We start from the raw sequence: 71,789 nt of genomic DNA, 5'->3' as shown, positions 1-71,789 counted from the left end.
ACTGTGAATTTGCAAGAAAGTAAAGAACACAAGATGTATTGTGGTTCACCCCAATGTTTGGGCTACGTCCACACTGATGTTGATTGTATTTCTCTCTAACTGTATATATGGATTACAAGGGTGAGGGGGAGTCCCCTAGAGAAAGAGAGAGTTTGAGAGCAGGGATTGTGGTGAGGATGAGACCTCTATTTAGGGGATGTGAGGCCTTTGTATGTGAGGATGACAGCTTGAGGTTTGTGAGGGTGATGAGGCCCTTTTATAGAATTAGGGCTTCTCACTTAATACATATTTGCCCCTTCATTCATTACATAATTACATTTAAGTCCTCCGAATATTTATACGAGGTCTAAATACGAAGGCCCTAAGTATGGTACAAACAAGTGCATACTTCGTTGCTCGAACTTGCAGTGAAATTTATGGTGATATACTGATCAGTTCAACGATGACAATGGAGATCAAGTTTTTATGGAAGGCTTTCTGGCGTGCTAAGGTACCAGGTAAAGTCAAAATTTGTATCTGTAAGGGATGTTTGAACGCTTTGCCGACTAGAGTCAATTTGAAGATGAGAAAGGTACTTATGGATGATTGTTGTCTCTTCTGTGATAATGAACCTGAAACAATTGAACAAGCCTTCTTGCATTGCTCTCGAGCGGCGGCAACATGGTTCTCAAGCCCATTAGGACTACAAACTATGCGGCACAGAAAGGTTGGGTTACAAGAATGGTTGGCTTGCTTGGCTTATTCTCTTTTAATATAGAGCTTTGATTTCGTGCTTGTTTTGCTTTGGAATATCTGGAATGCTCATAATGCAATGCTTTGGAAAGGCTTGGTTTTACCACCACAGGAAATCCAATTGCAAGCTCACACTTGGTTGTTGGAGTTTAAGAAGTGGAATGAGGTGCAATCAGATAACAAGGCTGCCAATGTGCAGAAATGGAAGAAGCCGGAGGAAGGATGGATTAAATGTAATTTTGATGGTGCGTGAGATGAATATGATGTAGTGGGAGGTGTTGGCGTGATGATCAGGAATGCAGCTGGGGATTTTATAGCAGCTACAGCTTTGAAGTTGACTAGTATTGCATCACCTATGCTTGCGGAGATTGCAGCTGCTTGTGAAGCTACTTTATTTGCTCACCAATGGCAGACTGAACAGGTGATATTGGAAGGAGATGCACTATTGGTGATAGCTGCAATTCAAAATAATTTGGCATTTGATGGATGACACAAGACGGATCCTGCAATCTTTCCAACTGTGGAAAGCTAACTTTGTGCGAAGAGATGCCAATACAATGGTTGATCGGTTAGCTAGATTTAGTTTAACTTTGGAGCATCCCATTTCTTGGTTTGAGGACCCTCCTGATATAATTTCTGATCTTATTTTGGAGGACAGTTTTAATTATTAAGTTTGTTGGTGCGGGACACTCTTTTCTCTGATTGTACGTTGTTCCCATTATGAAATGAATATCGTACTTGAATTTCAAAAAAAATAAATATCAGTGCAACTCTAAAAAATTTGTTTGGAGCTAATCAGAGCTCCCAAGTTTTCTGTCTTTTTTCTTGACAAGAGGAATCCAAAATGCTTGCCGTGTATAGGACTTCAGGAAATGGTTAACTACGATAGGTGGATAACGATAACAAATGTGAACACTCAACAAGCTGGTGGAAGATGTTTTAGTTTTCCCTGAAGTTTATATGAATTTACTTTCGTTATCTTATCATTTGAAAAAACAAGCTGGTGAAAGACATTTTACTTGATCTCTAACCAGAAGAATAAATCTTTTTAAAACTCACCTTTTTACTCTTATTTCAGAACAAATTATCGCGAAGAGTGAATTCTGCACAATTTTTTTTGTCCTCTTACGCTATTGTATTTTCCCTAGCTATTGATTTTAATAAATAAGATAATCGATGAACAAAATAAAACATATGAGTGAGTGTGAAAATCACTTCGCACTACCAACAAAGCATTTTTCTACAGTGTAGCCCAATCCATTGTTGGGCTTGTATGCAGAGGTCCAAGGTTTGACCAAAAGATGCTTTCTTTTATTTCATAAAATACTGAATAAGATTCTATCCGAATTCTCTTTGTGAGGATCCCGAAAATCACTTCATCGTGTCCGTTTATCTGTCATCTTGCGGTCAAAAATTATTTTTACGTTGTTTAAAATTGAACACAAACAGTACTTGACGAAAATTGACCGTACAATATACGATGAACTGATATGATGAAATGATTCTCGATATCCTCACAAAGAGAATCCGGAGAGAATCCTCATCCATTTTGTTTACCTGTATTTTCATATTTTCATAGAGGATCATTAGGTTGTAATAATCTACTTGTATTTTCATATGGCTTTTTATATTAGCATCTCACAAAATGTTGAATGCACCCCACATTAAAATTTAATATTAAATGACTTATTTATCCCACTATGCAATGATAATTTTGACCTTATTAGGTTTAAAAAAAATTCTAAATACACCCCAAATCACTTTTAGTGTATTATTTATCTTTTCAACTATCAAAACCCTCTCACCCTCTATTGTTGAACAAAACTCAAACCAATGAAACTACAAACATGTTGATTGAGAAAAATTATTTTTGCGCACTATCATCTCCAACTCTTTGCACGAAAACATCTTATCTTACATCTACTATTTGGTCAGGAACATATCCCACAAGTTTCAAGCCGCCGAAGTGCAAAGCAAGAGATGACTGTTGCATTTCAGAAGAATACTCTTCCCCTATTTCATATCAAAGCTTGGGAAGGCGGATCAACAACTTCTAGCTGGACTCGTTGTCACGAAATTTATGCACACAAATACATCGCTCGGTCTTGTTAATGTTGCGGAGGCGAGTCTCAGTCGGTTTTTGGAGGTGGCGCTTTGTGTGCTACATGACCTGCTTGATAAGAGACATTCACCGGAAGCATTGAACAATACTGTTTACAGTTTGAGAGGCAAGTTGGAAAATGTGGGGTGTATATACAAAATATAAGGTGTATATTGAGAATGTGGGGAGTGGGGGTATTATGGGAAAGTATATGGGGATTATGGGAGTGGGGGTATAAGTTGCCAAATCATACACCCCTATTCTATTCACACCCTAAGAGTAGACTTGGCAACTTTTTACACGACTCGTTAATACAACACATAAATGACACAAAAATAACAGGTTTCGAGTCATCACGATAACTAATAATGTCATTATCGGGTCACACGATAAGAACCCGTTAATAACGGGTCATTAACAGGTTTACACATGGGTAACCTATTTCGACACGTTAAGGAAAAAATTATTTTGATGAATTTAATTTTTTTAAACTACTATAAAAAAACATACTATAAAATACAATAATTATAATGTATATATACATATTGTATATTAAATATGTATTATTGTATTATTTTTATATAAATTTAAAAAATTAATTTTATTTATTTTATAGTATACTATAGGCAAAGAGTGAGATTAAAAAAAAATCATAAAGCACATTAAAAATAAAAATATCAAGCCATTTAAAAATACCAAACACATTAAAAAAATTATAATAATTAATTTACAAGTGCGAAAAAAAGTGCAAAAACATGCAAACGCCTGTGACTGCATCCTGTACACTTTGAGGATGGGTACATCGTCGTTTGAATTTTTAAAACCATACAAACCCTCATGAATAATATTTTTTAAGGGAGTTCAGAATAAATAAAATTCATAATTATTAATGTACAAGTCTGAAAAATATGAAAGCATATATAAATGCTCATGATTACATCCTCTACACTTAGACGATGGTACATGGTCATTTAAGTCTTTAAAAACCCTCCAAATCTCATGACTAGTGTTTTTATTATAGTGCAAAATAATAATTATTATTGTAGGAGTGTGAAAAAATGTAAAAAAATATATACAATAACTCGTAATGACAAACTTTACAACTTTCAAGAAATGGTCAACTCCAAAATCCCACACCATAATCCATAAATATTATATTTAAATTTAACCGTTGATTGTTGTTTACACTTTATTCTACTCACCGAGTTTAAATTTTAATTTTTCATTATTTATTGATTTTAAATATATTTTCTTTACGGGTAACAGGTCATGTCATATTACATGATAATATTAATGAGTGTTACACGGCACGATCCATTAAAATATTAGGTATGCCACAAATACGAAAAACACGCCACGAATGTCAGGTCTACCTAAAAGTCTTCGATAATTGCTAGTTTCCCGGCCATTCTGCCCAAAAATTTTGGTCTCCCCAGTTACAAAAGTTAATCCCCGAAACTTTCTCTGTTTTATTTGAGCATTCATCAACAATTGCGTGCCCAGCTTTCAAATTAGGGACTATGAGCTAAATGGAAAACATGAAGGGGTGACTGAATAAAAAAAAAATGTTTGGAAGGGGGTTTTTATAATTTCCTTATAATATCTTCATAGGCTTGAGGCCTTCTACATTGTAAAACCAGTGACCCAAATTGGGCTAAATCTTATACAGCAATTGTTCCTATACCATTCATCACACGAGTTTACCTAGTTATAAGTGAAGAGTGTATTGGCCAATGGGATTAGCACTGAGCCTATATCAGTTTTTGTGTAAATACTTCTACGATAACATGATGTATAATTTCAAAATAAAACTGGTTTAATTGTGATCTCGGTAATTTTACGTTTGGGCACACAATTGATGAGAGAATTTCATGTATCATTGGGATATATCCCCATGAGTCCGATGGGTCGCATACTAACGGGGATCTATCCGAAGATGTAGATAAGAATCTTTCATTGTTGAGGGTAGAAAAGATCCAAGTGAAAGTTCCGAACACAGTGATAAAAGGAGTGACTAGTGAGAATCCCATCTCATCTTAATACTAACATGATTACTCTTCTATATTTTTACCAGCCGAATCTGCTGGTTCACATTGTTCCGTAAAATGAGTTTAAGACATCAAGTAATGAGGCAACACTCAGGGAAAATCTAAATAATCAAAGATCTTGATTAATACCTGCGGCTTAAACATTGCTATGCATTTTGTTAGACAAGTAGAAACATAGTTACACTATGTTTGGCTGAAGGAAATAAACTTGGAATTGAGATAAAAGTAAGAATTTGTAAATTGACATGCACGAATTCTTTTGTTTAGATTCATAAACATAGAAATTTAGAATTTCCGCGTTAAAAAAAACTTGGAATTTGGGACCTCCAATTCCCAAGTATATATTCTATGTACATAGGTGTCATTTCCTAATTTCTATGATTGAGAACTTAAAAATAACAAATTCCGTATTCAATTCCATTGTTCTTTTAGGCTAACCAAACTAGAAAATAAAAAAATTCTAGAAAATAAAATCTCGTCAATTCAATTTCATTCATTTTAAAATTCCTTGGTAATCCTAAATTTCTTCATCCAAACATATTGTTAGAGTCTAGATATGATTGTAATCCTAATTGTAGTTGTATTCCTAACTTGTAGGGATAATAGCTTGTTGTGCAAGGAATGTAATTGTATATATTCTTATTCACGTACCAATGAAATATATTTTTCAGCCCACATATCTTTTTCTACATGGTATACAAAGCAGGTTTCAAAACCCTAGCTTTTCTTTAAATTTTTTCGGTAGCATTCTTCTGCCATTCCTGTTCTTCCATCATGGGAAACTCTGAAAGCAGTACCCCCTTTTAGCTTCACCATTATGATCATCCTAACCTTGTTCTTGTCTCCAAAAAATTGAATGGAGATAATTATACAACCTGGGCGAACGGCATGGAGATTTCCTTGAGCACCAAGAACAAACTTGGTTTTCTTAATGGTGATATCGAGGAGCCGTCCTCCTCCAAGGATCTTGATACTCATGCTACTTGGCACTACTGCAACGACATGATTCTTTCTTGGCTCTTTCATTCTTTGGAGCCTGATCTTGTCGAGTCCGTCCTCTTTTCCACCACTGCCAAAGCCGTATGGGACGATCTTCGCAAACAGTTCTCCCAAAGCAACGGCCCCCGTATCATCCAACTCAATCGTGAACTCGCCACCATCTCCTCAGGTACTTCATCCCTCTCCGCCTATTTCACTCGCCTCAAAGGCCTTTAGGACGAACTTGCCTCATACAATGAGCACTACACCTGTTCTTATGGCACCAAGAATGAAAGGCAGCAACTTATACAATTCCTCAAGAGGCTTAATGAGTCTTTCTTTGCCGTTCGGGACCATATTCTTTTGATGAACCCTTTGCCAAGCTTGTTCCTTAGTTTCTCAGACTGAAAAACAGCATTCGTTGGGCTCCCTTATTTTTGCAGACCAATCTGCAGCCATGGCGGGTCGTGGCTCTTCCCGTACTTCCTCCTACTGCCCTCATCTCCACTACACCTATTGCAACTATGACTTTCACACCCGTAAAAATTGTCACAAACTTCATGGTTACCTTGTTCGTCATCATTTCCATGGACAACCATTGCAGCCACCCTATCGTTCATCCACGTCCACTGCATCTGCTGGTTCTTCATGCAGGAATGGCACTGCCAATCCTACACACAACACTAACAATGCTAGTCATCGGCCCAACAACAGCCCCCAGGTCCACAATGCTACTGTCCCTCCCTTAGTCCATCATGTGCAAGCCCAGCCCACTTTGCATGATGTACAGGTTGCAATGCCTTACCTTTCAGCCTAATAGCATTTATGTGTCCTTGTTACCCTAATTGACACTATAGACTCTTCTTCATCTCCTCATGCCCTTGCAGTTTTCAGTGATGACTTTGCCAAAGGTTTGTTACCTGTAACTTCTTATCATGGTCAATGAATCCTTGACAGTGGAGCTACATATCATATTACTTCTTCAGCTTCATGTTTAGTTAATACTTCTGCTTCACATTTGCCACCTGTTTCTTTGCCTAGTGGTACTACCACTCCAATTACTTTAAATGGCACTTTTCGTTAAAATTCCTCGGTTAATTTGAAAGATGTTTTATGTGTCCCTAATTTTAAAGTGGACCTTTTATTGGTGGGTAAGCTTACAGATGGATTATCATGTTCCATAACATTCTTTCTTTCTTTGTGTGTTTTGCAGGACTTGGTTTCGAAGGCGATGATTGGTGTGGGTAAACAATATGGCGATCTATATTACCTCATGGCCCTTGGCTCCTCTATCCCCACCTGTCACCCTCTCTGCAACATCATCAACATCCTGTCCTCCATATGGCATAGGCACCTTGGTCACCCTTCATCTACTCGTTTGCGAGCTTTAGCTTCTAGTTTTCTTAATTGTTCTTTTGATTCTAGTCATATTTGTGATGTTTGTCCTTTGGCGAAACAAACTCGTCAACCTTTTGGTTTAATTTTGTTTGTACCATGACCAATCCTGAAACTACTGAGCACCGGTCAACGTTATACCGTCAAGGACCCAGAAGAGTTTCCCTCCAACTAGGAGGCCAATCACAGCGCGACACGTGTTGACATCAGAAGCCAATCATAGCACAACACGTGTCGACATCAGAAGCCAATCACAAAACGACACATGTCAATGTCAGAATGAAACTAGAAACTTTCTTCTATAAATAGAGGTTCTCTCACAATATTTCCTAATGTCATTTGTACTAAATCATTCACTAATACTCACTAAAGGAGAGCTTGAACCGATGTACTTGTGTAAACCCTTCACAATTAATGAGAACTCCTATACTCCGTGGACGTAGCCAATCTGGGTGAACCACGTACATCTTGTGTTTGCTTCCCTGTCCCTATCCATTTACTTACTTATCCACACTAGTGACCAGAGCAATCTAGCGAAGGTCACAAACTTAACACTTTCTGTTGTACCAAAGTCCTCACTGATTTTGTGCATCAACATTTGGCTCCGTATGTGGGAACGACACTTATTCCCACTTTCTTCAGCTTTGCCAAGTTGGTTTCCACCATTCGTACACTCTCTTTTGACCAGGCATCCCTTTCCAACATGGGGAGCGAAGGAAGCCACAACACACAGAATGACACCCATCTTGCACCTAGTGCGAAGCAATGAAAGAAGGAAGGAAAGAGGGTTGCTCTTCAAGCTAAAGTCGATGAGCTAGAAGCTCAGAACAACAAGATAGAAATGAAGAATGAGGTCTTCAAGAAGCAGTATGAGAAGCTCTTTGAGACGCTCCACGAAACTAGGCGTACTCAAACACGCGAGCTCGTTGCCCCTGTGGACATCAACCATCATCTAGGTGCCCCCCAACACGGAGGGTCACCTCCATTCGACATGGGTATCCCTGATGAGAAGCGGGCTAATCATCAAAACATTGATCAACATGAGACTTCTCTCAACCCAGATGCTTCGACCCGAAGTAGAAGAAGTGAAGGAAGACACCTCTTTGCAAAAGGGTTGGAAGGATCGAAAGCCATTTATCGTGACTGCCGAGACTTCCTAAAGCAATGTCGAGAGAATCCCCTCCATATATGCTCGAAGATCAATGACCCAAGGGTTTCTGAAAGACTCGGTCTCCTTCCACGACCCAGGCCATCTGCCAATCTAGGGAAGGAACGATAGGTCCCAGAAGAACATGAAGGTACGGGGGACTCTGAGGTATTTCGACAGACTCGCCCTAGAAGTCAGTACGGCGAGTCCAAGAAAAAACCACACGCCCATGCAAACTTTCCTACTTCCAAAGGGTGATGGAGACTTACGAAAGAAAATTCTAATGGTACATAACTCCACTCATGACCCTATTGTCCTACAGCTCTTTGAGGAAGTAAACAAGTTGAAGGCTGAACGTCAGGCCGAGATACCTAACTGGAACCAACCCAGGCCTGACCCTTTCACAAGAAGGATCCTCGACACCCCCTTCAAGCGAAGACAAAAAAAACAAAGCTTGGTTTACAACTCTATACTGGAAGGAATGACCCAATTGAACACCTTAACCTCTTTGAGTTCACCATGGCATATCGGATGCACACCGACGAATAGCGATGTCTTCTTTTCCCCTCCACCCTCTCTGGCGAAGCTCTAAACTAGTATTGCCGTCTTCCACCTGAGACAGTAGACTCATTTGAGGAATTGAGGAAACTGTTTGTCTCTCAACACATCTTCCAGACCGATCACTTGCTTTCTGCAGATGACTTGTACACTATTGGCCAGAAACCGGATAAGTCACTACGAGAGTATGTCGGTCGCTTCAGCCATGAGTATTCTTGCTTTGCTGAGGTAGATGACAAGACCGCCCTCAAGGCCTTCACGACAGGTCTACATGATTGTTTCCTCAAGTACTTGATCAATGCCAACACTTGGAAGACTTACTCTAAGGTGATGTCACAAGCTTACAACCACGCCTCCGCCGAAGCAAAGACATACCAAGGGAACCCCCATATGGTTAACCCCTATCAACAAATGGGAAGTGGAAGTCAAGTTCTACCAAGTGAGGAGATATTGGCCATTCAGACACCTATTGCATCATCTCTTGCCTCATTTAGCAACTCGCTAAGTCACCAAACGTATCTGTCTCTTGGTAAGAGGAAGGATTTTTACTCTCAGCAAGCCCATTACAATAAGAAGGATAAAAGTTCGTATCAATACAACCAGGGGTGAACGTACCGTCGACTATTATGACTATGGGGCCAAGCCTCACTCTTTCAAAGTGAAGGACTAGGTACTGAAGGAGATGCTATTATAAGAAGGCATACACATTAAAAATGTTTTGACTCTCAACCGCTTGAGATCTTTTGTCACACAAGCCATTCGGAAAATATTTAAAGAAGAGGGAATTCAGACAACTTCTTCTGAGTCTTTTGCGTTCCTAGCACTGGAACACTTGGTCTACGCTGACATACCCTTATAATTCAACTCAGAGCTTCAACATGCATACTTTGACACAAAGTATGTGATATTAAGTGTTACAACCAACATGGTTCACATATCAAAAGCATGGATCCCTTCATGCATAGCAAAACATTCATAAGCATCATTCATATCAATCAACATAAACATTATACATTCCAACACATTCATACATAAACATCTTACATTCCAACACATCCATACATAAGCCAACTGTGCTTCGAAAGGGTTCAACATACTTTGTGTCTTCGACACTTGCTACACTATGCCTCGACACCTTACCCTTATTCTCACCAACCAGGTGATGAAATGTGAAAAAAAGAACTCATCTTCATGCCACCAACCAGATGATGAAATGTACAACCCGTACTCTTCTTCATGCCACCTACCAGGTGATGAAATGTACAACCTGTACTCTAATATCATTTGGCAACTTGCCACTCATGCCACCAACCAGGTGAAGAAGTAACTCATCTTCATGCCACCAACCAGGTGATGAAATGTACAACCCGTACTCTCTTTCATGCCACCAACTAGGTGATGAATTGTATAACTAGTACTCTAATATCATTTGGTAACTTGCCACTCATGCCACCAACCAGGTGAAGAAAGAACTCATCTTCGTGCCACCAATCAGGTGATGAAATGTACAACTCGTACTCTCCTTCATGCCACCAACCAGGTGATGAAATGTACAACCCGTACTCTAATATCATTTGGCAACTTACCACTCATGCCACCAACCAGGTGAAGAATGAACTCATCTTCATGCCACAAACCAGGTGATGAAATGTACAACCTATACTCTCCTTCATGCCACCAACCAGGTGATGAAATGTACAACTAGTACTCTAATATCATTTGGTAACTTACCACTCATGCCACTAACCAGGTGAAGAAAGAACTCATCTTCATGCCACCAACCAGGTGATGAAATGTACAACCCGTACTCTCCTTCATGCCACCAACCAGGTGAAGAAGGAACTCATCCTCGTGCCACCAACCAGGTGATGAAATGTGATGAAAGGTGATGAAAGAACTCACCTTCGTACCACCAACCAAGTGATGAAAGCAAGTCACCATTCATTCCACCTACCAGAAGACGAGTAGTACAACTTATACATGTGAACTCCTAGCATTCACAAATAATCAAAAGCCCTCAAGCTTGACAACTTAACTATGGGAACACTTATGCCCAACAAGAGTTATAGTCACCAACAAAGTCTTATTGTAAGCCAACAACAACTTCAGTGCATGGCATACGAAGATCAAGCTATTCAGCCTTCTTGCATCTGCTTCAGATATTTCCCCTCTGTAACAATGCAAACACTACAACTTGTAGAAAGCTTCACACTTTTAATCAAGACAGTGTGAAGCAAAACCAATTTATGGTGCCAACACGAGTTTCATCAAATGAGTTCAATCACAATTCTTAAAAGCTTCACACATTCTTGATCAAGACAGTGTGAAGCAAAACCAATTTATAGTGCCAACAAGAGCTTCATCAATAGAGGGCAACCACAATTCTCATAAGCTTCACACACTCTTGATCAAGACAGTGTGAAGCAAAACCAATTTATGGTGCCAACAAGAGCTTTATCAATGGAGGGCAACCATAATTCTCAAAAGCTTCACACACTCTTGATCAAGACAGTGTGAAGCAAAACCAATTTATGGTGCCAATAAAAACTTCATCAAAGGAGTTCAACCACAATTCTCGAAAGCTTCACACACTCCTGATCAAGACAATGTAAAGAAAAACCAATTTATGGTGCCAACAAGAGCCTCATTAATGGAGGGCAACCATAATTCTCAAAAGCTTCACACACTCTTGATCAAGACAGTGTGAAGCAAAACCAATTTATGGTGCCAACAAGAGCTTCATCAATAGAGGGCAACCACAATTCTTAAAAGCTTCACACACTCTTGATCAAGATAGTGTGAAGCAAAACCAATTTATGGTGCCAACAAAAGCTTCATCAATGGAGGGCAACTACAATTCTCAAATATTCGAGGGAAATTCATGACTGTTCGAAGCAAATTCAATTTATATGGTTCATCCAAACCTTCAACTACTACAAGGTGTGGCTTGCATCACAATCTCTTGCTCAACAATGTGGAAGAAAAATTTGTATATGTTGTCTCTCCACATTTTCAAATTTCTAGTTTCCCAAAAAAAAAAAAAGAGAAAAAAAAGGGATATTCAACAAAGCTTCATCAATGGATGACAACTACAAATTCTCAAAAGCTTCACACTATCTTGATCAAGATAGTGTGAAGCAAAATCAATTCGTGGCACCCACAATAGCTTCACCAACAAAAGCTTCACCTATAAAAGCTTCACCCACCACAAAAGCTTCACCTACCACAAAAGCTTCACCTACAAAAGCTTCACCAACAAAAGCTTCACCCATAAAAGCTTCCCCCACCACAAAAGCTTCACCTACAAAAACTTCCCCCACCACAAAAGCTTCACCAACAAAAGCTTCACCCACCACAAAAGCTTCACCTACAAAAGCTTCACCTATAAAGCTTCAACACAAAAGCTTCACCTATAAAAGCTTCACACTATCTTGATCAAGATAGTGTGAAGCAAAATCAATTCATGGTACCCAACAAAGCTTCAACCTCAAAGCTTCACCTACAAAGCTTCACTTATAAAGCTTAATATATATATATATATATATTCAGAAATTCGAAAATTCAAAAATTTGGAAATTCGAACATTCGAAAATTCAAAAAAAAAAAAAAAGCCTAGGCCTCATCTTCTTTGGGCCTAACAACTTTCATAACAAATATATATGAAGGAAGAGTTTTGGGCTACCACTTAGAAAGGAAAATGGTGAAGTTTTGTTACTTTGGAAACTTGGCTACTAGGAAGACACCTCCTTCGTTAACTCCCTCGATCGGAGACTTGGGGGACTCCTACCATATGCTACTGCACCTTGATACTCGGAAGTCTCACGACCACTCAGTGACTTGGATTTTTTCAAGTCTCTAACCGAGAAGTTTTCCTCACTCAGGAAATTAAGGGAGCACTACCTCAACCTACATGCTTCACTCACAAAGCTTCAACATACAAGATTCAACAAAAAGAAAAATTCAAATAACTTAGTGAAGAAGGCCTTGTTGTATTTAACACAATACGTTGAAATGAAGCAAAACTTGTTTATTGATATCTCTGATAAGTTACAAATATGTACATATACATGAATCAAAATAAACAAACAAGAGGGAGCCTTCACAAAGGTTGCTCAGGAGAAGTCTCAGCAGTCGGCAGAGCCCGAGAAAGATGAGGCATCAGAGGGTGATTATTTGGAGCCTCAGTACTAGGCAGAACCCCAGAAGGAGGAAGGACCGAAGGTTGATCATTTGGAGCTTCATTATATAGTACAGCCCCAAAAGACGAATGCAATAAATGCCTTTGGAACAAACCCACAAACCTCTGATGATCAAGTAAAATCTAACCATCAGATTTCTGTAGCTGGTCGAGCTTCCTCTTCATGTTTGTAAAATAGTCATGTGCGAGCCTGTGCAACTGTTTATTCTCATGCTTGAGCCTTCTGATCTCCTATTTAAGACTTATCACTTCAGCCGCCAATGATTCAACTTGGCGGGTTCGAGCAAATAGGCGTTGGGCCATATTAGACACAAAACTTGCACACTGAACACTGAGAGCCAGAGAATCCTTAACAGCCAACTCATCAGACTGTTTGGAAAGTAGTCTGTTATCTTTAGGAGTGAGAAAATTCCTAGCCACCACCGCAGCGGTCATATCATTCTTCATCACAGAGTCCCCAACAGTAAGAAGACCAGTAGAGGATAAAAAGGATGGGAGCTATATGTTGTCTTGAGAAGGCATGGCTGCCTCTTCACCAAAGTTCAAGTCAAAACGACGGTCTGATGGGCCAAACATTCTCAAAAATGATGAAGGAGAAATGAGGTGCAATAAATCTCTGAAGTAAGGGGAAAATTCCTACAAGCAATAACTCTCTGAATGTACTTCTTGCACACAATTGGTGCCCTTATAAAAGAAAGGGCAACAAGGTCGTTGGTTCAAAAATCGAAGAGGCACCACTCTCCGGATTCCAAAGAGACACCACTTTTCACACGCAACATCAGCTCTTCGGGTACCACAGATAACTTTGCCAAAGATCTCTGACAAAGTTTAGACACATAAATTTTGAAGGTCCAGCTACCCTATTATTACCCATAAGGGTAAAGGAACAGCATCACTGCTTGATAACTAGAAAATCCCAATATGTGTCAACCTCCATCCTCCGTGGCAAGGCAAACTGGCAAAAATGCCCAACCTTTACTCACATTCAAGAAAACACTCCCAACAAGATTGCTTGCTCAAAAATCGAAGAGGCACCGCCCTCCGAATCTCGAGAGCCAGACTCCCAATAGGATTACTTTCTCAAAAATCGAAGAGACACTACTTTCCAAATCTCAAGAGTCAGACTCCCAACAGGATTGCTTTCTCAAAAATTGAAGAGGCACTGCTCTTCGAATCTCGAGAGCCAGACTCCCAACAGGATTACGTGCTCAAAAATCGAAGAGGCACCGCCCTCCGAATCTCGAGAGTCAGACTCCCAACAAGATTACTTTCTCAAAAATCGAAAAGACACTGCTCTTCGAATCTCAAGAGTCAGACTCCCAACATGATTGCTTTCTCAAAAATCGAAGAAGCACCGTTCTCTGAATCTCGAAAGCCAGATCCCCGACAAGATTGCTTGTTCAAAAATCGAAGAGGCACCTCTCTCCGAACTTCGAGAGCTAGATTTCTTTGAATAAAGCTTGTCAGCAATCTTCACACGCAACATCAGCTTTCCAGATGCCACATACCACTTTTTCAAAGTGCTCTAACAAAGTTAAAACACGTGAAGCTTACAGCTCCCACTACATTGCTATGACCAAGAAGGGTAAACCTATATATGTCGACCTCCATCCTCCACAGCTAGGCAGACCTGCAAATAAAAAAAATGCTTAACTTTTCTTCACATCCGAGAGGGCACTCTCAGCAGAGTCTCTCGAAATACTCAGCTTATTTTCCTCCCGATAATACCTCTGCAAACAAGCCACACCAGAGCAAGAGTATCTTATATTATCAGGGTTAAAAGCAAGAGTATGCCATATCATGCTTTTTCCCTATCTTTTCCTTTGGCCTTGTTCTTACTTGCAAGACAAGGATAAAGAGAGCAATCAGTCAGCACTTGGAATCAAGCTTCTAGTCAAGAACTGACTGCCTGGAACCCCTTGCCTGATTACTTACCTGGCATTGTTCTCGAATACTCATCTTCAACATCTTATGCTTCCAGTGAAGATACCATATCTGCCTGAGGAATAGATAGAGCAAGTGAGAAGGATATAAGGAAGCATGTGGAGACAAGCGTAACAGAACACGTGCCGATACATCCACTACTTTGTCAACAGCAAAAGTATCCCATATCATCAGGGTCAAACGTACTCTAGATTTGATGGACTTGTTTTGACCCTTAAATTCTTGAGTTGGTCTTATACTCTGGAGGAAACCAGAAAACCCTCCAGCCCAGTTCAAGAATAAGCCTGTGGAAAGTTTCTTCTTCAAAAGCAAAAGTATCTCATACCATCTCTTCTCCATTTGCTTCTCCTTATCCTTGTTGCTGTTTACGACACAAGGAGAAGGAAAACAATCAACTAGAAGCCGAAGTTGAACCTCCAATCCAGGTTGCTTACTTGGAAGTCTGATTGCTTACCTTGTCTGTTACCTCCTTCGGCAAATCTCCTAGCTTGGCGACTTGGGGGACTCCTACTATAGGGTTTGTATCGCACTTGACCAAGTCTGAAACTACAAGTAAGCTTCAAGTGAAATTGATACATTACCTTGTTCATCTTTATCGGTTAAAGATACCACCCCTGGATGGAGGAAAAGTACTTCCAGAGAAGATGTCACATCTACATATGAGACAGATAAGGTAAGTGAAAATGATACCACACTTCGGTACGTAGAAGTTTCGTGATTACTCAATAGCTTGGATCTTGCAAGTCCCCAATCGAGGAGCTTCTCTCACTCTGGAACATAGGGAAGCACTGTTTGTACCGTACTTGACCAATCCTGAAACTACTGAGCACCGGTCAACGTTATACTATCAAGGACCTAGAAGAGTTTCCCTCCAACCAGGAGGCCAATCACAGCGCGACACATGTCGACATCAGAAGCCAATCACAACACGACACGTGTCAATGTCAGAATGAAACTAGAAACTCTCTTCTATAAATAGAGATCATTCTCTCACAATATTTCGTAATGTCATTTGTACTAAATCATTCACTAGTACTCACTAAATGAGAGCTTAAACCTATGTACTTGTGTAAACCCTTCACAATTAATGAGAACTCCTCTACTCCGTGGACGTAGCCAATCTAGGTGAACCACGTACATCTTGTGTTTGCTTCCCTGTCCCTATCCATTTACTTACTTATCCACACTAGTGACCGGAGCAATCTAGCGAAGGTCACAAACTTAACACTTTCTGTTATACCAAAGTCCTCGCTGATTTTGTGCATCAACAAAGTTCAATTTCAACGACTTTTCCTTTTGCTTTAATTCATTGTGATATTTTAGGCTCAAATTGTCAATCTTCCCTTTCTGTAGCTCATTATTTTTTAACCATTGTGGATGATTTTGCTCACTTTACGTGGGTCTTTCTCATGAAACATAAATTGGATACTCAACAATTAATCAAGGATTTTTTTTGCTTATGTCAATACCCAATTCCATACTAAAATCTAATGCATTCATACTGATAATGGAGGTGAATTTTTTTCTCTTCGTAATTTGTTCTCAGACAATGGGGTCCTTTTTTCAAACTTCTTGTGTTTATACCCCTTAACAAAATGGCGTTGTTGAACGAAAACATAGGCACCTCTTTGAGACTGCTCGCTCCTTTCGTTTCCAATCATATGTTCCTATAAAATTTTGGGGTGAATGTGTTCTTACAGTTGCTTATCTAATAAACCGTCTCTTCTCCATAATAAATCTCCTTTTGAGGTTCTTCATAACAAAACCCTAACCTATGACCATTTCCATGTCTTTGGTTGTCTAGCCTATGCCACCACTGTCATTCACAAAACTAAATTTTCCCCTCAAGCCCATTATCGCATCTTCCTTGGTTACCCTCATGGACAGAAAGCATACAAACTATACGACCTATACAATCACCGCACTCTGACCAGTAATGATGTAATCTTTCATGAAGATTCCTTCTCTTTTGCCGTTAACCCCACCCCTACCCCATCCCCCATGCCTACACTGTCTCTTCCCTCTCATCTGGACCTTTCCTATCCACCATCTCTTGACACCACGCCACCTTCCCATACTGCCACCTCACCCAGCTCCACTTCCATGCCCCCTTCCAATGCTGCCACCTCACCTTTCCACCCTCCCACCACTACACTCCCAACCCCACTTACTCCTTCCAACGATACTACCTCAGATTCCACCCAACTACCCACGGACCCCCTCATCTCCCAGCCACGCCTCATCCTGACATTCCCCATACCCAACGAACTTCTTCCCGTACCCATAAACCCCAATCCTATTTAAAAGACTACATTTGTTCGCAGGTGATTCTGCCACCACACCAATCCTCAACTTCGCAACTTGATTCTTCAAAAGGTACGCGATATCCACCTTGTAATTTTATTTCTTACCACCGTTACTCTCCCAAACATCTTTCATATATTTACTCTATTAGAAGGAATGTGGAGCCATCATCCTTTACCAAGGTTGCCAATGACCCTAATTGGCGTCGTGCCATGAATGAGAAGCTTCAAGCTTTACATGCCAATGGTACTTGGACTTTGACTACCTTGCCCCTTGGCAAAGTTCCCATTGATTATAAGTAGGTGTACAAACTGAATTATAATTATGATGGTTCCATTGAGACTTATAAAGCTCGCTTAGTTGCTAAAGGTTACACACAGGCTGAAGGTATTGATTATCATGACATTTTTTCTTCTACTGCTAAGATGATTACGATGCGTTGTCTTCTTTCTCTTGCCACTAGTGAGTCTTGGTCTCTTCATCAGCTCCATGTTAATAATGCTTTTTTGCATGGTGACTTGCATAAGGAAATTTATATGTCTCCTCATCCTGGTCTTCGGCGATAAGGGGAGAATCTTGTGTGTTGCCTTCACAAGTCCCTTAATGGTCTCAAGCAGGCTTCTCGCCAATGGTTTTCCAAATTCACTAGTGCCATTCTTTTCACTAGTTTTCAACAATCCAAAGCTGACAATTCACTATTCACCAGAAAGTTCGATACTTCTTTCACAGCCTTACTCATTTATGTGGATGATATTGTGATTACAGGCAACAACGTTAGTGCCATTGATTATTTGAACTCTATTCTCCGTGATCATTTTCGGATAAAAGACCTTGGTGATTTAAAATATTTTTTGGGTATTGAGGTTTCTTGATCCCAACGTGGAATTTATATTTCACATGTTCACAGAAATTAAAAAGCAATTAAAACGAGGGAAGAAAGAACTCTTAGAACTACCAAGGATGCAGGTGGCTTGTGCACAAGGTCTTCCTTCATCAATGGAAGGCACGACAAGGGTATCTTCTTCTCCAAAGTTGCAGCACAGGTTGTAGAAGGGTGTATAGGGTGCGGCAAGATATGTTTCTGAATGGTAGAAGGGTGGTGGACGAAATTGTGGCTGAAAATATGTATATATAGGTTCGGCCAAACCCTAGGGTGAATTAGCACATTAAGAGAATTAGGGCCCTAGGGTGCGGCAAAGGTGTTTAAATCCACTAAGAACAAGGTTTGGCCCAATTAATTTCTGAAAAGGATTTGCATAACCCAAATCCACAAGGAAAAAGGCCAACTAAATCAGAATCCAATAGGAATTGGATGAGGAAGGGTGCGGCACACATTGGAGGGAAAGGGAATGGCTTGCAAGGCAAGGCAAAAGCCCTCTAGAAGGGAATAGGTGCCACTTTTGTAGGGTTTCTAGAAACAATGTGTTTTGTGACAGACAAACACACACACGAAAATAGCTTAAATCACTATAATAAACACAAACTAACTACGAAAACGCACGAGACCAAGCTAACTAAGTCGCATAAATATGCTCCTATCAGCTATGGCAGGTGCTTATGAGTTAATTTGGCTTCAGTTTTTGTTGAAGGATTTGAACATTCCTTTAGATGGTCCTTCCGTTTTATTTTGTGATAATCAAGCAGCGTTACATATAGCCACTAATCCTGTTTTTCATGAGCAAACTCGTCACATTGAGATGGATTGTCACTTTATACGATATAAGATTGCAGATGGCACTATAGAAACCAAGTATGTTGGTACGGCACACCAATTGGCGGATTTGTTCACCAAGCCTCTCGGGAAGGAAAAGTTTTCGACTATGTTACGCGAGTTGGGAGTTCTTGACATCCACTCTCCAAGTTGAGGGGGAGTGTTAGACAAGTAGAAACAACTTGAGGGGGATTGTAATCCTAATTGTAGTTGTATTCCTAACTTGTAGGGCTAATACGTTGTTGTGCAAAGAATGTAATTGTATATATTCTTATTCATGTATCAATGAAATATACTTTTCAGCCCACATATCTTTTTCTAAATTTTGACCATTTCATCCGAATAACCATTTACGGTAGGACTTGGCCAATTGATTCTTAGTCTTACAACCATACCAAGTTCCAACTACTACGTCCAGATAATCCAGCAAGGTACTAAAAGAAATTGCACAGCAGTAATCAAGGGCCAAACTGTTCTATACATACCATGAGCTCCGCTAGCTAGATCATCGACTCATCTCCAGCTTCTGCCAATTCAAGATACAAATATTTATGTTTCAAAAGAAAGTTATGTGCAATCGACTTTAAGCTGGTTCCATTCACATATAAGATGGAAAATAATACCTTTTCCTGGAACGATTACAACCGGAGCTGATTTACAGTTGCGCATGCAATACTCACTCACACTTCCTTGTAGTACACTGAAGAAATCCCAGCAATAAAGTGAGTAAATGAATTATGTGTGTGTGTGTGTGTGTGTGTGTGTGTGTGAGAGAGAGAGAGAGAGAGAGAGAGAGAGAGAGAGAGAGAGAGAGAGAGAGAGAGAGGAAGGGTACCTTTGAATGAATCCTCTGCCTCTGGTACCTAGGATCACAGCTGCTGGCTTTACTCGTTCTGCTTCCTTGCAAATTACCTTACCAGGATCCCCTTCCACAATCCGGGCACTAGTCCTTACCTACTTCCATAATATTGTTTAAAATTTTGGATGTGAGAAATTCCAAATGCAAGAAAATAACTTACAGTTGGTTCTCATAATTGTCCACATTATTTACCTATAGAATAACAGTAAATACGTTATCTTGACAAATCTGTATTGTCAGATGTTTATATTACCAGAATATGAATATAAAAATCAGGCATTAATCGATAGCTCAGATTCATAGTATGTGGTAACCACACATTTTATGTTCTCAGACAGTTTGGCAAGTCAACATTTGCCGATAAAAACAGTTCAAGCTGCATTGGGGTATCCATTATTACTGTTATGATGCTATTTCGGCATTATCCAATTAATTCGACTAGATTACGCTTATTCAAGAGTGTAGGCAAATAATGGAACTCATTTATTTGATGCTGCAAATGACTACTCATCATGCCAACTTTACTTGAGAAATTGCAATGGCCAAAAGTTGTTTAAGTGCAATTTTATGTGCAATTTTGGATGCCCCAAATTAGATCATCAACAGTTGACATGTAAAATTAGACATGGCTAATGTTCCACACATGATTGAAAGGGCATTAAGTTACGCTTGCGCCAAGTACAACCCTTATTAGACTCACCATGGCAACTTCAAATGCCTCCATAGCAAGCTTCTGCATAAGCCCCTCACTTGCATTGTAAACAATCTCGCTTTTCACATCTAATCACGAAAAAAATAAGAAGAGTTTAGCTCAAGATAACCGTCTAGGTACTGCATGATAGGAACAAACATATAACATGAGACTCATATGCATCTACGGTTGAATAAAAAACAAATCTTTAATATGACACGTCCTATGAACTCTCTCGATACTCTCCTTGAAACAACGGGGTGGAACCCACGAACACGCCTCCCACCCCATTGTTAGAACAAAGTCTCATAGGACCTGTCTCACGGAAAAACCTCTTCACCACAATAATTATACAAAAGATTTAACACTCAAGGTGTGTAATTCAGATTCAAATTGAATACTAACATAAAAAAAAATAAAAAAAAATGTAAAAATGTAAAAATACAGAACAATATCAAGAAAGCTTGCAAATGAAGAAATGAATTAACTCGAAACGGCATGAACAAGATGGATGGTATCCGCGAGCCTGCAGAAATGGATGAGAGCCCAATCAAAAGCGTGCTTGCTGTTGGGCCCATGATCCACAGCTATGACAATGTCACGGCCTCGCCTTCTCACAAGCTCCTCTCTCTCCAGCTCTGCGATTTGAAGCAGCTGTACTTCTCTCCACCTGTAAACTTCTTCGTCCTCCTTCACCGTCTCCAGCGCCATTATCGTATGATTAGCAGAACCGAATTAAGGATGATTTTAATGATGTGGGTTTCTTATGGCTTTTGGATTTTTGTTGTCGATTTGTATCTATTGGGATGTTTTGTTCGGGAATTCATGGGCTACGGTTTTGGTGCAGAACCGCCAGGCAGGAGACTTTGGGTGTGGTGTGTACGTGGATTCCCTTCCTTTGCTTTGCGTACCTTTTTTTTTTTCTTTTCCTAATAAACGATATTACACTAAAGGGAGATGATGACTTAGCCTCACAATGGTTTAGCAATAATATGATTTAAATTCTTATTTAGTGAGAATTGAACTTAGGACCTCTCATTTACAAATAAAGAAGAATATTGATAAACCGTAGTACTAAATGAATTTGATCTCTGTACTTGGATTGTCTACGTTCTCTAACTTTTCTTTTTGTTGCCTCCATTTTCTTAATTTGATCTGTGTACTTGGATTGTCTACGTTCTCTGACTTTTCTTTTTGTTGCCTCCATTTTCTTATGCTTGTAGGATTCTTTACAGTATTTGTTTCACATTTGGAATGCGGGATGACAAATCTTATTTAATTGCCTTGGTAAAATATATGCTTTTCTCATTAACTCTGTGCGCATTGATTTTAGGGTGGTGCTATCCACACTCATCATTTTACTTTTTATATATTCTTCTCAATTATGTGGTACATCGAGTGAAATGAAGGACAAAAGAAATAAGAGGTGTCTGTAAGGATAAAGGGGTGTGAGAATAGCACAAACTTGATTCTAAACTCTTCTTATTTCTTATAGTTTAAATGAATTTAGTATATATATTATCGTTTGTAAAGAAACAAAATGGTATATAGTCTATATGGGAAGTAAATGTATGGATCTTATGACCCGTTCGTAATTTTCTATTAATTTCGCCCCATTCTATCTGAAATGAGTAAAATGACCCTAGAAGGGTTATTATGTTTCATGTTGGACCTTTGAGCTCGAGACATGCTCTGGAATTTATCTGCAAGTATTTTGGAGAAAATGTTACTATGGGATGAAAGTTCCCGTAACACTTTACAGAATATTTTTTGAAGCTCGAATAAATTTATACGAGAAATATCAATGCAATATGGTTGAGAATGAGAAATACATGGGATTTACAGGTATGTGGTCTAATATTCTAATGGATAAGATGTTGAGTTTTTGTCCATACGTCCCGGTTTCAAAACTCCTCCTCTCCTAAATGATTTTATTTTTGCTACTCCGGCATCTTAAGGATTTTATGCATATATGGTTTCTAAACCAGAGGATTAAAGCAGGGAATTAGTATGTTCCAAAAGAGAAATTAATTTTAGAAAATTTTCGTTTTTGTCTACTCGTTTGTTTTTTGCCCCCTCAGAACATAGTAGCAGTAACTACTCTGACATTGAGGCCTAAACATCGTCAGCTATGAATTGCTCCTACTGAGGATGACACTTTTTCTTAATTTAATTCTCTATTATAAACATCTATCTTAGAATGGATCTTATGATTTGAATATATTGGTATCTTTCCTTGATTGTGGTACTCATAACTTAAACTATGCTTTAAGAATGTTGTTATCCATGTAGTAGAGAGTCCGAGATTCATTAGGTGTGGCACTTCGAGATAATGTGTTGGAATAAATGTTGTTTCTGTTTGGACTTGATTTTACACTATCGATCCGAGTAATCGAGGTCGTTGAATGAGCATGATTTTAGACCGTTGAACAACAAAGTGGTTGAAATGATTTTTAATTATGATTGAGAAATAATATTGTGATTTTAATCATGATATTATCTCTTAGTAATATATTAAATTATTTGAACCTAATATTACTCTAAATCCAGAATATGCACGGCATCAAATAATGAAGCATGCAGGACAAGACAATATTATGACTTCACTTGGGAACTGTTAATGGGGTTGGATTTTGAATAATTATTATCCATTTTAAATTATGGTGATAATTAGTAAAAAGTGAACGGGGATCAGGATGCATGCATGGATGGGTGTAAAGGTGGTGGAATTTATGATGATGAGATAAGAAGCCTAGGTAGGCTAGGCTATGATGGTGAGAGAAGAAGCCTAAGTAGGCTAGGCTATGATGATGAGATAAGAAAGTTTTTGGTTGGATAGACTTTCATTTTGTCAGAAAGTCATCGGTAGCCATCTGGAAGATAGGCTTTAGCCTATGCCACAGATCAGTATTTCAGTTTCGCGAGTTAGAGTTGCAGTTGGACTCTACAAAAGTATCCGACCATGCAAAGCAGAAGATATGAATGCTATAAATACAAGGTGCGCTGCATCATTTAAGCTCCCTCTAAGTCAACACACAAACTACCCTGTGCAAACTCTCTCTCTAGGCGAAACCTCTCAACAACCTTGAGATTCTTTTATTTTCTTTTTCCACCGACATATCTTCAGTTGGAATAAACAACACTGTGAAAACAACCAATGACATCTTCAGTTTGGAGAAATAACATTGTTGCCATAGAATCAGCCGACCGCGGAGCACCTTTAGTTTGGATAAACAGCACTGCGTCGAGACCGACTGATTATCTATCCAAGTCTCGGTCAAGAAGGATTTTCGAGTCCTTATTGGCAGGGGTCATCTCACTAGCCTTCTTGGCGAAGTGAGGTGTTACAGATTACTAAGCTCAGCGCATTGAACGTCGAGTTGTTTTATGATTGGATATTCACAAGTAAGTTTTAGAGTTCGGCATTTTGATGGTCTAACCACATTCACCATCAAGACATACATCTCTTTTGAGTACTTGTGTCCGTATAGTTTGGTGGCGTACTTATACTCTTACGAATATAATCACCATGACCAAACCTGACGCCAATGATCCGTGAACTTCGCAAGACTAACAACCTTGTCTTCAGGCTCTAGAACCCGAAGGCCGAGACGTGTTCCTTCCTCGGCTGTAGTCACAAGATCAAGAAATCAGCAGTGCGCCCAATGCGACATCAACACATTCTACTCCCCGATCGAGCTCGGCCAATGAGTTGGCATGCCCCACACATAACCGAATAACGTAGTTAGCTTATTAATTACTCGACCTGCGCGCCACGTAGGCTTGGTAGTTTTTAGGATTAACAGTTTCTTACATGTGTTTAAATTTGGGAATAACACTCTATTCAGAGCAGAATTTTTGGTAGATTTAATAATTTGTCACTTAATTTAAGTCATCATGCATGTTATAGTTTAGTCACTTTTTTGGTGTCGGTCAGCATGCATCAATCTTGGTGTCTATCTGAAAAAAAATCTAGGTTGAGGTTTGTCAATGAACATCATGTCCCAAATTTAGTGAATGATCGAAATTTAAATAAGTACAAGAAATTTGAATCAAACTTACTGTAAGTGGAAAATTTTGTATTAAATAAGAGTGAGCGAAATTGTTGAGTATTAAGGTAAAAGAAAAAGGGCACAAGTGAACAGAGCCAACTAAACCAAACTAGTCTAACCAAAGCGATTTGGTTTCTCAAATCGTCGATCTATCCAAATCGAATTGACCTCTATAAAAAATGAAAAGGCTTCAAAAATTGATGCCAAGAGGGACACATAAATAACAAGTTTAGCGCTACACCATTAGCATCTCCACCAATTGGCAGAGGGTAATGACAATTTATGGTAAGGGCCATAAAATTGCCTTTATTTTTTACTCTAAAAGGTAATTGTCTTTGTGCAAGTTCTTCAGTTTGAAAAGGGAAAGATGAAAAAATTTAAAATTACTAAAATAAATTAAAATGACGAAAAATTAAAATGACATAATTTTATTTTCTAAAATTTGTTAATTTTCTTGTTTGTTTTTTTTAAACTTTCAATTATAAAAATAGAAAAATGACGCCAATTTACATCAAAATCTCAAATCGTGAATGATAGCCTTGACAATAATGAAGAAGGGCAATCAAAGAAATCACTCGGCTACTCATATTAATCCGACTATTGAAGATGATCGAACTCTTGCCAATTAAAAAATTAGAAGCTTAAGTTGATGCACTTTTTGCAATAAAATTTCATTGTTTATTAGTAACAAATTATTTAATTTATTATAAATGATTTGTTTTTTAAATAATGTGATATTTCTACAAATAAAAAATCAATGTTCTTATAATAAACACTTATCCCAAAGGCACCTCGTTACAAAGCACTTTCAAACACAGCATTATTCTTGTTTAGGGGTTATGATCAAAGTTTAAAACCCCAGATTCTGACTAGTCCAATTCAAAAGACTCATGGCAATTAACTATTGCATAATATTTCTTCAAAAAATCCACAATTTTTATTGACCAAAAAAAGAACCCCACGATTTTTATTGACCAAAAAAACAAATCACGATTTCTGACCTTTTTCCACACAAATTTGACGCATTGTAAAATAAACCCAGAACAAGAAAAACCCAAAAAAATCTAAAACAAAATAAAAACAGAAGTACAGAAAGCAGGAAAACTTTTGAGTTCAAATAAAATAAATGAGAATAAGAAGGAAGAAGGAAGAAGGTGCTCAGAACGATTATGAATGGATGAGATAGTTTCTCCTCATACAAGATCAGATTAACGAGATTATAAATTTCTCATCATCATCGCACCGGCTTGCCTCCTACAAACCGTAATAATAAAACGAAAACAGAGATGAGGGGATTTGGTTATGGAGTTCGGGGCGGCGAGAAGTTTGGATTGAGAAAGAGTGAAAGAATAGGTTGGAGGGAGGAGACGAAGAAGCAGATTGGTAACTTAGGTTTTGCTTCGTGGTGTTAGTATTTATAGCGGGGAACAGTGCCCTTGATTGCCTTCCCCTTGTGGGCTAAGAATTGGGTGGATATGGGCTACGAATGATAAATCTCAGCTGGGATTGTTTTTAATCGAAAAGGCTGATGTTCAGGCCCATCTATTATTCTTGGCAGTCCTTATTCAAAGGGTCTCTCCAATGGGGAAGTTTCTTTTGGAGCTTACTAAATGTAAAATCACCGATAAGTAGGGATGGCAATGGTAGATAACTGCATGAATGGAACAGATGTGGGTATGAAAATTTGGGAATGGTGAAAAATCTTGAATATTATTCCGTTATGATTTTGAATATGATTATAGGGCTCCCAATTTGTATCCGTCCCTGAATTCGACCCAAATAATATATAATATAATTTATATATTTTCTTTATTCACCGAATTCATTACCTTCATAATATAAAAGTTGCATTTTATAAGAAAGTTCAAAAGTTTTGAATCAAATCAATGAGAACTCAATGGTACTTATGGAAGATATCAAAGATCAGCTAATGTCATCAATGTTTTAAATACAATGCTTTAATTTTTATAGTCCACAAGATATGAATCATTTTTTTTAATAAACGATATTTTTACACTGAGAGGGTGGGGTGATAGGCTAAGCCTCACAATAGGTTAGCAATAATATGGTTCAAACTCACATTTGGTGAGAATCGAACTTAAGACCTCTCACTTAGAAGTGAAAATGAATACCACTAAATCGTAGTACTAAGTGGCATTTGAATCATTTTATACATCCAATATTAGATGATGAAATTAATTTTTACTAAATTATAATGCGTAAACAGAAGGAATATATTTTTCATATTGACGAAGATGGATATAACAGTTAACCGATGGGAAATCTGTTACCTTGTGGGTATAGTTGACAAACCCCGACCTAGATTGAGGCATGCTGGCTGTCACATGAGGGTAATGTAGTCATGTACACAATGTGGAAGCAATATTAATATAAGAAATGCGAATAAACAAAAAAAAACCAAATCAACTAGAGCACTAGATAAGATAAGGTGCAAGTGTGATATTAAGTGTGATTGCACAACCAGAGCATAAGTAGCCTAAGTGCAGTCCAGCAGGACGAATACTAAGTATGCCACACCCAAAGGAGATCCTACATGAAGGAAAAATTTTGTCCTAGCTAAGAACAAGTAAGAACATTTGAATACATATGCATACTATTAACACTTTAATGTAGGCATGCATTCAAAAACAATTCATAAAACCCATGACTTTCAAAGCCTAGTATATGGTGAACCAATAAACTCTTTAACAACATTAAAGAGAAGTTAAGATTTAGAGTTTCTTTACCCTTGAAGCTCATCCTTGTTTACACAAGGGATTCACCCAAGTGGAGGGCCTTCAAGTCACCTCCAAGCTCCTTGGATATTGCTTGTGATTTCCTTCTCCTTTTGTGCTCCTTTGGTCCTTGAGGATGTAAGGAAATGATCTCCAAAACACCAAAGGTTTGGTGTCTCTAAGTCTCCACACCAAGGGTTAAGTGTGAAGATGAAATGGATGACTTAGAGAAGAAAAGATTGCTAGATTAATCTCTCTAAGTGGCCGGCCTCTTTGTAGAGAGAAAGAGAGAAAATGTTTCACCTCTTTGCCTTAAAGAAAACCCTTGTGAGAAAATAGCTATAAAGTTGCTTTTATAACACTTTTCTTTGGTGAGTGGCAAACTTGCAATTAAGCAAACTTTCACCATCTCCTCACCATGGCCGGCCTATATGTTGTGATTGGGCTTATTGCCCATTTTGTTTTAGTTGTCATACAACTTAAACATAATGGGCCTTATGGACCAAAACACTTTTGGGCCCCGAAACCCAAAACCAACTTAAAGGCCCAATACGAACCTTTCGTATAATTAATTAACTAATTAATTAATCTTGATTATTCTTCAATTAAACCATTTAATTGCATATCCATTTCATTTAATTTCTTCACTATCGCCCTTACTCGGTGTACGATCCATTAGGTTCCAATTAGCGAGGTAGTGGGCGATTGTTACTCTTAACGATCGATTATGAATTGAAACCACATTTCAATTCTCCCTTTATGATTAGTGTTTGCTAGTCATTAGGGCTTCCACAAACCATGAGTGACACCTAGCAGTATGTCATGGTTACCCAAGCTAAGTAGAATTGGTTAGAGAACCTATCCAGTTACAACTACAATGCAATACGGTCCTTCTCTAATACAATACTCTTAATCACATTGTTTAAGTGATAGTTTGTTTCATGTCTACTATCCAATGTGATACTTTTCTATATGATTCCTTTGAATATGAATTGGAACAAACTTCCTAAGTCATATTCATTTGCTTTGGCCAAAGACTTACGAATCATATCTTAGAGTATTCACCTTCCACCATGGAAGGTTAGAGATCCCATGTTGTGCATTCATATGCCTACATGACTAGATAGCTTGACCCCAACAATGCCGTGGACACTCCGATGGAATGCCGTTGACATGATCAAAGATCAAGGACCTAACCATTAAACATCTATGATGCCTCAGGTCAAAGGACTACTTTGCATATTGCAACTTTCGAGTTTTTACATGACATGTATGTTCGAACTCTCTTTTGATCGTTGTTCAGTGTACTCGATTACTCTTTCGAGCACCTATGTGTTTGTCTTAGTGTCCAACACCAAATGACTTGAGACTAGTCATACTCAAGCTTGAGTTGACATAACACATACTAACCTTAGCGGATTGTCAATACCCAATTGGCAATCCTATGGCTAGGAACGTTTTAGGAATGAACATAAGAGAATGGTCTCGATAATCTAACTCACTTAGATCACTTGTCTTTTAGATCAAATACATTCCTTGGATTCCCTTATTGCTTAAACACATGATACAATAAATAGTGATTAACAATAAGCTTTGCCCTTCATTAAACATATAAAAGTTTAATACATTAAGTATTCCAAAAAGCTATTACATCAAATGAGTGGCTTTGTGGGCATACTTCCAACACTACATTGGTAATAATCTATCAGAACCTTTGTCAAATCCTCATAAGCCACCAACAAGCACTCTTACCTAAAACCTGAAGGGGCGCAAAACAGAAAGTGTGAGTGGGCAAAAACAAAGTTTTCCAAAACCATTTCAACATAAAAGATAGTAACCCCGTGTCGTAAAACTTGTATAACTTCCCAAAAAATAGAATATATACATATCTCAAAACCATGCTCTGAATAGTAATGTTCAAAAGTATGTCATGCCAAATATCTCAAAATAAGTGAATAAGTAACTCAGGTGAATTAACTTATGAGAAGTAACATATCAGCCGGATCCACCTAAAGTGGCCTGTACGGCTGAATCTATAACTCAACAAGTATGGCTACACACGAGTTAGAACCACCTAAAGTGGTTTGTATGACAGGACTGGGTGTAAAATAAATACGCTCTAGTGCTACGATTACTTGAAGACTGTGCGAATAATTGCGGGTCACCTACGAGTCGGAACCACCTATAGTGGTCTGTACTACGGGACTATGCACCTAACTTGGATCCAAGGTGAGTGCATGGTGCAGGAAGTGAACATCATGTGAAGGACTGTGCCCTAACCACGGGCAGGAGCACTAATACCGGGGTGCAAGTTTATAAGCTCTCAACACATATCACATAATCATCAATTCACATAACACAATCTACAACTCACATGGTACTTACCTAAGTGTCCACAACGTCAAATCACATTTATGCATACCATATAAATTCATAGTCTAAGCATAAATCAATAGGCATGACATTTCAAAACATAATTTCATTTAAACATATTTTCTGGGAAAAATACCAAGTATATAAATATATACTGAAAACCAAAAGCCCACTCACTGATATGTGGAAGGGTCGTAGCCCCCAAGTCTCGCTTGATTACACTCGTTCTCAAGATAGGTCTCACCTATATGCGAAACAACTATATAAACGTTATTTTAAAGCACATAACCAAAACTAGTTAATAACTTCTCATACATTGTTCAATTTGGGTGTTTGAATATACCAACGAGATCTACTCAACCTCACAAACATCCCCATATTTTTAGAAAAAAATTCTCGATCCCCACATGCCTTCACTCGCCGGCAATGGCACGGCCAAACGTGCCCTCAAGCGCAGGCCACTGCCGTCATTTAGCCTGACGCCGTCAGGAATATTCCACGGAATATTTCGTTAAATATTAACAGAAGCTTACAACATTACCTTACGCAGTCATGAATATTTCATTAATTTTGATGGAATATTCTTCGTCTTCTCCGGTGAACCTCGCCGAAGCCGCCGCTGGCCGCCGCCTGTGTCATCGGAAACTGGAAAATTTTCAAATCTTCATATCTTCTTCATTTCTCATCCAAAATTCATGAAATTTGTACCAAACTGAAGCTTAGGATGAGAAGAACACATTCTTACCACTTTAAGGTCCTAAAACCAATGGAATCTCACCGGAAAAATTCGAGGAAACCGGTCAAACCCTGTAACTAGTCAAACTCGAGCTTCCTAACGTCCAAAACACTTCAAAATTGTCCTAAGCCCCTGCAAAGCTGTTTTAAGACTCCCTTAAGCCTTAAATCTCAGTGAAATTACAACGATCACAAAAACATAACAGTGCATCTTACCAGAGCTCGGGTGTCTCGCGTTCCCGTGAACCGTTCGTCGTCCCAAAGATACAATTCAACTTGTGAAATCACGAGGAGTACGATGGTGATCTTAAACAACTTGATCCGTGATTGGAAGTGTTGGTTTGGAAGCTATCCGTACGATTGTACAGAAAATGGGAAAAATCCGAGAGAGAAAAGAGAGAGAGTTAACGAGAGTTTGGGTGTGTGTGTGTGGTTGGCAACAAAACAAAACCAACAAAAATTTTACTTCTAATTGAGTCCAAAATATTAGGAAGAAAATGGATTGGCCCAAATCCTTGGCCTATTTACACACCACCACCAAACGTCTAAGGGTATATAAGTCATTTCACACTATCGATAAAATATTTCGGGACGGGCTGTCACAACCTACCCCCTTAAGAAAATTTCATCCCTGAAATTTCACACATTAACATACGCTCTTCCGTCTCCTAGGTGGCTTCCTCCACCGAGTGATTCCTCCACAAAACTTTCACCAAGCGCACAGTCTTATTCCTCAAAACCTTATCTTTCCAATCCAAAATTGTTACTGGCTCCTTGTCATAAGTCAAATCTGGATTAATTTCCAATGGTTGAGGAGGTATCACATGTGACGGATCTGAAACATAATGACGAAGCATGGAAACATGGAACACATCGTGCACTTTAGACAACTTTGGAGGCAACTTAAGCCTGTAAGCAACTTCACCGACTCGCTCAGTGATCTGATACGGTCCAATGTATCTAGGACTTAGCTTACCTTTCTTTCCGAACCGTACAACACCTCTCCACGGTGACAACTTCAGAAACACCCAATCACCAATTTTATACACCCGGTCAGTAGCATGCTTGTCTGCTAAACTTTTCTGTCGATCCTGGGCCGCTTTCAGGTTAGTCTTAATTACTTGAACATTCTGAGTAGTCTCATCCACAATCTCAGGGCCCACCAAATGTCTTTCACCAACCTTTGACCAACATAAAGGTGTACTACAAGATTTGCCATAAAAGTGCCTTAAAAGGTGACATATCGATGCTCGAATGGTAGCTATTATTATATGCAAACTCTATCAAATCTAACCACTGATGCCAGGCGTCGCCAAACTGCAATACCAAAGATCTCAGCATATCCTCCAATGTCTAAATAGTCCTATTAGATTGTCCATATGTTTGGGGATGATATGTCGTACTATAAAGTAACCTCGATCCAAGAGCCTTATGAAATGCCACCCAGAATTTAGAAGTGAATCTAGGATTCCGATCCGAGATAATACTAACTGGAACTCCATGATACTTAACAATCTTTGATATGAACAATTCGGCTAATCGGCTTAAAGAATATTTCTCTCTCACTGGAATAAAATGCGTTGACCTAGTAAGCCGATCAACTATCACCCAAATTCCATCATAACCATTTCGTGTATGAGGAAGCTTGTACACAAAGTCCATGGTAATGTTTTCCCATTTCCACTGTGGAACGATAAGTGGCTACATCAATCCAAATGGCTTTTTCCTTTCAGCTTTGACCTGCTGACAAATAGCACACCTACTCACATACTCAGCAATTTCTCTTTTCATACCCAGCCAATAATAAAATGGTCGAATGGTATGATACATTTAAGTACCTCCAGGATGCATTGCATAAGCCGAACAGTGCGCTTCATCCAAAATTTCTTTCTTTAATTCCACATTTTTCGACACGTACATTCTATTCTCCTACATAAGCATGCCATCAGTCTCTCGGATTCTGAGATCTTTCTTTTTCCCTTGATTTCTTGCCTCAATTAACTCCTGGATTTCTTCATCATTCATTTGAGCCTCGAGCACTCGATCAATTAATATTGGTCTGACCTAAAAATTAGCAAGTAAGGTTTCATCTCGTTTTTCCACCCCCAACTTCACTCCAATGGACCTTAAATCCACAAGAAGAGGAAATGACAAGTGTACAAAACATTAATTCTCCCTTGAGGCTTCCTACTAAGTGCATCCGCCACCACATTTGTACGACCAGGGTGATACTCAATCGTGCAATCATAATCACTAAGCAATTCAATCCACCTTCATTGTCGAAGATTAAGATCCCTCTGAGTAAAAAGATATTGAAGACTTTTATGATCCGTAAAGATCTTACACTTTTTGTCATAAAGATAATGTCTCCACATCTTCAAAGCAAAGATGATAGCTACTAATTCAAGATCATGAGTAGGATAATTCATCTCATGAGGCTTCAACTGTCGCAATTCATAAGCAATCACCCTACCATGCTGCATCAACACACATCCCAGACCATTCAAGGAAGCATCATTGTAGATCTCAAAATTACCACTATCATCAGGAAGCGCCAAAACAAGTGCATGAGTGAGACAATATTTCAATTGTTGAAAACTCTGCTCCCAGTTATCATCCCACTCAAACTTAACATCCTTCTTGGTTAACCTCGTCAGCGGTAATGCAATAATTGAAAAATCCTTAACAAACCGTCTATAATAACCAGCTAGGCTAAAAAAACTCCGTACCTCAGTGACAGTTCGTGGTTGCTCCCAATTCTTCTTATTCTTCTTCTTCCCCAAATCTCCGTAAAAAATCGCTCTATTTTAGCTCTCAATCCGGAAAAATAAAAAAAATAAATAAAAAAACACCCCAGAAATTTCATGGATTTCAAAATTTTATTTCCCAAAATCTACACGGATTTAAAAATTCAAAACAGGAAGATGAGATTACCGGCGCTACATGACGTAGGAGGATTCTTTTGCAGATCTTTGAGTTCCTTCAAGATCCGCTTGGACGCCATCTATGAAACCTTGGATAAATCAACACACGCATATCAAAATCCATAACCAAAACCCATGTGACACAACCAACAACTTACACACCTACGAATAGAGCTCAATTCTCTCCCTCTCTCTCTCTCTCCCTCTCTCTCTCTCTCTCTCAGAAGAAGATATTGTATTCGTACCTGAGAGAAACAGTTACAAAGAGAGAATGAGATGGAGGTAACGACAGCGACGAATCGAGCCCCCCAGATTGACTCCGAGTACTGAGATGTGGGGTTAGGGGGTGGGGTGGGATAGGGTGGGTTTTTGGATGGGAGGGGAGGTGAAGAGAGTGGAGGCTTGGGAGGTGGTTGGGAGGCTCGGGGAGGAAGAAGAGGGGGGCTTGCGGGGGAGGTGGGGGTGGGGTTCTAGGTTTTCAGATTTTTTGTTTTTTGTTTTTAATTATAATTTTTTTTTGCCACGTGGCACAAATGTGGCATCCACGTTATCTCTTAACGGATCAATATATATAAAATGTTACAGATGTATTATATTGAAATAAAATAGTACTTAAGGTATGAAAGTGAAATGTTTTGAAGATGTTGTATGAGGTTGCAATAGATTTCAAACATGAGATGGTTATGTGTAATTTACCCAAAAAAAATCATCAATTAAATCATGATCCTTCATTTTTCGTACTACTGAATAGTCTAAACTGTTGAAGGAAAACTGCCACATCTAAACTATTTTAAAAAAATTATAAAAATTTAAAAAAAAAAAAGAAAAAAAAAAAGAGAAAACTAAACGGAAATATAAAGGTAGGGCAACACATGAAATCCTATCAAACGACATCATTAACATAACGGCTACGTGGACGAAGTGGAGCGCTGTTAGAATTTGAAATTTGAAATTTAAGAGTGAAAAAAATAAAATAAAAAAAGAAGCAGAAAACCAAAATCCTACAAATGCTGAAGGCTTTTCTACTTCTTTCAAACACTCTTGAAGCACCCAAACGCTCCCATCGATCCTCAGCTTTCAATGCACTAGAATCGATTTCTTCAAGGTTTTCCTTCTTACCCCTTTTTTTGTTTTTTTTTTTAATTTCTAATTTTTTGTTGAATAATTTTGTGCTTGATGTTTGTATTTAGAACGTAAAGAGACATTCCTGAATTAGATTCGATTAATTTAATGATCTTTCTTGTTTATGTTTTTGGTTTGTTCCAAATTCTCATAAATCAAACAATTGGAAGACGTAATCTCTTATTCTAACATGGTTTTTAACGAATTGAAGTCCTAAATTTTTTATCCAGGTTGGTATTCGAAAATCTCCCCGAAGATGAATGATCTAATGACCAAGTCATTCCTCAGTTACGTGGATCTCAAGAAGCAGGCTATGAAAGATCTCGAGTCCCAACCTGACCTTGAAATGGGGAAACTTGACGCCGCTGACGAACAGAACCTCGCCGGATTTTTCGAACAAGTGAACGCAATGAAGGCTGACATGGAAGAGATCACAAACCTCCTTGTTGATCTTCAGGACCTGAATGAAGAAACCAAGTCCACTCACAGTGCTAAAGTGCTCAGAGGGTTGAGAGACAGAATCAATGCTGATATGGTTACTATTCTGAGGAAAGCGAAAAGCATCAAAGCGAGTTTGGAGTCGCTTGATCGTTGTAACGTGGCTAATCGAAGTGTGTCTGCGGCCTACAAGGAAGGAAGCCCTGTTGATCGAATGAGGATTTCGGTGACGAATGGTTTGAGAATTAAGCTGAGAGAGATTATGAATGATTTTCAGATCTTGAGAGAACAGATTGTTAAGGAGCACAAAGACGGTCTCAAGAGGAGGTATTTCAGTGCCACTGGAGAGGAAGCGAGTGATGAAGTGATTGATAAGATGATTTCGACAAATGGGCAGGTCAAAACTTTCGAAGGAAAGGCGGAGCTGGTGATGGAGAATCAGGAAAGGCATGAGGTCTTGAAGGACATACAGAGAAGCTTGACGGAGCTCCATCAAGTGTTCCTTGACATGGCTGTGTTGGTTGAAAAGCAAGGCGAACAGTTGGATGACATCGAACAGAATGTGGCTGGTGCTGGGGCTTATATTAATGATGGAACTAATGCGCTTTCTGATGCTAAGAAGATGAAAAAGAGAAGAGGAAAATGGGTTTGTTGGATTGGCGCTATTGTGTTGTTTATGTTGCTTGTGTGTCTGGTTTCCATCTTTGCTTAATTTCTGAAATTTTTGGAGGTAAAAGTTCATGTTCAACCATGGTTTGATTGTTACTGTAGATGGAATTTTGGCCCGTGGATTGCATCATTGCTTTACATTTGTCATCTAGAATGCAATGCGTGATGACATGGATCAGTATTCTTTTCTGGGTGGTGCAATATGTCTGATGAAATTTCTTCATCCTTGCACGTCTTTTTTCTTCCTGTTGTTTGTAATTTTCGGAAAAGAGGTTCTTTAGTTTGGATATGCTTGGCGTAGTTCTTACTTGTGATCTGAATGCCCTTTTGTAATTGGAGATTCAATTTGTTAGAATTGTTCATTGAAGCTGGTGTCTGTTTCCTTTTCATGTTGTGTCAATAAATATGTCAGAAAGTTATCTGTCGTCTTGGTCCAGGACTTGGAGAGCTTTAGGAGCTTTGGGTTCATAACGTAACATGTAAGGTTCGAAGCGAGGGTGTTCAATGAGTTCATTAGGATAGCGAGAGCTTGAAATTACTTTTAGTAGATATTGAGGCATACGAAGATTAAAATCTTTGAAACTCATGTTTTGATTGCCAATGTCATCGCATAAATTTGTTGCAAGAAATAGGGTCTAAATGCTAATTTAGGGCTTATTTGGGCTTTCAATTCTTGATATCATTCTTCTCACAAAGGAGGCAAATATACATAGAGGAAATTGTAGCAAAGGTCCCTCAACTTTATTTCTGTGACCATTGATCTCTTAACTTGTCAAAATGTGCAGTTATGGTCCTTTCCGTTAACTCTGTCAATATTTCTGTTAAACTCAGCCATGTGTGGTGCGTGTAAGGGCAAATAAGGAAACATGATTTCGTGAGGATTGAAGTCGATGAAAGTAGCAAAGTGGGCTGGGGTTACGAACAAAAACGTCCCAAGGGAAACTTCCTCCATGCCCAATTGAAACTTCATCCCCAACTGAAACTTCTTCCATGCCTAATCTCATATTCTTCAAATTCCCACTATGTATGACAATAATCGTCTTTTTGTGAAGAAAAACAACAGCAGAAACTGACTAGTTTTCTGCAAAATATCAGTGGATTCGAAGCGGGTATGGATGATGTAGTGTGGAAGAGGAGAAGGCTTGACTCCACTAGTATATAAGAGAAGGCATGAAGGAGAAGGTTCACTGAACCCAAGAGCAACGTGAACGATCTGGAAGCCACTGCCAATGAGGAGAAGGCATGGAGGTGTTACCAGTAGTACCAAGAAGCCGATAAGGAGGAATATTGTAACATCCCACATCGACCAACGAAGAGATGTATATGCCCACCTCCTATAGCACAAGGCCTTTTGGGAGCTCGCTGGCTTCGGATTCCATAGGAACTCCGAAGTTAAGAGAGATTGTGCGAGAGCAATCCCAGGATGGGTGACTTACTAGGGAGTTCTCAGAAACAAAATCGTGCGGGCATGATCGGGGCCCAAAGCGGATAATATCGTGTTACGACGGAGTCGAGCCCAGGATGTGGTGGAGCCTGAGTCAGAATGTGACGGTTTGGTATCAGAGTCAATCCCTGATCGGAAGTGTGTTGACGAGAACATCGAGCCCCTAAATGGGGTGGATTGTAACATCCCACATCGATCAACGGAGAGGGGGTGATGTGCCTTATATGTACATGCCCACCTTCTATAGCACGATGCCTTTAGGGAGCTCACTGACTTTGGATTTCATAGGAACTCCGAAGTTAAGCGAGATTGCGCGAGAGCAACTCCAAGATAAATGATCCACTGGGAAGTTCTTGTGAGAGTCAAGCCCTTGTCGGGATGTGACAAATATGAGTAGGCAAAGTATGGGAAGGAATGTAATTCTATTTTTTGGCCGTCTTTTACTCTTGGACAAATTTTATATCTACTTCCAGTGGATTATTGCCATACATGGAGGTGATTTCAAGAATATGAGATTGGGTTGAGGATGAAGGAAGTTTCAATTGGGTACATATGAAGTTTCCATTGGGATGTTTTTCTTCGTAAACCCCAGCAACCCGAGCCCCCTTTGCTGCTTTCATCAACTTCAACCCTCGCGAAATTATGTTTCCTTATTTGCCCTTACACGTGCCACACATGTGATTGAGTTTAACGGAAGTATTGATAGAGTAAACAGCAAGGACTATAGTTGCACATTTTGACAAGTTGAGGGACTAATGATCACGAAAATAAAGTTGAGGGACCATCGCTCCAATTGAGTTAGAATTGAGGGACGATTTCTACAATTTGCTCATATATATAATACAATGATTTACAAGGTAAGAATATGCAACAAAATATTGTCATAATTATACAGACTCAAATCCCCATAATTACACACAAAAGTCGACTTCCTCCAGCACTCCCCCTCAAGTTGATGCGTATATATCGTTGATGCCTAACTTGTTGAGTGAGTTGTAGAAGACTTGACTTGCAACGACTTTTGTCAGGATGTCTGCCAACTGATCTTCAAATTTTACAAAAGGAAATTGAATAATATTTGTATCTCACTTTTCCTTAATAAAATGGATATCCACTTCCACATGTCTAGTCTGATCACGCTGAATTGGATTACGTGAAATATCAATGGCCATTTTTTAGTCACAAAACTGATTTGATGCAGACGTCGGTGGGTACCCAATTTCCATAAGTAACTGCCGAAGCCATACTAATTTGCATACTCCTATCACCACACCTTTGTATTCTGCTTCTGCACTTGACAAAGTAACCACTTTCTGTTTCTTGCTTTGCCAAGTCACTAAATTGCCTCTCATAAATGTAAAATGCCCCAAAGTAGACTGTCGATCAGTAATATTTCCCACCCGATCTACATTAATATAATCATCCACCTAAAATGTCCATTCTTCGAAAACATGGTGCCTCTACCTAGTGCAAACTTCAAGTAGCAAAGGATTTGTTCAACCGCACCCATGTGGGTTTCACTTGCATAATGCATAAACTAGCTTACAACACTTACAACATAGGCAATGTCAGGTCTAGTGTGAGACAAGTAGATTAATCGCCCAACCAACCTTAGATAATGGTCTTTGTTAGTTGGGATTTGGTCAGGGTACACGGCAAGATGATGATTCTGAATGATAGAAGTGTCAGCTAGTTTATGGTCAAGCATTCTGGTTTTTGTCAACAAATCTAGAACATATTTCCGTTGAGATAGAAATACGCCTTGTTTCAACCTAGCCACTTCTATACCCAAAAAATACTTAAGCTCACCAAGATCTTTCATCTTAAACTTGGTTGCCAAGTAATACTTTAATTTCAAGGTTTCTTCCTTATCATCGCTTGTAACAATCATGTCATCCACATAAATAATGAGTGTTGTTAATTTACCCACTCGACGTTTTAGGAAGAGTGTATGGTTGGAATTGCTCTGCCTAAACCGATACTTTCTCATAGCCATCCGAAACCTCCTAAACCATGCTCAATGTTATTGTTTCAATCCATACAATGCCTTGTTCAATTTCAATACTTCTCCCGATTGTGATATTGATGTATACCCTGGTGGGATTTATATGTACACCTCTTCCTTAAGATTCCTGTGTAAAAAAACATTTTTCAAATCAAATTGTTGTAATGGCCAATCTAAATTGGTTGCCAATGGGAGCAACACTCTAAATGTATTATTCTTTGCTACCAGAGCAAATGTTTCTATATAGTCAACATAAGTCTAGGTGTAACTCTCGACCACTAGTTGTGCCTTATACCTTTCAATGGACCTATCAAATTTGTACTAGATTGTATACAACCACCTACACCCTACTCTTCTTTTTCCTTGCAGCAATGTAACCAAATCCCTCGTTTGGTTCTTTTAAAGTGCATTCATTTCTTCCTCCATCGCCTGGGTCCACTGAGCATTGGATAATGCTTCCTTCAAGGAACTCGGAGTACTATCAATGGATACTTGTTGTATGACAGCTTTGTTGGGTTTTGACAATTTCTGTGATGACACATTGTTGGCAATAGATATTTGTTTCTTTTTCCCTCGTCTGGCAAGTATCGAGGATGTGGTATTCCTGAATTGTAACTACAAGATAACTGAGAACTCAAAATATTAGACACATCAATAAGCGTAGTAATTAATATCATCAATAACCTCAACCTCAAGTGGTTGCACCATTGCAGCCATGTCTAGTGGTTGTTTGACTGCCATTGGCACTGTTCCCGTGGCTTTCTGTGTGGGCAGTAGCACTGCTAGCCAAGTTGGCAGTGTTGCAGCTGTTATTGGTTGGGCTGGCAGTGCCATGTTATCTATTGGCATATTTGGCAGTGCCATTGGAGCTGCTAGCTATGCTTGTAGTTTGGTCCAGTTCTGGTTTTCATTCCTTGTCTATCCCTGAAGAGTAGGGTTGGAGGAAAATGAAGGATGAGGTTACATCCGTAGTGACATACATATGTCAAGTGGGGGATGATAGCAATAATACCCTTTTTGAAGTACTTAATACCCCATAAAAATGCAACGAAGAGCACAAGGGTCAAGTTTTGTCCGTTGATTTTTTAAAGGTGAACAAATCCGACACACCCAAAGACATGGGGTGGTATCATTAAGAGGGACGTAGAGGCTTGTAATAGTGTTTAAAAATCCAAGATTTTGGACGGCATTCGATTGATATGTAGCAATTTGAATTGCAACATCCCAAGAGAAACATGGGACAATCGCACCAATTAACTAGGCCCGGCTAGTTTCTAAAAGATCTTGATTTTTTCGCTTTGCCACCCTATTCTATTGAGGGGTCTGAGGACAAGAGTTTTATGGAGGATACCACGATTAGTCAAATAATGGGCAAAATCATGATTAACATATTCTTTGCCATTGTCAGAATGCAAAATCTGCATTTTAGCATGAAAATGAGTCTAAACCATGGTGTGAAACACCTTGAAGGCTGAAAACATATCACTTTTTTTCTTAAGAAGATACAGCTAGGTCATTCGTGTGCAATCATCCACAAAAATCACAATCTATTGAATGCTAGAAAAAATAGTAATTGGAGATGGTTCGCAAACATTAGAGTGTATTAATCCAAAAGGAGTAACACTTTTATTAGAACTCAACGGATAAGAAACATCATGACTTTTAGCAAGAATGCAAGTGCCACACTTAAAATCGGAACTAGAACATGCAACGAACAAATCCAAAAACATATTTGTAAATAATTGAAAGACCGATGACCCAAATGGTGATGCCACAACCATACTTGATGTCTCTTGTGATCAATTGTTCCTTAGACTAGATTAACTCGGCCCGTACTAACATCATCCAAAAAATAGAGATCCCCCTCTTAGTACCATGACCAATGATCTTCTTCGTGAGAATATCCTAGATAAGACAAAACTTCTTATACATCAGTACACAATAATTGAATTGCTCAGTACCTTGACCAGGAGACATCAATTTATGCTTTAGTGGAGGCACAAGTAATATATTAGGTAAAGAGAGAGAGTTGAAGTAAGATGCACAGTGGCAGTACCAGTAACAGGAGAGGTTACACCACTCGCATTGGTGATTTTATGTCGTAGTCGGGTGGAATCACATGCTAGATCTTGAGGGTCATAAGTCAAGTGGTTCGTAGCATCGGAGTCTATAATCCAATCACATTGAATATTATCACTATTCACATGTAAGGCATAACCACAGTTACTTGATAACGCCAGAAAAAACTCGATCAAACAAGAAACAATATGAGGATTATCCTGAGATATTAAAGATAATTGAGACATCGAGGTTGTGATATTCGCTTGTCCTTGCTTGGTGTCTTGCTTCTCTCGTTCCCATTGTCTTTGAAGCTTTAAGGGTTTCCACCATTCAGGATAGCCACGTAGTTGAAAACATTGGTCACGACCATGTCTCTCACTGCCATTCAGGATAGCCACGTGGTTGAAAACATTTATTCATATGGGAACAAATGGCTTGGTCCTAGGTTGAAGTGGACATGTGTTGGGTCGTGGGGCTATTTGGCAACAAATAGGGACCCCTAAGCTGGGCTTAAGCCATTGGCCTAGAGCTATAGTCCTAAGCTCGGTCCAATGGGCTTCTCTTGGGCTCGAGACATGACCTTGAAGAAGGAGGGGCTCTCGCTGCTGGGCGTGCAACCATGGTAGCCCCATTACTCAAAGTTCTTGCACTATTGTTCATCACCGCATGTCTCATAGCTTCTTGTCAAAGATAAGCAAAGGTTTGTTCGATAGAGGAAAGGGGCTCAGTTTATAGAATGTCACTATGAATTTTATTGAATGTGTTGTCTTATCTTGCAAGCAATGTATAAACACGATCCGTTTGAACAATTTTATTATAAATTTCAGTGTCAGTGTTGCACTTCATTGGATGGGGTCGTCGATAATCGATTTCTTGCCATACTGACGGACGTGTACCAAACGGACGAATTTTGGAGTGATTCAAATTGGAGGACGTTCATGTGTCTCTTGGCTTATTCGTTTCAAAATTTGGGATTTTTCTACCAAGCGGTTATTTTCTGGAGATTTATTAAAAGAGCAGTGTGCGTTGTTGGAAAGTAACGTTTCTGGGTTTAAAGTGCGTTTTTGGAGCCCAATATGACCTCAGATGGGTTCGTGGTCTTCTGAAGAAGTGCTCAGAATAGTACGAGCTTTAAATCCAGCTATTTTGGGCCAGTTTTGGAGCTGTTATGAGTCCAAAACGTGGCTGTGCAGATTTCTAGGGGAATTTATGTAACACCCGCCCCCACTTATAAAATTATATGTGTGTAATATTCCCTAAATATTATAAATCTATCAATTTTACCCTTTTTGGACTACCCTATCAGGATCTAAGCTTTGGATCCTTCTTTCTTTTCAAACTGCCACGTGGCAGCTCCCTAGCAATTTCCCTGTCTTCTCTCTCTGTCCCCCCCCCGTGACTCCTTCTTTCTTCTTCTTCTTTTTCTGTTTTCTTTTCTTTCTTCTGTCTGTCTCTCTGTCCCTCCCGACTCTATCTCTTTCTCTCGTCTCTCTCTCTCATAGCTCCCTCATCTCTCTTCTCTGCAGCAACCCGCACGCACGCACCCGTCTCCCCCGCGCGAAGAAGACCCATCTCCTTCTTCTCTCTCCCTCTGTCCCGTGCTGCGAGCCCAGAAACTGGAGAGGAACTCCGGCGAAACCTTTATTTTCCCGGTTGGGTAAGCTCCAAACCTTCACTTTTTCGTCCTAAGATCTGGTGAATGAGTTTTAATGGAGGTTATTTTGTGATTTTTCGAGGTTTTTAGGACGAATCGAAGCCGGGTGTAAGCACACCCAACTCCGGCGATCCCGAGGGTGTCGGGGCTTTTTCCGGCCATCTCCGGTCGTTCCACGACGAAATGAAGGTATAAAAACACTCCATTCGTCTTGCTCTTCGTTTTGGTACCTAGATCGGACTTTAGGATGGTGTGTGGTAGTTGGCCGGAGCTGTGAAGCTCCGGTGGTGGTGGTGCTCCGGTGAGGCCAGGCCTCCCAGGCCGGTTTCGAATAGCAGGCGGGCCTTAGGCCCGTGTGGTGAGGCCAGCCCAATCCAACCCATTTCCTTTTAATTGTTTAAATTAATTTCTGTTATAAAATTAAGGCCTTGGGCCATTTGTTGTTTAGGGCATTAGGCCCGTGTGTGTAGCCCAAGCAGATTAGGCCTTGGGCCAATCTGAGTTGGGTTTTCAACCCAAAACCCTTAAAGCCTTTCGGCCCAACCCAAATTCAAAGCCATGTGTGTAATATTCCCTAAATATTATAAATCTATCAATTTTACCCTTTTTGGACTACCCTATCAGGATCTAAGCTTTGGATCCTTCTTTCTTTTCAAACTGCCACGTGGCAGCTCCCTAGCAAATAAATTTTATAAGTGGGGGCGGGTGTTACAATCTACCCCCCTTATAAAAATTTCGTCCCCGAAATTACAACTTCAAGCAAATAAATACGGATACTGACTCCTCATCAGGTCTTCCGTTTCCCACGTCGCTTCTTCAGTAGCATGGTTCCTCCACAGCACTTTCACCAACGGAATGACCTTGTTCCTCAACACTTTATTCTGCTGGTCAAGAATAGCCACTGGTTCTTCAACATAACTAACATCCGGACTTACTTCCAGCGGCTCTAACTGAATAACATGAGAGGGGTCTGATACATATTTCCGAAGCATAGAAATATGGAAAACATTGTGAATCTGAGATAACTCCGGTGGCAACTCCAATCTATAGGCAACTGCACCAATTCTCTCCGTAATCTGATAAGGACCAATATATCGAGGACTCAACTTTCCTCGCTTACCAAAACGAACCACACCCTTCCAGGGAGACAACTTCAAGAATACAAAGTCACCAACCTTGTACTCCCGATCTTTGGAATGTTTGTCCGCTATGCTTTTCTGTCGGTCTTGAGCTGCCTTGAGATTTCTCTTTATCAGCTGGATGTTCTCATTGGTAGTGTCTACAATCTCCGGTCCCAACAATACTCGCTCGCCGACCTCTGCCCAACACAACGGCGTTCGACACACTCTCCCATACAAGGCTTCATAAGGTGCCACATCAATACTCGAATGGTAGCTGTTGTTGTATGCAAAACGGTCAACGTTGACTTTTTGAGTTGACTTTTCGGGGTTTCGTTCAGGACCTCTCCTAGGCTAATTTCGATGTCCTGGACCCGTTTTTGAAGTCCGTTTTCCCAAATTCAATCGTTTGAATAGAGTTTGACCAAAGGTACTCCTTTGTGTGAATAGGTGCAATTATTAACGGTGATTCTGTTATACCTTCTTGGTATAGCTTTGCACCGTCGGCGTACGGTGAGTGGACCCCTTCAAAATCATGTTTTAACAATAGAAATGCATACATGAAAAGCATGATTTAATACTTATGTTTTACGAAGTACTTTATGAGATATATGCTTACTGAGGCTAGATTGAATTATTACTATTTTTCCTATAACCCATGTTCTTATAGAATATCCGATGGATGACGATATGATATTAGAACATGTTTAGAACACCTCTTTGTAGTATAGATGATGGATGACTTTATACTACGAAGTTGTTTTTCAATATGTTTATGCTCAATGGTTTTGTACTTACCTAGTGGTCCTTTCCGCTACGGGACGTAGGGATAGATTCCGGTCCGTCCCGGGCGACGGTTTGGTGTTGGCATAGGGCCTGGAGTGTGTTTCCTCTGGCTATTTAGCACAGAGACGGGGAGCCGGCATGGGGCCTGTAGTGTATTTTCCTCTGATTGTCTGTTCAGAGACGGGGAGCCGGCATGGGGCCTGCAGGTTATCGGACAATTCACTAGTGTTTATTACTTATACAAGTTATGAATTTGAGATATTGCACGGCATGCTAGGTTTCGGAAAATCTATTTTGATCATGATATATATGTTTTCATAAAACCTGGGGGTTAGTATGTTGATAACTGTTTTATTATATTTATATCAAATTGGTCCACTCATGTTTGTTTTGCGCCCCCTTCAGGACCTACGAACGAGGATTACGATATAAGCTACGAGGCCTTTCCCTACCAGTGATCCAGTGCTATACTTCTTCTGCTTCGACATCTTTTGTAATATAGCACATCTCTATCTTAAATTCTGTTTGTACTCTGTAATAGACGTATGCTCTGACATTATGCGTTGATCCTAATGTTGTTAATTAGAAGTTGATTTGGTAGTATTATTGTGGCTAGTCTTGCTGCCTGTTTTAGCTTATTTATGAGTTTTTACTTAAATTAATGGCTTTCGTCACCCTTTGGGTGTCGGCCAGCACGTGATCATCCCGATGTCACGAGGACATCGGGATCGGGGCGTGTCAATTTACCAAGTCAATTTAGGATTATGTTTCCTATTTTATTTCAATTTATTTGGTTTCCTAGTTTGATTCTAAGACCTTTTACTAGGAGGATTTTATTTAGAGCAGTATAAATAAGCCTTTCGGCAGACCTAGGGTTGGTCGTCAACGTACACAACATTAGAGAGAAGAATTTGGCTAGAGCTTAGAGATTTTCGGACTTTATTCTACAAGTTGTTTTCATTCTTTTTCTATTTCAATACAATTCTTTTGATTTTAATTATGAATATGCGTAGCTAATTCTCTTTGATAGGGTGAGGCCATGATCCTTAGCAAGAATACGTAGTTTAATTTTAATTTTCTTATGAATTTATGCATGCAAGTTTTGAGTTGTAAATCATTGTGCTTTAAACTATATGTTTGTCTTAGTAATTCGTGACCATTAGGATATTTAGAAAAGTAATTTGATGCAACTTTGGAGGAGGTCTATCCCTAAAATTGACTAAGGCTTCTTGTGGTTAACATGTGTAGCTACTTAGGATGGACGACGCATCTTAGGAGTTAAATGGTTTTTCAAAAGGTTTTCACAAAACTTAATGAGTCTTGCATGTTCACATTTGATCTGGACGCCACAGACGAGTTGCATGTTAGATATGCGTTCTATGTTGGAGGTTCCAAGTAGGACATACTATAGGAAAACCTAACCTTCAAATTATGCATGTGTAATTCGTAAGGAATTAGAAGAACTACGTAGGATTGTTAGGGTGATGGCAGAACCCTATTATTTTCTCATTTTGAATTCTAAAAATTGTTCCCTTGTTCTTTTTTCTAAAAATTGCAGATTTTAATTAATTTCGTTTTTCTTAATTTAGGTCATTAAATCACCATTTTCCCATCTTTGTTTTGAAACAATTATATTTTGGTTTTTCATAAATTTTTTAAAATAATCCCTACGGAAAACGACCTTACTTGAGCCGTTTATACTACAACAACCTTGTTATCTTGCAAGTATTTTGTGTGATTTTAACCTCTTTGCGTAGGTACCTAAAAATCCTATCAAAGGTCATTATAGTATATCTCCACTAGTCAACTATCATGCCTCATGCGAGAGGCCTTGTAGGCAAGATCGTAAACTTGAGAAATATCGGAGCCATCATAGTACTTGTAAGCAACAGCATCCCACACTTCCTTCACCATTGGTAGTCAGAGAAAATACCCAATTAGATTGGGTACCATAGAGATTGTTAGCCAACCTTTCACAATGGCATTCTCTATGCCCCACTTAGTGAAAGTTGGATCATCAGTAGGGGTTGAGGATTACTTCCAAACAAGTATTTCAACTTGTCTTTACCAGCAATAAACATCTTGACAATCTAGGACCAAACTTCATAATTGGCACCGTTAAATTTGATATCAATCGATGTAGCGTATGAATCGTGATGGATGATATGTGTTACAACTTGTGGTAGAGTCATCGGGTTCATGGTAGGATCGGGATTATTAGTGTTTAGGGTAGTAGTAGTAGGTATAACATCGGTTAGGGTGGAACCAGTGATGGGGATTTCACCATGAAGAGGCAGCAGATTTTCCATGAAGGCTCGAAATTTTTTTGAAGGGAACAGGCAGAGCAGAAATCTTAGGATCTCTGCTCTGATACCATGCTAATTGAGGGCTTATATGGGCTTTCAATTCTTGATATCATTCTTCTCACAAAGGAAGCAAATATATAGTACGAACTTGATTTACAAGGTAAGAATATGCAACAATATTTACCCTAATTATACGGACTCAAACTGGAACAAATCCTCCTAATTACACGCGAAAGTCAAGTCACTCCAACACTAAATTCACATTTAAAACAATCCGATACACATTACATTCTTTTATTGGTCTTAGAACAAGAGTTCTGCTTGTAGAACTCCTGCACTTCGCAGTAATGTTTGCAAGAATTTGTCAGACAAAAGGCTCAAAATAAATAATAGTTCATTTTCTTCGAGAAACCCAAATTTGAGTTCTCCCAGTACGTATGTGCATTGAACTAACAAGGTGGAAGGTCTTTAGGTGGAGGCAAGACAGAGTGATCAGTGTCTTTCCCATTTTCCACCACAAATGCAGTCTTCAAACCCCAGCTGGTATGCAGCTCCAAATGACAGTGCATGAACCACACACCTAACGATGATCAAATGCCGTTCAAAAGAAATTAGTAAAATATCTAACAATAACAAATAACTTGCTTAATTAGTAAATTTGAAGTTTCATGCAGCACACTATTTGGTTGTGTCGATGTGTTTACCTGGATTGTCCGCCCTGAACCTTATCGCAGTCCAACCACCGGTGGGAACTCCGACTGTGTTTCTTTCAGGAGGATCCACCAAATTATACTTAGCCGGGTCGTTCTTGGGGTCAAAGTTCCCAATTCCAGAGCCAACAACAAAGAAATTGTAACCATGAAGGTGGAAGGGATGAGACTCCACTGTGAGGAGATTGGTGTCTTGTAGCACCAACTCTACTGTTGAATTGAAGGCAATCTTGCTAAGCCTGGTGCCTTGTTTAGTTCCAAGGTTGGCTGTGAGTGGAGCACTAGTGTAATTGAAAGGCGTTGGAGGGTGGTCTGGGAAATCTGTGGTAAATATTCCTGTGGTGTTGAAATAATGAGCTTGAAGCAGCCCAATCTGTGGCATCACAAAAGTGATATTGTTTAAAGCAGCAGTGAGGTGTGTTCCATTCAGGCAAGTAGGGCAGGGGTTGATTCCTAAACCAATAGTGTAAAAAAGATGTCGATCAACTTTGAGAGGTACATTGGCTGGGAACTGAGCTGTGTTTAGACTTCTTAGCTTGCCATCGTAGCTTAATGCGAAAGCAGTGTTATTGACTGCTGGAAGTTGAGGAAGGATTGGCCATACATAATTTGGGATGCCTTTATATTGTAGTATAGCAGTGGCAGTTTTGTTGTCAACGGAAATGGGTGCATCCATGAATGGCCTGGCAGCCATGAAATATCTGTTGGGCACTTGAGTTGCTTGAACAAGAACATTCGCAGTCTGGCCCGGTGCTATCAGAATTGCTTGGGTTGTAAATGGTTTGGTATAGACCGCATCAATTTCTACCACTGTCAAATTGTGGCCAGCAATGGCGAAGAATAGCTCATCATTTAGTGCAGCATTAATGATTCGTAGCAGGTACGTCTTTCCTTGTTCAACATCTAATGCATAGGTATCTGAGATAGCAACAAACCAGAAATTACAAGAAGCATCTCGAATATCTGGTGTCTAAGAATCTCTCTTTAGAAGGAGCTGGCTTACGTTTTTCAGAACATGGAAACAGAGGCCCTGGCTTCCCATTGATGGTGTGTGCATCTGACATATCTGGTGGCAATCCAAGTAGGTTCCCTTTCTTAACAACCTCTTCGACGTCGTTGTTCCACCATTCTCCTACAGCATTGACGAGAAACAAAACAATTATTTTCTGCATATAATCTGAATTTTTCTACATGTATTTCAAAAACTTGTGGTCGCACTCTCCCACCTAAGACAATGTTAGCTTCACTGTAAGGCTGAGGAAATGGAAATCCACCCTCTTGTTTCGGCAAGATGACAATCGCTCCGTAGACAGTAGCTCTTAGCCAAAAGATGTGAGCATGCCACCAAAGTGTTCCTCTTTGCCCGGTTACAGTAATATTGTAGGTATAGCTGTTCCCTGTTTTGATAGGGCATTGTGTGATGTAGGCGGGCCCATCTGCCCACCCATTGCGATATTGCTTCAGTCCATGCCTGCAAAAATCCACCAAATTGTTCATCAGTACAACCCAAATGTTCGTATTAATCATGCTAAATTAGTCAAATAAATTCAAATATAAATGTTCATACCAGTGAATTGACATGTTATATTTTGCATGGTTGGTAACATTTATAAGAAGTGTATCTCCTTCTCTAGCATAAACTGTAGGTCCAGGGAACCTCCCATTTACTATAACAATTGGCTTCGAATGGCACAACCTGCTAACATTCTTCACTTGAACCTGAAAATGAACGTATATGATCAGTAAATAAATGGATAAATAAACTTATAGTCTGCATGTTAAGGCTGCCATTACGAATTGCTCACATCGAATTGGTACTTCTTCAAAGCAGCTTCACCCGGAGTTAAAAATAACCCAACAAAGCATAAGTAGAGAAGACCAGAACCCCAGCAGAAATTGTTGATTTTCACCATTTTTTTAGACCGGATTGTTCGTATGCAACGGAAAATTTTGTAGGGATCGGACATGATAGAAGGTCAAGGTCTAATGGTTTTATAAGGCTGGCCCAAGTTCTAAAAAAATTAAGCATTAGATAGAGGCCGTACAGGTTGCATATGGAAGCTTTGAAGCAAACGACTGATGGGGACTTAGGACTCTGGTGTTATGAAAAATTGAGTTGCTGAAGACCTTAATTAATCTTGTTACTTTAGTGCTTGGGAAAGTATATTTATAAGCAAAGAGAGCTATATGTGAATCCAAACAAAGCTCTCTGAGCTTTAACGTCAAGAAAATGGTTGCCTTCAAGTGTATTATATTTCTTGTTAATATATGCACTTCCTCATCTTCTGGGAGCATCATATTGATTTGTTTGCAAGCATACAACAACAACAACAACAAAGCCTTTTCCCACTAAGTGGGGTCGGCTATATGAATCTTAGAACGCTCGGTTTTGTGTCATGTCTAAATAGGAAACTTCCTCTTATTCTACAGTCTAACATATTATGTTGTTAAAATTGTTAATTCGAATTCGAATTGTTAGATTAATATAGATCCAACTATAAAGTATACGTAGGTGGTCAAAATTTAAATCTTTTAGTTTAATGTGAAAAATCACAAGAGCTTTCCATTTAATACGGGAAGGGAAACAAGAAGAACCTTGCTTCTAAGCCTTGGAATCAATTGTTTATTCCATATTTGGTTATACTGCATGCTTATTGAGGACAAAAGCTTGCAATACCATCTAAAAATGGTAACTGATCAACATATGGTTGGTGACTAGTTGTTTGGTAGGAACATTTAAACATTTCACCCTATTTTTCTTGGGTTGGGTCACTTCTCGAGCTCCTTAAAAATTGTTGTTCATTCTTATGAAAATTCCTGGATCCGACCTTGCAACGGGAGGAGCTCTCATCGTCTCATGTGTGACATTGTAGTCTTAAATGTTTCATAAGTTGTCCACTGCACAGTGAGTAATAGTAGAAGATGAAATGTTTTTCCACTTAGCTTGTCTTACAGCCCAAGTTTTTATGTCTTACAGCCCAAGTTTTTACCACTTAGCTTGTTTCCCGTACAAACTTATGACACCATTGCGCCAACTCTACTACTTTCACACCTTTCCTTCTCATCCATGATTCCTGAAAATTTAGGCCTCTTTTGGTATAAAAGATTTGATTGGAATTGATTACTCTCCGAATTCCAAGGAATATATTTTGACTGTAGAGGGGAATGCTTTTTCATTTTAAGGGATTAAAAGATGATTAGACATGAAGAGGGTTTTTTCCATCTAGGGGACGATTGGAATTGATAAGTTTTCGTCATGAGTAATTATTCTCCTACATCTGGGTTGGTTACAATTTTTTTTTTCATTCTTTAAACATACTTTAGAATAGTGATCTCTTTATTTATCCATTCTAATTCAATCATCTATAACAAATGAGCTCTTAGTTTAACCCACCAGTTGGGAAAAACTTCCAAGACTTGGTTCAACGAAGAATTGATGATTTCAGAGTAATGGATTTGCCACTTGCAAGGAGGGAAGACTTCATTCACATTAATGACAGTTGGACAAATGCAATCAAGAAAGCTTGTCTTTTTTGAGGGTGTAGAACAAGCCCTTAGGGCTTGTTTGATATAACTATTTTGTTAGCTTTTAGCTTTTTTGTGTGTGCTTGAGATACGTATGGAGAAAGTGTATGGGGCCGGGGCAAAAAAGATGAAGAAGAGTGGAAGAAGAAAGCTAAATTTGGAAGAAATGCATAAGAACTGGAAAAAATGAAAACTGAAAACTGAATAGTTATCAAACAAACTTTTAGTTTGTAGGTTGGTGGGGACGTTCGTATTTTTTTAAGGAGACACTTTGGATGCGGTCCTTAGCTATCAATATTCTTTTATTGAAACCTTGTCTGTTTTTAATTTTTTTTATCAAAGTCCTTGACATTAATGTAATAATGTAAATTACTATAGTTTTAAATTAAAAATTAAAAATTGAAATTTGTATTTATTTATATTAATGAGATTTAAAAAAAAAACCCATAATTTGTGGGATTAAAAATAATAAAATATAAAGTATACTCTCTATTATATTGTGTGTCTATATATACATATATATATATATGTACACATATATATATATATATATATGTACATTCATCTAAATTAACAAAAAAAACATATTGTACCAAAACAAAACATGGGTACATTCTTCAAAACCATAGGAAAAAAAAAGATATTAGGCTTAATAACATTAGTAAATTTCTTCGATCAAACTTGACATTGATACATTCTAAAAAATCTATAAAAAAGAATGTACCCATACAAGTTAAATGGATTAAAAAAAAAATTTTTAATGGATTTTATATTGAAAAATTGGGTTCATTTTATATTAAAAAATGGTACATTTTACATATAACAAATTGGTACATTTAAGATTAAAAAAATTGAAAATTATATGAATGGGTACATTTAAAATTAAAAAATTGAGAATCTTTTTATTAAAAAAAAAAAAAAAAAACTAATGGGTACAAACTTGTTCTAATTTTTTTTTTTAATTTTGGAAATGTTTGAATTGAAAATCAATTAGGAGTTTAATAGAGGTGTGAGTATTAAAACCCTAAATCAATTACTAATTTTTATTTTAAAAAATTATGTAATAAACATGTAAATTCATTATCACATTAATGCTAGGGACTTCAATCAAAATTTGAAAACTAATGAGGTCTCAGAGAATGAACAATAGTAACTAGGGACCAGATACTAATTTTTTCTTTTTTTAAGTTAATGTAGTCTAACTACAAAAGTAAAATCTCATGGACAAAGGTTCAGGACCTTGCAACTGGCAGGTTGCAACAACTTGCCTTCATGCATTAGCACCTGCTCTCCCGTTTGTCTTGCCTTCATCATTGGCATCCAATCTGTCATGGACAACAAATTTTTTCCATTCGAAAAAACTAGTTTTACCATTAATCTTTCTTAATAAAACATTTTTATACAAGCAACACAACACTACAAAAAAACACATTTCCAAATGAACAAAATTAGTCGGCAAAATGACATTTCGTCGCCTTAAGTTCTGTTCGAAATTTTTTTGTCAAAGGTCGTTGCGCGAACTTCCGTCCCACGAAACTTAAAAATTGTCGAGCAAAAGCACTTTTGCCGACTGATTTCCAATGACAGTTTCGTCGACACTACTACAAAATTAACTATAATTGACAGTCCAAAAACCGACATGAAAACATAATTTCTATCGGATAATAGGTAAAAATTTGACATAAACTCATGCAATGTCGGATAAAAGAACCGACACCAGTGCTAGCGTCACGAAAAGGCTTTTGATATCGGTTAGTCCCCTTAATCTGCCACGAAAAAGGAAAACAATATAAAATAAAATAAAGGACAGTAGTGTTGGATAAAAGTGACATTGAAACTCACGTCAGATATAGGCGACATTAAAAAAGGATAGTAGTGTTGGTCCTAACCAACACCACCTAACTATTTAATAAATAAAATAAACAACCATATTGTCGGCCCTAACCAACACCACCTACCAATTCAATAAATAAAATAACAACTAAGCGACACCACAAACTATTAATAATAAAAAAAATAAAAAGTTTCCTACCATAAGTGTCACATCCCAATCCGCATAGTAATATATTGTCCGCTTTAGGCCACACCCTCATAGATTTGTTTTTGGGCTTCCACCCAAAACGCGTCTCACTATAGGGAGGTGGGCATGTACATATAAGGCACATCACCTACTCTCCCCCGGGTGATGTGGGATCTTACAATCTTCATAGTAAGATATTGTCTGCTTTGGGCCACGTCTTCACGATTTTGTTCTTGGGCTTCCACCCAAAACGCGTCTCACTATAGGGAGGTGGGCATGTACATATAAGGCACATCACCTCCCCTCCCAAAGACGATGTGGGATCTTACAATCCACCCCCCTTAGGGGCCCGACGCCCTCGTTGGCACACTTCCTGCCGAGGAGTGGCTTTGATACCAAATTGTCACATCTCAATCCGCATAGTAAGATATTGTTCGCTTTGGGCGATGCCCTCATAGATTTGTTCTTGGGTTTCCACCCAAAACACGTCTCACTATAGGGAGGTGGGCATGTACATATAAGGCACATCACCTCCTCTTCCTCGGGCGATGTGGGATCTTACAATCCACCTCCCTTAGGGGTCCGACGTCCTCATTGGCACACTTCTGGCCGGGGAGTGGCTCTGATACTAAATTGTCACATCCCAGTCCGCATAGTAAGATATTGTCCATTTTGTGCCACGTCCTCACCATTTTGTTCTTGGTCTTCCACCCAAAAAGCGTCTCACTATAGGGAGGTGGGCATGTACATAGAAGGCACATCACCTCCCCTCCCCCGAACGCTGTGGGATCTTACAACAAGTAAACAACACCATGAGCTATTGAGGAAACACGATTGTTGTCAGCGGATCTATCACTAATGCATTCGAAAAAAAAAGAAACAAAAACATGTCATTTATTTAGTTTGGAGGTGGATTTTTCTTTTGTTCTCAAAGCAAGTCAAGTTCCAAATGGTCCACATGTATCTTCAAATGATACATGCATTCCATATCCATTCACACACGTTGCAGATCCAGCAAAATCTCAGCACAGATGAGCGTATACCTTTCAGATCCGAAGATGTGTCAGTTGATAATTTGTTTGCCTTTGGATCTGCAACTTCAACATTTCCTTTGTCGAATATACCCTAGGTTCGAGTGTCCTACACAGACAATGCAGAAATATGAGACATGCCATGATACATAGCCATATTTTTTAAGATCAAACTTACAACATGTACAAACAAGGTTTCTTACCTTTTGTTTGCTTGGAATTGTGATTTAACCAAGCCACTCCTTGCATTTCCCTTGTGGACACCAGATCAGCCATTGTTTTGCTCACAACTAGACACAAGGAGTTCACATTCATATACATACATATTTAATGCACACCGAGCTCACATCTGTGAAAGGAAACCAGAAAAGATTATTACCTTTCTTGTAGATTAGCTGAGATTGGACTTTTGGGGACGAGTACTATGATTGTTGGACCTCTGCATCTTTCTTAGGTTGTATCTGCAGCCGCTGTACATGTATCAGCAACGGATTTTTTTACCCTTTTTGTTTCGGATCTGAGCTGTTGGAATGTTATTATGCCTTTTCCCATTATTTCTTTAGCAGATCCAGAAACTCATACACAAATCAAACTAACAAGTATTAGTTTGCTTCTTATTGGAGCTTAGATGTGCCTACATTTCCATGGCAAACTCGTTGGTTTTGGGTTTTTGCAGAGAAGAGTGAGTAATGAGGTGCGGCTAGGGCTTTTCATTATAGGGAAATGAGATGCAGCTAGGGTTATGATATTAAAGGCAGAGAGGGCTGAGCGAAATGAGAGAAAGGGTTTTGATATTATTGAGAGAGAGGATATATAAAAATACGAACCTGTCGGCTACAACCGAAAGGAAGTTTTAAAATATTTTAAAATAATTATTAATGTCGGGTTTAAGCAACACAATTCTCTTTTTAACCGACATTAACTTTATGTCGATTGAAAGCGACACGATTCTCTTTTTATACAACACCACCATTTAAAAAGATTAAAAACTATATTGGTTATAAGCGACATTAACAGTCTATGGCGGTTATAAGCAACATAGACAGTTTATGTTGGTTATAACCGACAGTAATTCCCACACCATTTAAAGTGCCCGTCTGAAATGTCTAATCCGTCACTATATTATATAAAACCGATACCAACTGCTGACTCAATAAGCCACTTTTGTAGTAGTGCGAGGAAAATTGTGTTGACCAACTTTGCTTTACAAACCTTACATGCCCGACCAAATTTTTTTATCGAGCAAAGTTTTATTTTGTCGAAAAAATAATAAAATACATTAAACCCGACTAAATTTTCACCGGGTAAGCTTTATGATAAAAAAAAAATTAGAAAAGACTAGCTTGTCGACAGCCTTCGTCAAGCAATAGTATTTTATTATTTAAAAAAATATATTAAATTATGTTTAATCTAAAGTACATATTAATAAAACACTTATTGTTAACCAAAATCCTATAAAATTACCAGTTTAACCTCTAATTAAAATTGAAAATGAATAAGAAATATGGGCATAAATGTAATTTTACACAACAATAAATTTGCTTTTTTTTCTTTCTTCAAAGCCTCATCTATATGTTTCTAACATATCTCTAATTAAAAACTAAAAAAAATAAAAAATAAACCTCTCTTCCCACCCCCAGATTCTCTATCACTCTCTTCCTCTCTCCTCCTACTTCAAAAACAAAAATAAAAAAAATTTCACACACCTTGTGTGTGGCCATATGCTAGTTTTATTATATCAATCTCACAAGATATCACAATATAAAAAATAAGGCATTTTATTACTAAAACTAAAATGTTAGTACAATTATACTAAAAATGAAAAACAAATTTATGCTCACTAGCGCATTGTCTCTAAGATGTCCAACTGGTTCATTTTGGAAGAAGTCCATCTCTAGAAATTATAACTTTTGAAAAGAACCACAAAACTAGTGTCACTCGTTCGTCCTATGCTCAAAACCATTAGGTGGATGGGTCAAATCTCCACCATGAGTTTCAGAAGTCTGATAGTGGTTGCATAGCTTGTACTTCCACTCGATGAACATTGATTCCATAGCTTGTACTTCCACTATATGAATTCTAAAAAATGGGAGGTTAACAAATTAAAATTCTAAACCCTAGGACGACTTTGGATACAAAATGAAATGGATTAGACTCAGAGATATAAGTGGTTCTCCCCTCAAAACTATGCTACGTCCTTTGTGGTACTTGGATCTATATTAATTTCAAGACTCAATAAAGCTTGGCTAATACATCATCTCTTCTCTTAGCTATCCGACCCCAACACAGGAGGTCTTCATCCCTTTATATATGCCCTCAATTAATGAACACATTAGCCTTGGGTCACCCCAACTTGGCATTTAATGCACCACCTTCGTAGTCTAGGATGCAAACCTTTTTTACCTATCTACCTGAAATTTGGCAATGAAGTGACAGGTCCTCAGTTTGAATTTAACCCACACTTGCGTCCCTTGGTCCATTTATTAGTGCAAAACCAACATTCTCTCTCTCTCTCTCTCTCTCTCTCTTTCTCTCTCTTTCTCTCTCTCTCTCTCTTTCTTCCTTTGAATTTCATCAGGGACAATTTCTTAATGGCTAAGTTACCCGATCTAGGAATAGTGTGGGGATTAGTGGTGGATACTACAGGCTGTGATTTAGGTAAGGAGTTGGTTTAGATTGACTTCCTCTAAGCTTAGTAATCTTAGTATCTAATTGCACAACAATAGCAGTGACCTCATGTACAATAGTAGGTTTCAACAATTTCACATCAAATTTGAGCTTTCTTTACGAAACAACTCATAAGCAGCACATGACCAACATCATGAGTTCTATTTACTAAACACCTAAACTCAGAAATATAGTTTCCAAAAGTACCTGGTTGGCATAACATGAATAGAGCTTCAACACTGTCTTCAAATTCCAGAGGCCTGAATTCTTTGTAAAGTTCTCTTGTGAACTCATCTCAACTAGGCAATGTATGCAAGCTGTCCATCCAATGAAACCACCACAATACCTCACCATCCAGATGGAAGGAGGCAGTAAGAACACGGTGAGATTCAGGTGTGTTGTAGAATAAGAAGAATTGCTCCGCCTTGTAGATCCAAGTCAAGGGATCATTACCCTCAATGAATCGAGGAAATTAATGTGCTAAGACCACTGCAGACATGGAGATTGACTTCCACCATTATAGGTAGGACTTCGAGGTTGCTGAATATGCTCGATTTCCTAATGATCTGGAACATCAGAGATTGCAGAAACCGAAGGGCCACTCCTACGACCTCGAAATTGAAGCTCATGACGAAACTGCTCAAAATAAACCCGGAGCTTAGTATCCAACGTATTAGAGACAACTTCATCGATCAGAGAGGGCAAGGAAGCCAAGGAAGCCATGGAAGCTTCCAGGGAAGCAACGCGGTTGTAAAACGAGTAGTGGTCGTATGACGGGGCATGCACGGAAGGGAAACCAGGGCTGGAGGGTGATATACCAATAATAAGTACCAAATCCAGAGGTGGTTCAACCTCAACCTCAACCTCATCTTGCAAGCAGGCCCGGCCCAGGCCCAGTGCGGGCAAGACGACTGTCTGGGGCCCAAAAATATTGGGGGCGCCAAAATTATTAGGGTGATATATTTATATATGTTTTTATAAGAGTATAAATTTATACAATTTGGTTTAGTGACAAAGAAATTTAACTAGAACTGGTGGTTTTGTTGTTTAAAATGAATGAGGAGGTCTTAGGTTCAAAACACCATGTGTGCTTATTTACATTCCAATTTTAAAAAATTTCTTTTCATAACAATACAAATTTATAAAATTTGGCTAAATGATCAAGAAGTTTAATTAAAAGTAATGGTTTTTGTTGTTTAAAATTAATGAGAGGTCCTAAGTTCGAAATGCTATGTGCATGTTTATTTTTTTCAATTTTTACAAATTTTTGTTTGGTTGTTAATTTATTTACTAGCTAGTAACTATGTGGGTTGCTATTTTTAAATATTCATTCCAATTCAAGTCTAATCTTCAGCAAAGAGTAATGCGCAGACTAAAATTTTAGACCAAATTTGCAAATAATATTACGTGTCATCAAAATGTTTAATTTAGTGTTCATTCATTACTTATACATATCCTTAAAGACTCAAAAACATTAATATTTTTTTAGTCTTATATTGACGAGGTTATTAAATAAGAAAAAATAACTCACGATTTATACAAAAACACTTTAAAAGTTCAGATGGAAAACAAAACTCATAATTTATCTACTTCTAAGCCCGAAGTTTTTTAGTTTCCTTCTCTTGATACAAAATAAATTAATTATTCCATATTTTTAAATTATTGAATTTGAAGTGTTTTTCTAAATATAATTTTATTGATGTTTTACGTGTGAAAACAAATATTTTTTATATGAAATGAGGGCACATTTTTTGACGTCGCCCCGGGCCTTAAAAATCTCTGGACCGGCCCTGTTTGCAAGTTACAGAAATGGAGGTGGAGGAAGGAAGAAGAAGAACGGCACAATTTTTGTAAAAATGTATTTAATTATTTCTTAGTGTTGGAAGAGAGTGGCTTTATAAACTAGCTCATTACACATGTGTGAATTGCCACATGGGCACAAATACATAAAAGATTATATATATATATATATATATATATAAAGGGACGGAGCCACTATGGGCCTAGAGGGGGCGGATGCCCCCACTCAAATTTTGTTTGGGGTGCAGAAAAATTGCACAATTTTGCATTCAATGACCAATCCTAATTAAAATAAAAATCAAACCCTATATGTTAATTGGTATCAAGGGAAATGTGCTAAGGAGACTCTTCCAAAAGTGGACATCTCCATGAACTTTCCGTCACCTCATGTTTTTAGTACAATCCCCGTACCAGCATCATTAAACATTGTGCCAAAAAACATGAGGTGATGGAGAGTCCCGCTTTGAGAGGGTCTCCTTAGCATTTCATCCTTGTATATATATATATATATATGTGTGTGTGTGTGTGTGTGTGTGTGTGTGTGTGAAGGTTGAGTCCTACAGAGTAAAGGAGAAAAACAAGAGTCCAAGGCATTTCGATCGGAGTAGCGGCAATTCCTATCGATCCGAAGGAATTATTTTTCTGTTATTCTTCACTCACTCAGCTCCTTGTTATTTCCTATGCTTTATATTTATATACACATAAATATGAGTATGACGTTTATTTTTGGATGGAGCGGTGATTTCTCGATAAGCTAATAGCAGTGATTTTTAAGGGCTTTCCGTGCAACATTAGAAATTGAAAACATTAGGAATTTGCAGAAGTATTTTACATTTTATCACCAATTTATTTTGGATATATTACCAGCTATTCAGTCGGCTGTTGCGCGACTACGGAAACCTCTGAAATGTAACTTTGTAAAGGTAGGCTGTAATTTTGTTTTCTATCCATTTCTTGCTGCTGTACTAGTTAAATGTCCCCCGTGCATCTGCCACGTCGGCAAAAAATGGGCTAGGCATTTGTCATCATGTTATCATTTAATGGTCAACTTATCAGATTTTTTAACGATTGTATGAACTTGGTACGAAACAGGAGTCATTGTATGAAATTGAAAAAATTAGTTGTTTTATCAAGTTGAAATTGAATGAAACGTTGAGGGAGTAGACTGTAGTTTACCCTTATAATACATACGTTTCCTCTACAAAAGCATACGAACCGATTTTATTTCCTTGTGAGGAAGTTCACGAAGTCTAGACTTTTCTCTCCAGTCCACAAATTAATTATGTGTGAGAGAATTAAATTGGCTTGGCTTGTTATGAGGGTGTACAGCTTAAAAACAAATTGGTTCTCTGCAACCTGTCACACATGCATAATTTGCAAAACAACCTCTGACTATGCATATATTCAAAGGGCCTCTCTTGTTGTTGCTTCACAGGAAAAGGCTTGCAAGTAGATATCTAGACAAGTTTAGTCCTCTTATCGTCGGTTGCGGTTCGGCTAACATGAGCTCCAGATTGAGAACAGCTTTGTTGGTCATCTTATGTTTAAGAAAACATGACTGCAGCAGAGTCATGGCGACTACTACTCCAGGAGAAGATGACATGGAATTGGAAAGACAACTTCAGAGTCTTAACAAGCCTATCGTCAAAACCGTTCAGGTATTGTTGCATATATGATTCAATTTAATGTTTAATTTTTATAATCCAAATAAAATAAATCTTCGAACAAACGGCAAAGTCTACACAGGATAGTAGATTTCACATACGTTTTTTCCATCCGAACTCATCCTTAACTCGTCTTTTATTTAATCAATCCAAAGACAGAAAAACCGAAATCACTTCCCAACTGCTTTTCTATAGAAAAGAAAGAAGTTATCTTTTACTTTTGAATTGTGATTTTTCTAATTTTTGTGTCAAAGCGTGGAGATGACGTTTTTGATTGCATAGACATTTATAGCCAACCTGCACTTGATAACCAATTGCTCAAGAATCACAAAATCCAGATAAATTAATTAATTCATCTTTTCCATTCTTTCAATGTTCCTATTTCTTTGTTGAAAAGAAATTAGTTATGAAAAATTTTAATTACAGTAGCTGTGCCTCTTTTAATCCTAATTACATAATTTTTGGATAATTTATGCAGCTGCGACCAACTTCATTTCCAGCTGAGACTCAAAAATCAGCTCCTGTGATTGATCCGATATCCGAAACATTGTCTAAAATGGAAGCATGCCCTGAGGGAACAGTTCCTATACCTAGAACAACAAAGGATGATTTAGTAATGGCCAAAAGTCTTTCACATCAAATGTTTCGCAATGCCGCAAAAAATAATGCCCTTTCCCCGAACACTCATGTAAACACTGATCACTACTGATGCCTTGATCAAATTCGTGTACATTATATAATGATTTCTCAAATATCTGGTCTAGACCATCTAATATCTACCACATTTCTTGTGAGACTCAGCAAGTGTTTGTTAGAATAAACCAAAAAGCCGGCGTCGCATAATATGGAGTAGCTGGGATCTGTTCGATTTACAAGCTACCCTCATCGCCGGATTGGTCCAGCACTCCAATGTTTGGGTGGAAGGTGCTCCGCAGGGAAACTATAATGTTCTTATTGCTGGGGTGATGGTATGTACATATATGTGATACATCTTTAATTTCTAAACAGCAATCTGTGATTTTCCAACTTCTTTCTTCATCTAGTATAAACTCATCAAAATATGTCATATTGTCATAGGTGTCACAACCAATAAACAGCGATGACATTCCTCAATTATTTGTGTATTGGGTAAGTTGGTAATCTTCATTTTCTCCTTTCCTTTCCTTCTTCAAAATATGTTTCCTTCCAAGGCAGTAAAAATCATGTAAAATGTTTTGTTAGCATACAAATGCTTATGTTGCCAATCATATGCTTAAATTGTCAGACTTTTGTGAACCACACATGTAGGCAACAATCAACATGACTTATTATTCACATTCACAATCGTACAATGTAAAGAAGTACAATCCGGCAGAAGAATACATTTTCCTATGAACTACATATATTAGTGTACGTACTCAACTTCGTCTTTCTGAACATATAGGCAGATGGAGATAAGACCGGGTGCTTTGATTTCCTCTGCCAGGGGTTTGTACAAACTGACCGGACAACTGGTCCGAAAAACTTCTCTAGGACCAGTATCTAAGTTTGGTGGAGATACATATGATGTCGGATTGTCAATCTACCGGTAATTGTTTGTGTTGCTTTTCAATGTTGGAATCATGCAATAAAGTTGTTATTACATTATATTTTGCTAATATTCTTTCATGTAAATTTCTTTTACTTTGAATTCACAGGATCCAGTATCAGAAAATTGGTGGCTTCAGATAGGTGCAAAATCGAATATTACAGTGGGGTATTGGCCAAAGGAAATAGTTCCTGGCTTACTCAATAGGGCTGAAGATGCGGGGTGGGGAGGCATTGCCATGACTAAAGAAAACGAAGACATCCCTCCGATGGGGGGTGGTCAATTCCCCGATGGTTTCTATGATCATGCTGCTTATTTCAAAGAAGTTCGTTACATGCTGAAGGGTCTTGAACAAGTGATTCCCACATATTGTGATTCTTTTACTGAACATGCAGATGGAACAGGTTGTTATGCCTTACAAAACGATAAAGATACATGGCTCGAGGGTTGGCGTTATAGATTCCTCTTTGGAGGACCTGGTGGTAATTGTGGAACTTAGAATGAATGTACAGACTTCATTTTATGGAAGAAAATAAGACCTGCTATGCTTGTATTATACAAATGCCGAATAAGATCAATTTGCTTGAGGAGCCCCTCGTACGAGCAACACGAGCAACAAAATAAGAGTTTCCATGCATTAAGATAGGAAACTCAGTTAAGTTCTTTAATACATAAGAAGAAGAGCACATTTTTGCTCACCAACCATAACCATATAAGCGGCAGTGATGCTCATTATCCCATCCATTCCCGGTTAGATTATAAGTTGTGGTAAGTAAAAATATAAGGGTTGGAACCAAATCTGCGCACCTCCATAACCGGTGGTTGAGCACAAATCCGTACAGTCTGGAGCAACCTGCAAAATAGCAAACAACTGTGAGCAAACCTTGGTCGGGGAGGGGGGTTTGTGCCAAAGGCTTTGTGACAGTCAAGTTAGTGAATGATTTGAGACTCAAGCAGTGGGCAAGAGAATTCAGGTGTATAGATTGCATTACCATAGATGAACCCTAGATGGGTGTATTTATACTGTGGGAGAGACCATTTTAGGATAGAATCCTTGATCTAAGCCGAGAGAATCCAAGAGAGTATCTAGTAAGTAGATATTGTATCCTCTTAGAAGTGTGATTACTTGCGGCGTACGCCTATCCCTAGATTGTAGGGACTCCAAGACATATAGGATTTGATTGAGTCCATATTTGGATCAAATAGCATGTCTTGAGGAACAAGCATGGTCATTCAGCTGAATCGCTTGGACTCCACCTATTACCCCGAAGCAGAATGATGGTGGCATCCTACTTCGTCTGATAAAGCTTCGCCCAAAATTGGTGAGTCCATGACCAGACTTCTGAAGTAGCAATATTCGAATAAGCTTTTACTACAGCCCAGGAAAACCATGGTCCCACAATTGCCCCTAACTATTTGTCAACATGTTCCCCTTGAGGATTGATTGTTACTAAAGACCATGTCTTTGAAGATAAGTTGGAATATTTAGCGTTTAGTCTTCATGAATGCGAGGTGACTTTTAACTTTGACGTGACATCGTTTTAGATTCAAGCGTCTATCTTCGTGCAACGTGCCATAAAACTTGCAATGATGAAACATCGTGTCCAAAATTTGCGCACACGACACAAGAAATTTCTTCTGAAATTCTTTGCCTCTCCCAATCGTCAGATCAATTGGTCCAAAGGGAGTCGGTCTAGATTCAACGGCTAGATGACCTGTTCAAACTGTGTCTATATATCATCTAACCTCTCTTCATTCTTTCACCATAAACCCTCATTGTCAAAAAAAGCTCCAACTTTTATCCGTACCTATTTCAAAATTCTCTTAACTTTTTTTAATCTTTACCCAATGGTGTATTCGAGTAAGAAATCCAAATCGATCAGGGTCTCTCCATACAATCTTCCTTTAACGAGAGTTCGTAACCAAGAAGAGGGTGAATCTTTTGTTGAAATGTGTCGCGACATTCTGAACAATTGCAATGTCTGGTAGGAGCCTGGCCACGATATTTATGCTGATCTACCATGATTGCGCATTTGTTTTCCCCTTTCTTCCTTTCTGAAGGGCATTTTGTTGTGTTACGACATTGCCATTTACAATCTTCCTCCTGCCGCCTTTAGGCTTCTTACCTACTTCGAGTTGCTTAATTAGTGGTTAGGGGCTAAGTTAGATATCCCCGAGTTTAGGATGTTGCATAACATTAGGTCGTGTTCGAACAATCAGTATTATTTGGCTGCCAGAACTAGCTTTGCTTGGGAGACTTATATATCCAGGACATCCCTTGTCATGACAAAGATTGGTTTGAAGATACACTGGTTGTTGACGGAGCATAGGTAAAAGACATTAGCGGAGTTCGGATCAGATCTAGCCTTCAAACCATTCCTAACTTCAAAGACAAGTTGCTTAAATTAGACTGTACCGTGCAGACTTGATTCACAGAGCAATACAAATTCTAGCTATTTATCTTAACTAGAAATGACTATTCTCCACTGAGTGCTTCATTGACTGGGGAAAGGATATCGATGCTTTTCATTGTTCTAAACTCCTCCAAAGGATCCGAAGTGGGTTAACGCTCACAGTGTCTATAGAAGGTCTCGTTCTTTTAAACCAGCGACTGCACTATGACCTGTCCCAAATAAGCAGAAATATCCTAGAAGCTCTTTTTCTCGTCCAATTATTGTGACTCCTCAGCCTCAACTGACGATTAGTGACACGTCTTTCAAAGGTCTTGGAGGGGAAGAAGAAATCCTTCTCCAAAGAAAAAGACGTGTGGCTGCTCTTATGTCACCAAATCCCAATGTCTTTGCCCCTACATCAGTGGCAGATAAGCTGCCTTCTTTAATTCCTTTGTATCCTTCGGTGGTGCTGCCTCGTCGTCGGAGTTGGAGTCTCATTTTGCTTTTTTTGTTCTTCAACCGAGTATTCATCTATGTTGAGCGAAGTTGTTGTGTCCTCTATTGCATTGGCGTTAACTTATGTCCCTCAATCACGAGTGTTTCTGGATAAGCCATTCAATTATAATGATCTTCCCCAAATGGTTTTGTCAAGATCTGAGAGGACAACTTATCCTCATCTTGTGATCCGGCCTTCAATTGACCGAATTGCTTTTCCTTCGAACACCAGTGGTCTTCAAAATGTGGATTACGCCCATGCGTTGCTTAGAGCAATTATTGCCTCTGACGACTCAAAAGGAACATGTACCTCTCTTAACGATGTCATGATGCGGTGTTACGGGAGTCGCTATAAGGTATCTATCTTGATCTTCTCTATTTTACTTTGTTGATATGCACAAATCCCCTTTGATATACTCTTTGTAATAGGCCAACATTTAGACAGAGGTCACCTTATTTCGACAAGAAAAGTGGATCCAAGAGCTTGAGTGAGTTACGGGTCTTGAAACAGCGGCAAAGATTGAGGCGGAACAACATTTGTTAACCGAATCTAAAGAACTCAAGAGTGTGCAAGCCAAGTGACACACCCGATCCCGATGTTTGAACGACAATGGGATGGCCACGTGCTGGCCGACACCCAAAGGTGACACAAACTATTTTATGAATGTATACGCCGAGAACATGTAAATGCATATAATTTTTGTGCGTAACCACGCAATGTAATATCAAAATACAAACCTTAACAAAATAATAGTAATAAGGTATTGATCAGTAATAGAAGGAGAATATTCAACTATCAACATATTAAAAGTGATAATACATGAACATGTTCAGAGCATACTACTAATTCGAGATACAAGTGAAAGGAATATTAGAAAGTGTGATTACAAGAGATGTCTTACGCAGAGTGGAGGACACAAATTCACTGATATGGGAATGCCTTGTAGCTCGGGTCATATTCGTCATTCCTAGGTCCTTAAGGGGGCGCAAAACAAAACATGAGTGGACTAAGTTTATATATATGTAATACTTAAACAATTATTCTTCAACGTACTAACCCCTAGTTTTAGAAAACTCATATAGTAGAAATGGTTTGCGACACCTTCGGGTGTCAGCCAGCACTTGGTCATCCTGTTGTCCTTCGGACACCGGGATCGGGGCGTGTCACCAAGCAACAAGATTCAGACTCTGCCTATGAGGCAAATATAATTCGTTATAGTGACCTAACTACTGTCAAAGAGGTGAAGGCTAAAGATTACCGAGAAAGCTTTGAGTAGATTCGAGGGGAATTGGGGCTCGAAAGGCAAGCCAAGGTAGAAATGAACCAAGCTATTGTTGCCTTAAGGAAAGAATCAAAGCGTGTGTTAACCTCCGAATAGAACGCCTGGCTAAGAAGCAGGGAGTTATTTTAAAAGAGGTTAAGAATCTTCGTCAAGAGGTCTGCAGTAAAGATGACGAGCGTATCGCGAAACTCCAACAGTTTACCGTCGGATATTCTTTCGAGGTGTCTGCACTTCGAGAAGATCATAAGAAACTACATGAAGAAAAGTTCAACGTCGGATTCCTTATCAAATATCCTCGACGAGAGCATCCCAGGGGATGAAATGTCTTCAGAATTCTTGAGGAGATCAAGCATATGGACTTTCCTCTTCCTCAACATTTGTTGGGTGAGATGTCGGACTTAGAGGTAGAGCAAAAAAAGTGTGACTCCGAGAACGACCTAGCACCGAATGCCCCTGGCGAATCTTCTTATACCCTCAAAAGGAAATATGTTCCAAAAGAGGTTGAAGTAAACTCGCTTCTGGTTAGAAATGAGGCAATGTCCCTTTCATAAACTTTTGTCATAATACAATATGCTTCTTTCATTATTTTCTCTACTTGGAAGAAATCTTGATCCAATGAACTTCTCTTAAGTAACGAACTTCATGTGAAAAATAAGTGGCGAAGTGGAATATGGATAAGTTTATGTGCCCAAGATAGAGGATATTAGCTCTCCTTGGCAACATTGATTCAGGGGGAACGTTGCCTTCCAAACTTAGTATTCGTAAAGTATTCTCATTGTGATACCCGGAACACCACATTATCCTGGTATCATGAATTAAACATTAAACCCATGAGAACACCCTTGCTTTCGCACTTATTGTACTGCATTCATCAGATGTAAGAGTTTCAATGTATCTCTCATGATATTCGTTCAAGTGGAGTTGGTTTTTCCACACCTCGCCCTGGTTTTTGGGGTGAGGACTTCTATTCTTGCAATGTGGTATTCTATTCTTGCAATGTCGTACCAAAAGGATTTCTTCCTAGTCTGAATTGCATGTTCGTTTCGAGTGAATCTTAAGTGAAAGTTCTTTGGAAACTTTGACGTCAACGTGTGGGTCGGAAACACTTTTTGAATCCTTTTGTCGATCCTAAGCGTCGGACCTGAGCATTTCCAATAGGACTACTTTAGTTGGTTTGGCCAAAGTATTTATGCGTATTAGAGCTTCGTTGGAATAAATTCCTCTTGGGGATTGCCTATTGTAGAGAAAATCATCCACATTGGTGAGAAAATAACTTTCTCCATAATGTGTTTGAGTTTTGTGAGGTCCCCATACATACAATGAATTTAATCAAAAGGTGCATTGGATTTAATTGAACTAGAAATAAATGACAATCGAGTTTACTGGCAAAGGGCAAACATCACAAATGTGTTTTTTTTGTTGAACAAACGATATTTTCTACACTAAGGGGGGTGTTGGCTTAGCCTCACAATGGGCTAGCAAATGTGGTTCAAATTCGCTTTTAGAGAGAATCAAACCTAAGACCTCTTACTTACAAGTGAAGAGGAATACCACTAGACCATTGTACTAAGTGGCAACATCACAAATGTGCTTAGAATCAAACGTTATTTTTGGGATAGTTTTGGAAAGTGAATAGATAGGTGCATGCAATGGGTGCCTGAGGCGTTGATGCCAAAGAACAGAGATACGGTTAGCATGATTGACAAGGTGAGGATTTTGTTCGGTGTAAGGTAATAAAGCCCATCAAAATGTTTGCCGAAACCAATCATCCTCTTCATAGCCATGTCCTATACAACACAAAAATCTGAAGAAAAAAAAAATCACGATTACATTTCAAGGCCCGACTCAATTTACTCACTGATAATAAGTTCACATGAAACTTTGGGACATGAAGGATCCCATCAAGAGACAGGTTATGTGATAATTTAACGGATCCTTTGTCTTTGATTTTTGATTGCCCTCCATTAGGCAACCCAACAAAATTATCTTGAACAGTATGTTTGTTATGTGTTGGTGGTGAACAAGATATGTGATTCGTTGCCCCTTTATCCATAATCCAATATAATGTCGAATGTGAATCATATTGTGCTATGTTTCATGTGGATGTGACAATACCTGTTACATTTGAGAATGATTGACCATTACTCTTTTGGTTGTGAAGCATGGCAATGAGCTCAACGTATTCATCGGTCGTGAAATTTAGATTGCCAATGGCTGGTACTTTAATTTTTTCGACTTGGTGAGATGCTAGCTTTGCCTCATTATTGTTGGCTGGTTCCCTTTTATTTTGGGTTTTACAATCTTCCTATGCCATTTATGGCCTTCTGGAAATCCTTTGATATAAAAGCATTAATCCACCCAATGTTTGTGTTCCTTTCAATATGTGCACTTTAGGGACTTATAAGAATTGGAAGGTCATTGAGTCTGTTGGGAGCTATTAGTCTGCATCGCATGAGAACTTGATGGATTTTCTCGCCAACCTACCACTTCTATCTACTTCTCGTGCTGAAGGATCATGCCATGGGATTTATGTGTATCAGGTAAAGTTCTTATCATCAATATTAAGCCTCAGACAATCAAGAATGAGTTATTTAACTTATTCATTTTACGAATCCAACTCATCCCAAAGTGATTTTGTCTTGGTGTTGTGCGTGGAGATTGACTGTTGTCCTTGTCAACATTCGACAATTTCTTGTCGGATTTGATAAATTCTGTAATCGTTGTTTTGGCAGAACATGTCCTTTAGATCATTCCAAGTGGTAACGAATGTGTTGGTATGCAGTACATCACCGTCTATGTCAGGGTGGATCATGATAATACCATATCATTGCTACGTTGCCATACCAGAAACATAGGGACAGTTGGTGAAAGAGTTTTGATAGTTCCTTCAATCAATCCCAGCTTCTTTTTTGTGCAGAGGCTAAGAGGCATAGAACGGCTCCATTGGTCGTAGTTGTGTCTGTCGAGCAACACGTTGATTAGGTTAAGTTTTATTGTATCATATTGGTGTAGAGTTAATGGGTCATAGATGGTGAGAATTGTTTGTGTGCATTTTGATTAAGCCATTTTCCTTTTCTCTGTATTTGGTAATAATTTTGGGCGTGTTTGCAACAAAGGTGTATGAGCTTTTAGAGTCACCAGGATTGGTGCTCTGATGCCAAATTGAAATGTAGAACCTGTAGAACTTGAAATTTCATTAACACAAAACTGGTAGATGAATATGGAATTTTATACATATGGCTAGAGCTATTCTAAGTAAGTGTAGACTAATTCTAGGTAATTACATTTGCTTCCTATAGTCACTCCAACAAGATCATTGATTATTTTCTATATCCCAAAAAGCACTCCAACAAGATCATTGACTATTTTCTTTCCTTTAACAAGCTCATCAACCTCCGCCACCACGAATTGTCAAACTTGGTCGTTCGAAACTCCACTTAAGCTCATCCAACAACACATGACGGGGATCTGGGTTCGTATCGCACAATCTTCCCTTAATGTGTACTCTCTAACCTCTGACTGCGTCTCCCTCCTGGTCTCTGCCGCGAAATCAAAATAGCCGACTAATAAGGGTAATATTGTAAATAAGTCTACTAAAGATAGTTGAGGTTTGTTATAGGTTAGTTGTAACATTTTTGTAAATAGTTGGTGATTAGTTAGATGAGATGTAATTAGTTGTTAATACCAGTGAGTCTATCACTAGTATATATACAAACATATAATCTTATTCATTATGAAATAAAATCATAATTTTCCTATTATGGTATCTTTTGCCCTTGTCTAACGACCTTTTCGACCCACCTTCTATCGCTTCCCGCTCATCTTCTTCCTCAAAGATGCAAACCCTAGAAATCTAGCAATGGCGACTTCTGGATCTCCTTCATCTGAATCTGCCTCTCAAATTCATCCTGCTCTTCTCTCAAATTCTTGCCCTAATTCCTTGACTCCTTCGACAATTTCTTTAATCATGATCCAAAATCTTGGCTCTATGGTTCCAATCAAGCTCACCACAACAAATTATCTTACCTGGAGTGCTTTATTTGCTCCGATTTTTCGTCAGTACAACCTCACCTCATTGATGGAAAGATGACAGCATCGCCCAAATTTCTTTTTGATTCGTCTAGAAATCGCACATGTACTCTGAATCCTCAGTACGTGACTTGATTTAAGAATGATCAAAACATTCTGATCTAGATTAATTCTACACTCTCGGATTCTCTCATCCCCTACAATGTTAGAGTCAATTCTGCTCATGAGCTATGGTCAAAATTGGAATCAAGACTTGCGACTGCTTCATAATTGCACATCCATGAGCTTCATTCTCATCTTCACAACATCACCAAGGGTGAAACTACAGTTGTGGTCTATCTTCGACAAATTGAAGAAATTGTTGATGCTCTTGCCAACACCAGTGCTCCAATTGAGGATTCCAAGTTGATTTCTATTACTTTACATGGTTTTCCCTCTGTATATGAATATTTCATTGATGTGATTCAATTTTGACTTGGTTATACTACTATTGATGAACTTCATGGCCTTCTTCTAAGCAAGGAAATTCAGTTGACTAATCACAAGAAAAGTTCTTCTTCAGTGTCAATCCAAGCCTTTAATTCCTCTGCGAGAATTCTTCCAACACCAACTGGTGATTCAGGCTCTCAGGCCTTCTTTACTCAGAGCGGATCCAATTTCAATTTCTTTGGTATTCAAAATCGTGGAAATTTTTCAAACCCTATGAATTTTTAGAAATGTGGAAATCAGAGGTATAATCAAGGTTATCAGGGCAATCAAAGGTACAATTGAGGCAATCAAGGTAATCAGAGTTACAATCGTGGCTCTCATTCTCAGTTTAACAATTATAACAGAAGGATTTCTTGTCAAATATGTCACCAAATGTATCATGAAGTTGTGGAGTGCCTTCAACGCATGAATCTAACCTATGGATCCAAGAATTCTCAGATTGCATACAATGTCACTACTACTCCTACATGGCTTCTTGATTATGGTGCTAGTTCACATATGACCAACTCGTACACAAACCTGCAGAAACCTGAGTCTAACAATGGTCCTAAGCAAATATATATTGGTGATGACAAAGGTTTGCCTATACTTAATTCTGGTTCTTCTACCATTAATACCACCTTTCATTGCTTTGAACTCAAAAATGTCTTGCATGTTCCTAATCTTAAGCAAGATTTGATTTCTGCCAATAAGTTCATACTTGACAATTGGTTTTCTATTCATTTATATCTTTTTCACTTTATTGTGAATGATCTTTCTTTGGAGAAAAATGCTCTTTAAAGTCCTTGCGAAAGCTGGATTCTATCCATTTCATGCTTCTACTATTGCTGAAAATTAACAGGCTATTGCAATATATGCTAAAGCTTCTTAGGATATTTGGCATCAATGATTGGGCCATCTTGCTTTCAAAATACTAAATAAGCTAGCATCTAAGTCATGTATTTCAAGTACAATAAATAAGTTTATGTTCTAGTTGTGGTTTAGGCAAATGTTCTAAGTTGTCATTTGCTCCTGTTTCTTGTACTTTA

At 38.6% G+C, this 71,789-nt stretch overlaps 5 protein-coding genes, 2 long non-coding RNA genes and 1 other non-coding gene across 9 annotated transcripts; 5 read left to right on the top strand and 3 right to left on the bottom strand.

Annotated features, from left to right (window-relative positions):
* Positions 1 to 5,769: 5,769 nt before the first annotated feature.
* Positions 5,770 to 6,096, top strand: LOC126622552 (uncharacterized). The gene has a single exon (XM_050291340.1). The coding sequence runs from the start codon at positions 5,770 to 5,772 to the stop codon at positions 6,094 to 6,096; it is 327 nt and encodes a 108-aa protein (XP_050147297.1).
* A 13,276-nt stretch (positions 6,097 to 19,372) lies between these two features.
* Positions 19,373 to 21,641, bottom strand: LOC126623765 (uncharacterized). The gene is made up of 5 exons (XM_050292749.1): positions 21,155 to 21,641; positions 20,676 to 20,755; positions 19,952 to 20,070; positions 19,740 to 19,816; positions 19,373 to 19,642 (listed from the first exon to the last, which is right to left on the bottom strand). The coding sequence occupies exons 1-5, from the start codon at positions 21,375 to 21,377 to the stop codon at positions 19,617 to 19,619; spliced, it is 525 nt and encodes a 174-aa protein (XP_050148706.1). The 5' UTR covers positions 21,378 to 21,641; the 3' UTR covers positions 19,373 to 19,616.
* Positions 21,642 to 25,874: 4,233 nt separating this feature from the next.
* LOC126624887 (small nucleolar RNA U30) lies at positions 25,875 to 25,960 on the bottom strand. Its single transcript, XR_007624261.1, has one exon. It is a non-coding gene; the product is annotated as a small nucleolar RNA U30 (small nucleolar RNA).
* An 8,442-nt stretch (positions 25,961 to 34,402) lies between these two features.
* On the top strand, positions 34,403 to 36,081 carry LOC126623763 (syntaxin-112-like). Its single transcript, XM_050292748.1, has 2 exons — positions 34,403 to 34,590; positions 34,838 to 36,081. The coding sequence occupies exon 2, from the start codon at positions 34,864 to 34,866 to the stop codon at positions 35,755 to 35,757; it is 894 nt and encodes a 297-aa protein (XP_050148705.1). The 5' UTR covers positions 34,403 to 34,590; positions 34,838 to 34,863; the 3' UTR covers positions 35,758 to 36,081.
* Positions 36,082 to 44,376: 8,295 nt separating this feature from the next.
* LOC126623767 (uncharacterized) lies at positions 44,377 to 45,385 on the top strand. Its single transcript, XR_007623873.1, has 2 exons — positions 44,377 to 44,509; positions 45,188 to 45,385. It is a non-coding gene; the product is annotated as an uncharacterized LOC126623767 (long non-coding RNA).
* Positions 45,386 to 47,324: 1,939 nt separating this feature from the next.
* Positions 47,325 to 55,172, bottom strand: LOC126623762 (laccase-11-like). Of its 2 annotated transcripts, XM_050292747.1 has the most exons (8): positions 54,754 to 55,172; positions 54,578 to 54,664; positions 54,387 to 54,483; positions 49,366 to 49,517; positions 49,025 to 49,269; positions 48,802 to 48,930; positions 47,793 to 48,716; positions 47,325 to 47,668 (listed from the first exon to the last, which is right to left on the bottom strand). In XM_050292747.1, exons 4-8 carry the CDS (start codon positions 49,377 to 49,379, stop codon positions 47,538 to 47,540), a joined length of 1,443 nt encoding a protein of 480 aa, XP_050148704.1. In that variant the 5' UTR covers positions 49,380 to 49,517; positions 54,387 to 54,483; positions 54,578 to 54,664; positions 54,754 to 55,172; the 3' UTR covers positions 47,325 to 47,537. The 2 variants fall into 2 exon arrangements, with proteins under 2 accessions (XP_050148704.1, XP_050148703.1); XM_050292746.1 differs by lacking the exons at positions 54,387 to 54,483; positions 54,578 to 54,664; positions 54,754 to 55,172 and adding an exon at positions 49,604 to 49,920.
* Positions 55,173 to 60,347: 5,175 nt separating this feature from the next.
* LOC126623766 (uncharacterized) lies at positions 60,348 to 61,396 on the top strand. Its single transcript, XM_050292750.1, has 3 exons — positions 60,348 to 60,499; positions 60,984 to 61,193; positions 61,307 to 61,396. Exons 1-3 carry the CDS (start codon positions 60,413 to 60,415, stop codon positions 61,346 to 61,348), a joined length of 339 nt encoding a protein of 112 aa, XP_050148707.1. The 5' UTR covers positions 60,348 to 60,412; the 3' UTR covers positions 61,349 to 61,396.
* Positions 61,397 to 61,404: 8 nt separating this feature from the next.
* LOC126623768 (uncharacterized) lies at positions 61,405 to 62,511 on the top strand. Its single transcript, XR_007623874.1, has 4 exons — positions 61,405 to 61,473; positions 61,583 to 61,633; positions 61,929 to 62,072; positions 62,182 to 62,511. It is a non-coding gene; the product is annotated as an uncharacterized LOC126623768 (long non-coding RNA).
* Positions 62,512 to 71,789: the final 9,278 nt, after the last annotated feature.

This window comes from Malus sylvestris, chromosome 5, assembly GCF_916048215.2.
Source record: "Malus sylvestris chromosome 5, drMalSylv7.2, whole genome shotgun sequence".
In the NCBI taxonomy this organism is placed as follows: Eukaryota; Viridiplantae; Streptophyta; class Magnoliopsida; order Rosales; family Rosaceae; genus Malus; species Malus sylvestris.
Note: the sequence above shows the minus strand (reverse complement) of the source record. Positions and strands in the feature narration are given on the sequence as shown.

Excerpts from the sequence above, each read along its gene's own strand:
- LOC126622552 (XM_050291340.1), top strand. The coding sequence starts at position 5,770 with ATGGAGATTTCCTTGAGCACCAAGAACAAACTTGGTTTTCTTAATGGT.
- LOC126623766 (XM_050292750.1), top strand. The coding sequence starts at position 60,413 with ATGGCGACTACTACTCCAGGAGAAGATGACATGGAATTGGAAAGACAA. Across the intron at positions 60,500-60,983 it reads CTATCGTCAAAACCGTTCAG|CTGCGACCAACTTCATTTCC; the intron begins GTATTGTTGCAT and ends TAATTTATGCAG. Across the intron at positions 61,194-61,306 it reads CCCTTTCCCCGAACACTCAT|CAAGTGTTTGTTAGAATAAA; the intron begins GTAAACACTGAT and ends TGTGAGACTCAG.
- LOC126623763 (XM_050292748.1), top strand. The coding sequence starts at position 34,864 with ATGAATGATCTAATGACCAAGTCATTCCTCAGTTACGTGGATCTCAAG.
- LOC126623765 (XM_050292749.1), bottom strand. The coding sequence starts at position 21,377 with ATGGCGCTGGAGACGGTGAAGGAGGACGAAGAAGTTTACAGGTGGAGA. Across the intron at positions 19,817-19,951 it reads GGCAGAGGATTCATTCAAAG|TGTACTACAAGGAAGTGTGA; the intron begins GTACCCTTCCTC and ends GGATTTCTTCAG. Across the intron at positions 19,643-19,739 it reads TGTAATCGTTCCAGGAAAAG|AAGCTGGAGATGAGTCGATG; the intron begins GTATTATTTTCC and ends TTGAATTGGCAG.
- LOC126623762 (XM_050292746.1), bottom strand. The coding sequence starts at position 49,765 with ATGTCCGATCCCTACAAAATTTTCCGTTGCATACGAACAATCCGGTCT. Across the intron at positions 49,518-49,603 it reads TGAAGAAGTACCAATTCGAT|GTTCAAGTGAAGAATGTTAG; the intron begins GTGAGCAATTCG and ends GTTCATTTTCAG. Across the intron at positions 49,270-49,365 it reads TATAACATGTCAATTCACTG|GCATGGACTGAAGCAATATC; the intron begins GTATGAACATTT and ends GGATTTTTGCAG.